Here is a 71,863-nt window from a genome sequence, read left to right as displayed (position 1 = left end):
CCAAAGCTCTAACAACCAAATGCTTCCAGATTCTGCCAAATGTTCCTTAAGAAACAAAAATCTCCTTCAGTTGATGTGTTAGCTAAGGACAAGAAATAAGACTCCCAAGATCCATTCACTTCAACTATATCACACCTCCATACGTTTTTATCAACTGCTAGTAGTGTATCAGACTATCAACCCACCAATGGATTAATCTATTGAGGAAGTCAGAGTCCTCATGATCCAATCACTTCCTCAAAGTCCCTCTTCCTTTCAACACTGCTGCATTGGGGACCAAGCCTTCAACACATGAGCCTTTGGGGGACATTTCAGATCCAAACCATTAACAGTTGAGAAGCATTGCTTTTGTCTAGGTTCATCTCTATTATTCCAACAGTCACATTATCACCAAAATTAGCCTTTTGGCCTTCAGGCCTATAAAAGCCTGGAATCTACCCTTACCACCAGTAAGCAGAGTTAACTATAAATCCTTTGTATATAAACAAAGTTATCACACTGTGTTTTCCCCACTAATATGTGTCTTCCCCAGCATGGCCATATATCACTATGTCTACATCTGAAGAACCCAGAATTAGAAAGCATTCCAGTAGTATTCCAATCTGTTTAAACAAATTACATATACCAGAGGCTAGAGAGATGGCTCAACAGTTAAGAGCACTTATTGCTCTTCCAGAAATCTGAGTTAGTTCTTAGTTTACACTGCCTGTTCCAGGGGACCCAATGCCCTCTTCTAGTCCACATGGGTGCTAATCTGCATTTGAATGCATGTATGCGAGCACACAGAAATAAAAATAAACCTTTAAAAAAAAAAAAAGAAGCAACAACTCAGAACATTCTAAGTAGTTGAAGTAACAGCGGCATCTTTTGGGCCAGTGAAATGGCTGACTTGCTGCCAAGCCTGATGACTGGAGTTTGATCAAGACACAAGTGGTGGAAGGAAAGAACCAACCACCTCAAGTTTTCATCTGACCCCCCACATTCACACTATGCTATACACAAATACACGCATGTGCACACACACACACACGAATAACTCTAATTTTTTAAATGACATCATTGTATGTGTGTATGTATGTATGTATGTCTATATGTATGTATGTATCTGTCTATCTATAGATCATGCTAGGGATCCATCCATCCATCCATCATGCTGGGGATTTAACCCAGGACCCTGTACAACTGACTAAATTTCAGTGACGTGAACTCTATCAATATAAACTGGACTTTGTTCGAAATAGGACCCAAAAGACTTCTCCATCTCAAAATCAAAACATTACTAACAGATATACTGAACTTTTCATAATTTTCCAAAACCACAGAGATATCAACTTTCCTAATTTGAATCTCCTTTTGGTCTGATGCAATATCATCATATGACTTTCAATCATCAGGTCCCCAGCCCACAGGAACCCCTAAAACTAGCCATTCATTTATTAGTGCACTAGTTTACTGAGCTATCTGTTTCTCAGTACAAAGTAAAATGAATTCTGTATGTAGTACCAGGTAGAAAGATGAACTAAGATGAGTAAATGAAACTATAAAATTAATAACAGTAGGTCAGCAGGTGCCTTTGGAGACTGTTCCACTTAGATTGAGAAACACTCTAAGGAATAATCCTTAAAAATTTATTATGGAGGACTGGGGACGCAGTTCAGGTGGTAGAATACATGTTGTGGTGGTTTGAATAGGAATGGCCCCCATAGACTCATGTATTTGAATGCCTGGCCCATAGGAAGTGGCACTATTAGAAGGTGTGGCCTTCTTGGAGTAGGTATGGTCTTCTTGGAGAAGTGTGGAGCCTGGCTTTGAGGTCTCATATGCTCAAGCTATGCCCAGTGTGGTACAGTCTCCTTCTGCTGTCCTGTGGATTAAGATATAGAACTCTCAGCAGCTTCTCCAGCACCATGTCTGCCTGAATGCTGCCATGTTTCCCGTCATGATGATTATGGACTAAACCTCTAAACTGTAAGCCAGCCCCAATTAAATGTTTTCCTTTTTAAGAGCTGCTGTGTTAATGATGTCTTTTCACAGCAATAGAAACCCTAACTAAGACATATGTCTAGCATGCATGAAGCCTTGAGTTCAAGCCACCACAAATATAAACCAGGATGGTTATATTTGTGTGTAATCCCAGCATTTGGAAGTTGGAAGCAAGAGAATAGTATCAGAAGTTCACAATCACCCTCAGCTATATAATGAGTTTGAGACTAGCCTTGAATACATAAGACCCTTGCTGAAAAAACTTCATGGTGAGCTGTGAGTGTAGCTCAGTCATACAGTGCTGACCTAGCATGCACAAGGTCCTAGGCTTAATCCCTAAAGCCATATATTAAAAAAAAAAAAAGGAAACATTGATATATATTGACTTTTCCCTCCTTTCATGAATAGTCAATATCCTAGTATATAAACCAGCTAGAGAAATCCATCCATCTTAGGTCTTACAGTCAAAAAAAAAAGTTTGTGCTTCTCTTGAGCAATTTATATTTAATGTTAGACAACACTGATGTGGAGTATTAATTTTACTCATTTCTTCACTTTACTCGAGAAAATGCAGAGCCAAACTAGAGCTAAAGTAGGTTTGATTTTAATCTTTTTTTCCCTCAAAATCTTCTTTGAGCCGGGCGGTGGTGGCGCACGCCTTTAATTCCAGCACTCGGGAGGCAGAGACAGGCGGATCTCTGTGAGTTCGAGGCCAGCCTGGGCTACTAAGTGAGTTCCAGGAGAGGCGCAAAGCTACACAGAGAAACCCTGTCTCGAAAAACCAAAAAAAACAAAAAACAAAAAACAAAACCAAAAAACAAACAAACAAACAAAAAAATCTTCTTTGACTTAATTGATTTGTAATCCTCTCAGCTATATATGTCTTAAAAAGGAGTGGGATAAGGCTATAGAGATGACTCAGTGGGTAAGAACACTTACTGCTTTTGCAGAGGACTCAGGTTCCATTCCAAGAACCCATATGGTGGCTCATAACCATCTGTAACTCCAGTTCAAGGGGATCCAACAAACTCTTCTGACCTCCTCTGGTTCTAGGCCCACAGGTGTACACATACATACATGCAGGCAAACACCCATACACATAAAAATAAACATTACTTTTAAAAAATTGAGAACTGCCCTGCTGTATCCAGAAAAGTTTCCTTGTAGTCATCTATTACTATGGCTCTTACTGTCTTTCTGCTACCCCTTTTGCCATGGACCTGCTACCCCCTTTTGCCTTGGGTGGAAGGCAGTTGACATATGCATTCATAGCAGTTACAACAGCATGCACAAGACCTGCCAGACAAAATTCCAGCTTTGAAAAGGTAGATAGACACAAAGTCCTACTCCTGCCTAAAGAGCTACTGGCAGTTGATAGCAGCTGTGAGAGCAATAGTCAGTTCTAAGGTTGTAGCTTCTGGTGGGTAGACCATCCTCCAGTGAAGGCCACATATCTAAGAGTATACGGCAACAAAAACTGCACTTGGGGGGAAAATACAGATAGGTATGTACACACAAAGTTGGGTGGTCTGGGAAAGAGGGATGGATCTGGGAAGAGTGAGAAGGGCTGAATATGATCAAAGTGCATTATTCAAAATTCTGAAAGAATTAAAAAATGAGGACAGGTGGGCTGGAGAGATGACTCAGTGGTTAAGTGCACTGGTGCACAAATATGGTACATGGTTTTCATAAGTTCTTTTTTACTTGGAATTTACTGTGTCTAGAAATTTCTGTGCCAAGCACTATACCAGGGACTTTGTAACCCTGAGATCGTTGAACTAATTTTCTAGTTTGCTCCTCCTACCCCCAAGGCTCAGAAAGGACTCCCCTCCAGCCCCTACTGGTACTGATGATTTAGCTCAAGACCTCATGCATGACAAGGAAGACAACATATGCAGGAAAGGATCTTCATACAATACACAGAACTGTGCAGTACCAGACACAGGAGATGGATTGGGAAATATTTACTGAGTGAACACTCTTGTACATTATCTTAGCCACACAGTTTATGAGCTCACATGCATGTGACAAGAGGTGGATTCACAGTCAGCCAAAGTCATCACATGTATATATGTATAGGATATTATGCGAGCTAAAGAGGACAGTATAGGGAAGAAAAAGAGGATGGACAAAGCCCCCACCAAGAATGTGATGTATGCAGTATGTTTTTTTTAAAGATTATTTTTTTATTTTATTTTATTAAGATTTATTTATTTATTATGTATACAGTATTCTGCCTGCATGTGTCCCCTGCAGGCCAGAAGAGGGCACCAGATCTCATTACAGGTGGATGTGAACCATCATGTGGTTGCTGGGAATTGAACTCAGAACCTCTAGAAGAGCAGTCAGTGTTCTTAACCATTGAGCCATTGCTCCAGCCCCTTTATGCAGTAAGTTTTAAAGAAAAGAACAGAGTGAAAGTATCCAGAAAGAAAGAATAATGTACAAAAATTAAAGAGGAGAGAAGAAAAGTTCTGGAAATGGCAAACAGAAGATACATTCAACAATTCACTTATCTTGGCTTACCAGGTATTAGGTCCATCAGAGAATTCTATGGCTACAGCACTAACAGTGGCTGGAAAAGCAGGTAGAAGTGAAAAAGAGGCAGTCCTCAGCTGCTACACTTAAGCTAAAAACTCTGAATTATGTTCAAGAGCAAAGAGGAAACACATGAGGTTTCTACACAAGAAATACACAATCAACTTGCACAGTATAGCGAATAAATTAAAGATTAGAAGCCAGGAAACCAGTTAGGAGGCTATTGTAAGAGTCTGGCAGTGGATAATGAGAAATAAGCTAGGGCTATCATAAAAAATAAATAATACGCCGGGCGGTGGTGGCGCACGCCTTTAATCCCAGCACTCGGGAGGCAGAGCCAGGCGGATCTCTGTGAGTTCGAGGCCAGCCTGGTCTCCAAAGCGAGTTCCAGGAAAGGCGCAAAGCTACACAGAGAAACCCTGTCTCGAAAAAAAAAAAAAAAACCAAAAAAAAAAATAAATAATACAACTTCGTAATATTTTTATTTTCTAGTTACCACCATTAGAAAAAGTTAAAAATAAAAGTTTGTGTACATGTGTACATGTATCTATGTATGTACACATAAATGTAGTAGACTTACCACTACTGTTGGTAGGACGGGGGGGGGGGGGGGGGGGGGGGGGGGGCCGCGCGCGGGCGAATAAATAGATTCACACTTCAGACCACAGGAAGCCTAGTTTATGGCATAGTCTACAAAGAAGCAATAGGCTAAGCAGTAACTAAGCCTGCTATGAAAATACTTTTAGTAATAGCAAAAATTACATAATTTGGTCCAGCAACATAATTTGTGGATAAAGACACTTGTCATAATGCCTAACAACCTGAGTTAAATCCTTGGGAACTACAAGATGAAAGAACTGTCTCTTGCAAACTGTTCCCTGATCTCCATACTTGTGCATACACATATATGCATGCATGCACACACACACACTAAATAAATGCAAAATTTTATTTACTCCAATACATCTTATTATTCTACCATATAATCATTAAAAAATGTGAAATTTCACATTCAGATTTTTTTGTGCTAATTTAAATCTAATTTTATACTTGTCTCATTTGAACATTAAATTTTAATTAGCAGGTTTGGTAAATATTTAGACTTCCTAAAATTTACAGATGAAAGAATAGATTTACATACCCAAGAATTCTTGAGACATACTTAAATGTTTTTCAGTGAATTATGAACTTGTAAATTTAAAATAAAGAGCCAGGAAGATGCTTAGCAGGTAAAAGATTCCTGAAGCCAAGTAGATGACCTGAGTTTCTTCCCAGGGACCCACATGGTATACAAAGAGAACTGACTGCTGTAAATTATTTTCTGACCTCCATATGCAATGTCCACACTCATATATACATATAAAATGAAAAAATACATGTAAAAATTTTTAAATTACATTAAAAATTCACAGTACTGGCTGGGTATAGCGGCACAGACAGGCAGCTGAATTCAAAGCCAACCTGGTCGACAGGGTGAGTGAGTTCTAGAACAGCCAGGGTTAAAGAGAAACCATGTCTTGAAAAACAAAAAGACCAAAAATTAAGAAAAAAAGTGACAGTACAGGGTTAAACACAGGCAGATAGATCCAGGGACTTGTTGGTTAAATAGCCAGCTTAGCCAAATGGTGAGCTCCAGGTCCCAGTGAGAGAGCCTGCCTCCAGAAACAAGGTATGTGACTCACGAGGAACAACAAAAGCAGACCTTTGGGCTCCACATGGACACACATACATGTGCATTTACAAGAATATACACACATGCACCTGCATACACAAAAACACATACCCACCTACAAAAAAATCCAGTTCCTCAGTTACGCTATCCAGCCTGTGGGTGGTCAGTAGCTCTATGTGACTATGACAATGGACATTTAGGCCTACAAAGTAACAAAGGTATTTGGCTACTGCCTACTCCAACCATTGGCATTTGTATATACTTAATGTTGAGGATATCTGGATATTAACAGACAACCTCCAAAGTATTAATTATGGACAACAGTGCCACTGGCCTGATCCTCATTACTGTATAGCTTCCTTTCTCAATTCCAATACCAAGATAGGTAAAAAAGGAAATCTGCAAATAACTAAATAAAATTGTGCTGTAGTACTTAACACATAAAACACACTAAAACATATTTGTGGAAACACTCTTTTCATGGTTCAAGGAATAATTCAGTTGTCTGTGGCCTATGTAAGTCCTTAGCTACTATTTTCCTATTACTCATTTAAGTTTATTAGACTTTATTTTTAAAAAAGCCAGGAAAAAAATTACTTTCAACTGTGTATTTATTAGAAGCATTACAGTATAATGGTTAAGAGCATAAGCTCTGCAGTCAGACAGCCTGGATTCAAATCCTGGTTCTATCATTTATTAGATGTGTGATCTTGGCAAAGTATTTGGCCACTCTATGGTTCAGTTCCCTCTTCTGCAAAACTGTGCCTCAAGGAACTAATACACAGAAAATTTATACACAACACTTGGCACACAGCAGCTGTTCAATGAGAAGTTGAAATTATGACTAAAGTCGAAAGCCAGGCTTCTTAACTTGCCATGTTTCCCGCATCATATACCTCAAGGGGTGTGTGCATGTGTGTGTGTTGAAGTTCTCAAAAGGAATATCTTCCATGCAGTTACATTCACTAAAAAAGACTTAAATAAGAAACTTCATCTACTGACCATGTAATTATGCAGGACAGGGGCAGTCAAGCAAACAGAAAAACACGAAGCTAGAGAGGAAGGCATTGGCCTTACCTGCTTTTCCTTTTTCGAGGTGGTTTCTCCACTGTGCCAGTCAGTCTACAGACCAAACAAATGAGACCTGTAACTAAAAGAGAACACACCCCTCTGCCTCTCCCTGCCTGTGGGGCACTCCATGTACCACCTTTTGGGGCCATAGGCTGACCACAGGTTGGCCGTGCCTACCTCTGACCTTACAAACCCGTCAAGTCGGGCTTCCCTTCTCTCCCACGACCAAGCGTTCCCGGGACTCACTGGTCCTCGAATGCCCTCGGTTCCGCGCCCCAATGCTCAGCTCCCCCAAACCACCCGCCCCGTCGGCCTCATTGTCTTCCCGGAGCTACAGGGTCCCCCAGCTCCCCTCGGCCGCAGCCCCGCCCCTCAGCCCTGGTACCCCCGCATTCCTAGGCCGCCGATGAGGCGTGCGCCTTCCGCTCAGGCCCTGCGCATCCGCGCTCTCCACCCGGATGAGATGCTCGCTCTCGGCGCCCCCCGATGCTGCATGTCTGCACCCCCCGCCCCTTAGGGCTCGGAGTCCCGACACTTCGGCCGCTCCCCAGGGCCTGCTCCCTCGGCCCCCAGCCCCAAGCCTCCGCCTGGCACCGCAGCCCGCCCTACCTGGGGGCCAGGCGACTCCGCGGCTGCTGGGACTGCCGGGCTCCTCTGACCATCCGGCTCCTGCTCCGCCGCGGGAGCTGTTCCGGCGGCCGCAAGGCTCGCTCGGGATGCTGAGGCGGCGGAGGTTGGAGTAGGCGGAGAGACAGGAGGAGGGCCTCGCGCCTCGGCCAGGCTAGCCGCGGGGCTTGCCCCCTCCGCGCCTCTTCTCGGCTTCTATTGGCTGAAACTGCAGAGTGCCGGAAAGTCTGACCGCCGATTGGGTACTCGGGCCTTCACATCTCGCGCGGCCCAACCCGAGGTTTGGTTGAGACTGCAGGTGGCAGCAGAGGTGCCTTAAAGACTGCTAGCAGAGCGGTAGGAGCCTGCGCGCCACCGTGCGCCAGAAAGGAGGAATTGCATCTCTGGCGCCAGACACCAGCCTCCTGGTTCTTTGGCTTTGCATCCTGCATCCTAGACACCTGCTAATCCCCCCCCCCCCCCCCCCCCCCCCGCCTCCGCACTGCCCAGAACCCAAATCAAGCACTGCACTTTCTCCAAATACATCCAGAAGTTCGAGGGCATAGCGTCGTCCTGAATCACCTCGAATGCAGTTCCTGCCAACATCTTGAAAAAATATTCTCGGCTCAATGCTGCCCTTCAAAGAGGTCTCAATACCAAATTGTAAAGATTCAGCAATATAAAGTATGTACTGCAGGAAAGATCGTAAGCTTGGGTGGAAGCTTGTAAGAAAGCACAAGAATTTCTTTAATTATCACGAAAAAAGAAACAGCATTGCAAAAAGAACCAATTACAATAACTGTAAGAAATATATTCCATTTTGAAAAGCCTAAAAAGAACTGCTTCTTGTATAAGCTAGCCATTTTGTGCCATTGCTGATAATTCGAAAATCTACATCAGTTAATCAGTTTTAGTATAAAATTCACTGCATTTTGACAGACTCAAGCATGCAAAAACTACCACCATGTAAGTACAATAAACATTAGTAACCTATTCTACTCTAACGAAGCTATCTTTGAAAATATAGCAGATGTATATGTATTACATCTGAAGAATAAAATTTTTGGGGGTGGGGGGTGGGTTTCGAGACAGGGCTCTGTGTAGCCCTGTTTGTCCCGGAACTCACTTTGTACACCAGGCTGGCCTCGAACTCAAAGAGATCCGCCTCTGTAGTGTGAGCTACCATGCCTGGCAAAGAATACAATTCTTAAGATGAGTAATAACTCTGTACATCTTTATTCCTATGCAAAGTTGTCTGGTAGATCCTAAGTTCATTTCTCCCTGCTAGATTTGGGAGAAGGCATAAAACTTTCTCTTGAGCCACTTTCATTTTATTAGAGCACATTTTGTTAAAACACACCAACAACGCAGTGGCAGAGATATGGCTCAGCAGAGTAACAGGTGCTTGCTGTTCAAGCCTGACATTATGAGTTTAATCCTGGAGCCCACAGAGGAACAGACTGTCAGACTCTAACTTCCATGTGCACATGACACACACCTGCACACACAGCACATGATAGCAAATCAAAATGCATGAGGACAAATATCCCACAAATCTCCATAAATGGATAGGATCCCAAATAGTGAGATGCTAATTGTTCACAGAAAATGTATTCTTATTCCTAAATGGTTCATTTATGCTAAAATGGCTTTCCTTTTATGAAATAATGGGATGCAGTAAATTGTAGTGGGATTTTATTTTTTGCATTGCTGAAGAGCTCTTATTACATTTAAGAGAGGGAGGTGGAGGGAAGGAGGAAGGAAGAGGAGGGAGGGAGGGTGTTGAGTCATGTGGGGACCTGTAGGGGGCCAGAAGTCAACTTGAGGGAGTCAGTTGTTCTCTCCTTTCATCATGTGGGTTCTGGGGATCAAACTCAGGCCATCAGGCTTGGTGGCAAACACCTTTACCTACTGAGCAACCTTGCTGTCCCACTGCTGAGGATGTAGCCTAGGATCCCCAATATGTGCTCCCCCACAATTGCATTTCCAGGTGTTAAAGGAATTTTAAAGTTGTATTTATGTGTACCGGTGTTTTGCCTCCTTGTATGTTTGTGCACAACACAGTCTGGTGCCAATGTAGGATCCTGAGATGGGAGTTGCAGATTGTGACTTACCATGTGGGTGCTGGGAATTGAACCCCAGGCTTCTCTGAAAGAGCAGTTTGTCCTCTTAACTACTGAGCCATTTCTCCAGCTCTGTTATGGGATTTTTAAAAATGACTTTGACTAGAGAAAATATTATCAAATGTCTGTTGTTTCCCCTAAATGATGTAATTCTAGAGCCATAAATTTTTCCAATTTTATTTCTATTTACATTATCAATCCAGCAAAAAAGAAATCAAGGATTTTTGGGTGGAGAGGGCACGTTCTAATCTTGAAATTATCACTTATGACATTCTTACTGCCTAGAATCCTCCTCCTACTATCCAACATTTTCCATGATTGGTCAGTCCTCTCTGATGCATAGACAGTCTGTCAACAGAACTGCAGCTAATTGCTGGGCCTTCTTAAAATGTACCCTTCATGTTGTGTCCATGTTCTATCATCTCAGCTGGGCTCTTGTATAAAACATGCACATTCCATTACCCAGCCCATTATTTCATGTCTCCTGCATCAAACACTTTTTCCAAATCCTTGAACTTAAAAGGCTACACTGTGGGGCTGGATTGACGGCTCAGTGGTTAAGAGCACTTGTACTTGCAGAGGACCTGGGTTCAGTTCCTAGCATGAACATGGTGGCTCACAATCATACCTAAACCTGGTTCCAGGGGGATCTGAACTTTGCACATACATAAATGCAGGCAAAAACAATCACACACAGAACAAATAAATTCTTCTTTTTAAAATGCTACACTGTCAGTAACCATGTTTCACCGAGTTCCTCTTCCTAATCACACTGATTTTAGTTGAGTTTTTAGTAAATAGACTTGAGCTTTGGGCCAAGTACTGGGCATTTTGTGGGTGCCATTTTAAATATTATGACCAACTTCACTATATTCCTTTTAGAGCAGAAAGATCAGAGAACTTAACTTGTTCAGGGTCACAAAGCTGCAAAACCCAAGAGTGCTTAAAATAGAAGGCTTCAGCAGTTACTGTGCTGTGCCCTCCAGGGGTTCAATTTCCAGTTCTTTTGTGACCTGGACAGGTTATCTGTCCTTTCCAATCCCATTTCCTCATCTGGGGTGGGTGGGGATGGGGGTAAGAGCAACTTAGGCAGAGACCCACCCATACCAAGAGTACCACAAGATACAGGTTGGGTATGGTGATGTATGTCTTTAATCTCAGCACTTGCGGGGCAGAGCCAGGTAGATCTCTGCAAGGCCAGTGGTCTACATGGTGAGAACCTGTCTCAAAACAACCAGTGTCCCCCACCCCCAGGGGAAAAACAAAGGCTCACAAAATAGGACGTGTGTGGGCTGGGAATGTAGCTTAGTGGTGGACTGCTTACCTAGCATGCATATGGTGCTGGGTTCATTCCTTAGCACTGCAAAATAGGGCATGGTTAGCATTTACCTAAAATGCTTGATTATAGACTAAAAAAAAAAAATCCACTCCCATTTATTCAGAGTGGCATATACTATGCAATAAATATTTTTGTATAAACTTCATACATTGTTGAATTAGGAACCATGTTAATAATCTAAGCATAAATTTATTGTTATAAGAAAGGTACATGTGTCCTTTTGGCCGTGGCAGCCATCTTCCAGTAACTCGCCAAAATGACGAACACAAAGGGAAAGAGGAGGGGGACCCGCTATATGTTCTCCAGGCCTTTTAGGAAACATGGAGTTGTTCCTTTGGCTACTTACATGCGAATCTACAAGAAAGGTGGTATTGTAGACATCAAGGGAATGGGCACTGTTCAAAAAGGAATGCCTCATAAGTGTTACCATGGCAAAACTGGAAGAGTCTACAGTGTCACCCAGCATTCCGTGGGCATCATTGTAAACAAGCAAGTTAAGGGTAAGATTCTTGCCAAGAGAATTAATGTGTGGATTGAGCACATCAAGCACTCTAAGAGCCGAGACAGCTTCCTGAAGCGGGTGAAGGAGAACGACCAGAAGAAAAAGGAAGCCAAGGAGAAGGGCACCTGGGTTCAGCTGAAGCACCAGCCCGCCCCACCCAGAGCAGCACACTTTGTGAGGACTAACGGGAAGGAGCCTGAGCTGCTGGAGCCCATTCCATATGAATTCATGGCCTAATGTACAAAAAAAAGGAAATAAAAGACCTGGACTGTAAAGGGCTTTTCTTAAAAAAAAAAGAAAGAAAGAAAGGTACATGTTCATGTGATAAGGAAACTTGCATCATTCTAGGGGACTTTTCTTTCTTTTTTTCAGAGCTGAGGACCGAACCCAGGGCCTTGTACTTGCTAGGCAAGCGCTCTACCACTAAGCTAAATCCCCAACCCTCTAGGGGACTTTTCAAATGTTTCTTTTTGGTTTTGATTACCACATCTTTCATTATCATTACCACACTATAAATACACAATTGAAAGAGCTGTGATGACCTCATGAAGCATGGTTCTGAGCACAGAATCTAGGCTGTAATAGTGCTTTTAAGGAGCTGGAACTTAGCTCATAGGCAAATGCAGGGAAAAAGAAAGGTTAGTTTTGTTTATCAGTCACACAACCAAGTGAAAGAATAAGCATTTCTTTGAAAACAAATTATATGAAATGCTACTTTTTTCTCAGGGAATACTATAGACTGTATTAGATAAAACTATTTTTTCACAAACTTCCTACAATCTTTTTATTAATTGACACTGAGGGAATGTAGCACCTTTCATTCAAAGAATTGGAGGTGCTTTACAAACATTAGCATTTAAAAAACAATGACATTTAGAAATTGGAATTCTTGCAGTTAAATCTCAACTCTGTATACAATTTTCTGGAGGCTGACAAGAAGTGATTCTACTTCTGACAATGGCAGGGTTTCACAGTACAGGCATTTTCCCAACACCTGGAGCTGGGTTTACAGAGCAAATACATACAGATCTTAAATGCAATGAACATTTTGAACCTTCTTTCAAAAGCAAAACTCAGTGTTTAAGATGTCAAAATCTTCTGACAGTTCTAGACATCCAGATGGAACAGGAGCTGATACAGGTTGCATATTAGATGTAGTCTTGATCGAGGCTTTTTAAGATCATGCCCAAGTGAACATATTTAAAGAAGTGAGATTCTTCAAGGAGAAGCAATGATCTATGGAAAGCTAGCCAAAAGTCTATCAGCCAAATGAAGAAAGGGAGGAAATGGCAATTAAAAGTAGATCATTCTCACTGGAGTCTAGGACACTTTATTAGAAACCAAGTATATCATAGGCAAATAAAAATAGTTCTTAGCCCAATTGATACAACATAGGGGATTTTACATTCAGCCTAGATACAGGGAGTAGCAGATTCCCTCGCCTACGGATCTCTGGCTTGCAAGTATCTCCCACCACACGATTACTCTGTATAATACATAGCCCTTGTTTGGTAGAGGGATCCAAATATTCTTTTTTAGGCTTGCAAGATCCAATACATTCACACTCTCTTTCCTTCACAAGTCTAATAGTAAAAACTACTTTTTCCATGCCTCAAAGTCATTATTCAGCTGAAGAAAAGTCAGGCAAAACAGAGATGGCAGTTAAGGGATGGACAGAATATTATTGGCACATGCCCAGCTAGTGACAGACAAAAGCAGTACACCATGACTTGAAAATAAGTCACATTAAAGGAGAATGAAAATAACCACATCAACCTAAGCTAAGGAGTGTAAAGTAGAGAGGGAACTGAGAGTTACCAATTTTACTGGTACAACTTGAAAGCAATGCAGGGCAAGCACTTAAATACAATTTATGGTAAAACAAACAAAATACTGCAGAGAGCTGTTCAAAAACCACACTAAGTTTTCTGCATCATTAATTCCAGTGTTTCACAACTAATAAAATACATAGCTACATATTCCTGTGAGATAAAAATACCTTTCCACCTGAATTACACTGGGGTTAGGACAGTAACACAAAGCTACTGACCCACCGTTAGTTCAAGTGTGTGCAGCAAATGTCTCAGTCACTTCTTTCACAGAGCTACACAATTAAAAACTGTACAAGGAGCTGGGTGGTTGGGGATAAATAAAATCAAAATATTGTGCTCATTCAGTACAAGAAACCCTGATGAAAGATTATTTGCCAAGAAGCTTAGACTATTAAGATTTTTATTGCATTTTTAGGTAACCTGGAAGTTCTTATCCTGAAGGGGAAAAGTTGTTCCTTAAAACTACCTGACCAGATGCTAAAGTGCTTTATCAATTGCTTCACAAGGATCTCCTGGGATGACAAAAATTATCACCGTAAAGGGATACCAACAATTTCACAAGATGGTACATCCCCAAATCATCTATGACAACAGTCATAAGAGACAATGATATATTTGTCCTTACTAAGTGGACAATTACATATCAAGAACTGATTATCACAACCCTTTAGATAGTCAAATTACACATACAAAGCTGAAATATGGTATAACAGACTTTCACAAGAGAATGGTCTGGTTTTTTCCACACTTTAAATAATCTGCTTCAGATTACAGTTCACAAACACAAGGGTTCTGATTTTTCAGCCTTTAAAGTTGCAGTTAAAAACTGAATAGTTTGTAAAAGTTAAGGTCAAGGGTTACAGTGAGAGAATGCTTGTTATTGAAAAGTACACGTTTACTTGATGATACTCATGACAGTGTAAACTGGATTGAGCATTCTACTCAACTGGTATCAAATCAACATCAGTACTACAAGTATTAAATGTTTTTCTACTACTGTAGAGGATAGAAATCAAAACATTAATATGGCAGTTATGTTCTCTAGGCACAATTTAGTGATACTTTAAAAAAATAAATATTGAATTTCAATCAAAATTTTAGACTCAATAACCAAAGGGTCAAAAACTCTTAGGAAAACAAGAAAAAAAAAGAAAAGAAAAGAAAAAGAAAGAAAGGAAAAGTAACTTTCAGCTAACAATGTAAGTTGTCTAAAATTTCTAACACTTAACCTATCTGGTTTTAAGATTACTTTATTAAAAAATACAAGAAATCTGAAAAAAGATCAGTACAATTATCTTAATGTACAAAGTCATAAGCTGTAGCAGTTTTTAACTAAAATTTAAAAACACAACAAGGAGGGCAGCCCTTTAGACCAATTTATTTTACACCCTTTTAAAACATCAAATCATCATCCAACAAAGGACAGTGAAGTTTACAGCTGGGACAAGGGTACATGACTCAGGCATCTGCAGTCCATCCTGCCCACTGGACAACTTTGCTGCTGAAATTTCTTAAACCCTACCAAACAAAAACAGAAGGCTGGCTGATACAAATGAGGAGGATTTCCATGTAATTGTCAATTGGCTGTTTAAAAGAGGAAATGCTTCCTGTTTCCCCAGAACAGCTAATAAGCAAGAGCTACATGCAGCAATGTGAGTATTAAGACATTTCTTGAGTCTTCTCAAACAAGTCCAAGGTGGGGATGGGATGAATGACAAAACTGATAGAAAAACACTGCTATTGACATCATAACAAACAATAAATTTAGATAATTTAAAGTTAAAAAAAAAAGGCAAGAGGCAGCATTTCAGCAGCAAAGTGCTCAATAAAAAGTATATTGTAGAGGGTACAAGAAAGTTGGGGTGTAAGAGGGCAAAAGTGGGCCAGTGGGAAGGCAATGGCCTCAGAGGAAATACGGCGTCGTGGTTCTGGGAGGAATAACACGTTCTGAATCTGGAACTGCCCGGAATAACTTTGGTTCTCTTGTATTGACATCTTTGAAGACCATGATGGAAGCGATGTTCCCACAGCGATAGCAGTAGTTAGGAGCAGACCACACTGTGACCAGCTTCTCATCAAACATAAACTTATAGCCTTCATGCACAAGCTGATGTGCTCTGCAGATGAGTTTTAAGTTGTTGATATGAACAAACTGCAATTTAGAAAGGCTTTGTGAGTATTCCATTCAACAGCTTAATAACCATTCCAAGCAGCAAATATCACTATTTAAGTTATCATGATTCTAAATCCCACTCTATAATCACCCCCAAAATTTCCAGTAACACTTTGGCCCAAGTCTATTCTGAAGTACATGGCCCATAATTTCAAGTTTCCAAGCCAGGTATAGTAATTAGCACCTGTACTCTCAGTTACTTGGAGGCTGGGTAGGAGGATCACTTGAGTCCACAAGTTTGAGACCAATCTCTGCAACACAGAGACAGCATATCTTTAAAATAGTAATAGTAATAGTAATAGCAATAGTAATAGTAATAATAGATTGCTAGGTTGGTAGAGGTGCTTGTCAACAGGCCTGATGACCAAAATTCGATCCCAGAACCTACGTGGTAGGAAGAACTGACTTCTACAAGTTGTCCTATGAACTCTTCACATCCTTCCAACATATATATAGGAAAAATAAACAAGCAAGCAAGCAAATAAACATTACAGAAAATGTCAGGAGAATCAAGAGTTTGAGGTCAGCCTGGGTCACCTAGTAACAACTGTATCAAGGAAAAAAAAAGTTTCTAGAGGGAAAAGAAATTACATAATTACCACCAGATACAAAACAAAGGATTTCTATTTAATGATATAATAATAAAATTACTATCAGCCTTATTATGTGAGGATTTAGTATATGCCACAAAGAGATTATTCTTCTTTGTAACCTGAAAAGGAATGGGTTTAGACTGGGTAAAGTCTTTCTGTGAGGGTAAACCAATGGTCCTAGCACCTAGTTCCATGACTCCATTATGTTGGAACACATCTCAACAGAACATCATCCCTTCGTGAGTGAATGTTATCTGCCCACATATTTGTTCATGGATGCTTTGATGTATCCATTATTTTGTATACGTATAGGGCAAGTAGGTACATAATTTGATAAAGCTGAAGTCATAAAATAGCAGCAGCAGATGTCAGAATTTCTGGTTGTATCTTATTTGTAAATTATTTGCCCTGAAGATTTATAGTAAATAGTTTCTGAATTTTAAAATTGTATTCATGCATCCAGCACTGCAGATTATCAGAGATCGAAGACTATAATTATGTTTTGTAAATTGTAAGTAAGAAGTTATTTTTATATTATTACTGTCTAATTGTTCATCCTAATGGTTCTTGTTTTCATCTAGTCTTTCAGTAAGTGCCATGGAACAATATTGAATTCTCTTAGCTCATGTATGTTACTTTACATTTTGAATTCAGGCTGGAGAGATGGTTTAGTGGTTAAGAGTACTGGCTGCTTTCCCACAGGATAGGAGTTTGATTCCCAACCACCACATAGCAGTTCAAAACCACCTGTAACTCCAGTCCCAGGGGATCTAACACCTTCTTCTGGCCTCTGCAGGCACTTCATGCACATGGTACACAGACATAGAGTAAAATATAAAGGTTATGCCATACAGAGTAGTATAGCACACCTTTAATCCCAGCACTGGGAAGGCAGAGACAGGTGAGTTCAAGGCCAGCCTTGTCTATATAGTGAGTTCCAGGACAACTAAGAGTTATATAGATCCTGTCTCAAACAAAACAAAACAAAACAAAACAAAACAGTTAAAAATTTCATTTAAACAAAAAGTAAAACTGGGTGGTGGTAGTGCATGCTTTTAATCCCAGCACTCAGGAGGCAGAGCCAGGTGGATCTCTGTGAGTTCAAGGCCAGCCTGGTCTACAGAGCAAGATCCAGGACAGGCACCAAAACTACATAGAGAAACCCTGTCTCAAAAACCCAAAAAGTAAGTAAAATAAAATGTGAAATCAACTGGGATTAGAAGACTGTCAAAATATATGTATGTTTCAGGATAAATATCTGCCATTAAAAACGAACAAACAAAAAAGTTGCCTATTTTGCTCTGGCGATCCTGTTACTTAACTATTATTTTAATAATATCAGCAGATAATGCTGGAATAGGTGCTTTCACTATAAAATCTCACTGAACCATTCAGGAAGCATAATTTAATCAACTACAGTAGAAATCTGATACACATAGCAACAATAATTTTAGTAAATTATGCTGTAAGTTTAATATCTGAGATCATCATTATTCTTTTATCAATCAAAGAACTACTTTTCCAAAAATGTAAGCTTTACCTCATTTGTGACTTTTGCTCCAAAAAGCCAACCTGCTCCTCTGGGACTGATTGCCCAAGTGTCTACATCTTCAGGATCTGACCACACCAGGTCACAAAATGCTCCTTTGTGAGGAATTTCCTGATTTCGTTCAATGGTTCGAATTTGATCCAGTGTTTTGATATCAGGAGATAAGCCGCCATGAACACACAAAATTTGTTCATCTATTAACTACCAAAAAAGAGAAACAAAGGATAATAAACTCAGTCATGTCTAAATTCAACAATAAATACTAAAACTAAATAAATGGCTACAACTGATAAAAATATGTAAGTAATGTTATTGGCAAGAAAAATACTTGAGGTTCTAAGGAGATTCATACAAACTTACAGCTGCTACTGTGAGCATGTCAAAAACTTTGGTACAATATCTCCAGGCATTAGCATTTCCATATTTGGTTTGGCACTCATCTGTAAAGAAAACAGAAATGTTCTCATTAATGAAACAATGTATCAAATGCTAGAGTGACCTTTGTTACAAGAGAAATTCACCCTAATAGAATTTTCATAAAGAACCAAAAGAAGTCTACTGTCTAACAATACACATATTCTAAGGAAGACTGGGATATAGCTCAGTGGCAGGTGTTGTGGAATATTCCTTTACACTGTGTTAAGATGTGTCACTGTGATTAGCTTAATAAAAAGCTAAAACGGCCAAAAGCTTAGGCAAGAGGTATAGCAGGGACTTCTGGATAGAGAGAGCACTGGGAAGAAGAGAGGCGGAGTTGCCAGCCACATGGAGAGGAAGCAAGATGGGCAATACAGAGTAAAGGTAACTGAGCCCATGTAAAAGAACATAGAATTAAAAATATGAGTTAATTTAAATTATAAGAGCTAGTTAGAAAAAAGCCTAAGCTATGACCAAGTTTTCATAATTAATAAGACTCCATGTCAATTTTTGTGAGCTGGCGGCCCAAAGAAAAATCCATCTACGGGCACATGCTTACCTTGCATGTGTAAAGCCCAAGCTCAACCTACAGTACGTATATACATACATACAAATGAGATGGGACTGGAGAGATGGCTCAGTAGTTAAGAGCACTTGATGCTTAGTTCTCAGCAGCCACATGGCAGCTCACAATTATCTGTTATTCCAGTCAGTGGATCTTACACTCTCTTCTCTGCAGGCACCAGGCACAAATGTAGTGCATACATAACATTCAAGCAAAACACTCACATACATAAAATAAAAGCAAATCTTTAAAAACCATAATCCTTTTCATTCCAGAAATGATCCTAAAATGAAGTTGGAAATATTAACTAAAATGTTACGTAGAAGGAAATTATTGGCGTCACATAAGGCAAACGAAATGCTTTGGTCAGTTATGTTAATGCCAAGTAATTCTATAAATTAGTGCATTTCATTAATATAGGAAGATAATCAAATCAAATAAAGGACCCTTAATTATAGGAGCATGAATAATTCCTATCCCAATATTCTCAGGGCATTGTTTTTTTTTTTTTTTAAATGAGATCTGAAAACTGCAACTAAATGCTGACATCCAGTCAAATTCTAACAGGTAGAACTAATTAGACTCACAATATTACAAATGGCCAGGGAAATGGCTCACCAGTTAAAGGCACTGCTTTTAAGCCTGATGATCTGATTTTGATCCCCAGGACCCACATGGTACAGAGAAAGAACTAACTCTTCTGACCTCCACAGACATGCACATACATTCTCAGGGATCCGACTTCATCTGCCCCCTGAATGCTGGAATTAAAGGCATGAGCCACCACAGCCCAGCTTCATACATTCTCACAGACATTCATGAGAGAACATGAGCATATGTGCATACACACACACACACATACACAAACAAATGTAATTAAAAAATTCAAGTCCCCAATGTATGTTTATCAGTGTGACTTAAGCAACCAATATAATTATTAGCTACCTAAGGCTTTAAATCACTGTAAATGCCATGGTAAATAAAAATTATCCTTTTCCTAAGTAGCTACTAATCTTGCTAAATAAAACTATAAAAACTACTAAGTGAACACACTTCTGGGAAAGAGAAAATTTAACACCTAATTCTGTACTGTTATTTCTTCAGCCAAAGTATACTGAGCAAAAGGTAGGTCCTACATCCTTCCCCCTTTTTTGCTCCTTTGCCCTACATTGAAGAATGTGGTATAATTACATAAACCACTTATCTCTTAGACACATATTTTTGAGTATCCATAATCTAAAAGTCTAAAATTTACCATGCTGCAAAAAACCTAAACTTTCTAAGCATCAAGATGATAACATACATGACAAATTCTATAAAAGACCTCAATCAAAATGGAAACATATTAAAAATAAATATTGGGAGGCTGAAAAACAACTGGGAGGTTGGAGTGATGGCTCAGTGGTTAAGAGCTGTGGTAGTTTGAAGGTAACTGCCCCCCTAAGCTCATAGGGTGTGGCATTATTAGGAGGTGTGGCTTTGGAGTGGATATGACCTTGTTGGAGGAAGTATGTCTCTGTGGAGGCGGGCTTTGAGGTCTCATATATGCTCAAGTCACACTCAGTCTCAGTTCACTTCCTGTTGTCTGTGAGTTAAGATGTAGGACTCTCCTTCTCCAGCACCATGTTTGCCTGCTTGCCACCATGTCACATCATGATGATAATGGACTAAACCTCTGAAAATGTAAGTCACCCCAATTAAACGTTTTTCTTTATAAGAGTTGCTGTGGTCATGGTGTCTCTTCACAGCAACAGAAACCCTAACTAAGACAAGAGCATTTAATGGTTCTGCAGAGGACCTGGATTCAGATCCCAGCACCCACATTGTGCATAGACATACATGCAAACAAACATTCATACTCCTAAGATAAAAATGAATAAGTCTTAAAAACAAAATAAGTAGCCAGGCAGTGGTGGTGCATGCCTTTAATCCCATCCCTCGGGAGGCACAAGCAGGCAGATCTCTGTGAGTTCCAGGATAGCCAGGACTGTTTCACAGAGAAACCCTGTCTAGAAAAACAAAAAACAAAAAACAAACAAAAAAGTGAAAGCCAGATTTGGTGACACATGCTTCCAATTTCTGTACTTGGGAGGAACAGGCAGGTAGATTGTGAGGTGGTTGACATAGGAAGTTCTAGGTCAGTCAGGGATACATAGTGAGTATGAAAAAGAAATTTAAAAATATAATTATAAATAAAAGATTGGGATGGCAATCTCAGGCTCAAGCCTGAGAATTCACATGGTTGTAGAAAAGAACCAAGTCCTATAAATTGTTGTCTGACCTCCACACACGGCCATGGTGCTCACACACATTTTAAAAGTTTATTTCCATATTCCTTTAAAAAATAAGCTGGACGTGGTGGCACATGCTTTTAATCTCAGTATTTAGGAGACACAGGCAAGTGAGTTCAAGGCCATCTGAGTATACATAGTGTGTTCCAGGACAGTCAGAGGTAGGTAGAGAGACCCTGACTCAAACAAACAAACAAACAAATTGTGCCAGACATGGGGATACACATCATTAATCCCAGAACTTGGGAGGCTAAGGCAGGAGGTTACAGAATGAGACCTTGTCTATAAATAGGTAAGCAAATAAATAAATGTTCAGCCAGCAAGCAATTTAGAGACTGATTCAGGAATTACTGAATTTTGAGGCTAACTTGGGACCCATAGTGAATTCCAGGTCAACCTGAGCTACAGAATGAGATCCTGTCTCAAATAATCAAACAAATGCCTCAGATATGCCTTATCTGAAATATTTTATACCATTTGAGTGCTCAGGCCTCTAACCTAAACATTTAGGAGGTAAGGCTTGCAGAAAGACTGCCACACAAGTTCAAGGCCAGTCTGTGCCAAAAGCAAACTCCAGTCCCTCCAGATCTATATAGCAAAATCTTGTCTCAAAATTCCAGAAATAAAAAAAAAAGAAAGAAAGAAAGAGAGAAAGAGAGAGAGAAAGAAAGAAAGAAATGTTTGTGTTCCATGTTTCAGATTTCAGAGTTAGAGTGTAGCTTAGTGGCAAAGTGCTTACCTTATATGCCTTGGGCATGTACATGGCACATTAAAAACCAAAGTATCACAAATCTGAAACTTTTGAGTGTTATGGTGGTGCTCAAAATTTCAGACTTTACAGATGATGATTTGGGGTTGTATAGTTTCAGATTATGGATACTTAATCTGTATTTTACAAAATTACTTTCAGACTACATATGTTACATACATAATACATAAAATTGTAATATTTTATGTAATATAACAAAATATATAACACATATATAAATAAAACATAACTGTGATTAGATCTGTGTCTTATCCTCAAGAAATCTCATGTTTTTCCAAATATTAAAAAAAAAAAAATCCAAAATCTAAACTACTTCTAGACCCAAGTATTTTGGATAAGGGACACTAGATCAATATACCATCCTGGCATCTTGTTCTACAACCATTTTATACTGTGCAATAAATACTCTATGATGTCTAGATTTGTGTGTGTCTGCATGTGGGTTATACATGTGAGTTCAGGTGTTCTTGGGAGTCCAGAGGCATTGGATCCTCTGGAGCTGGAGTTACAGACAGTTATGAGCTGCCTGAATGGGTACTGGGAATTGAACTTCAATCTACAGCAAAGGATCTTAACTGCTGAGCTATTTCTCCAACCCCAGCTTAAAAAAAATTTTTTTTTAATGTAGATTATTTGTCAGATGGTGGTAGCACATGCCTTTAATTCCAGCACTGGGAGGCAGAGGCAGGCAGATCTTTATTTATTTATTTATTTTTGGTTTTTTCGAGACAGGGTTTCACTGTGTAGCTTTGCGCCTTTCCTGGGACTCACTTGGTAGCCCAGGCTGGCCTCGAACTCACAGAGATCCACCTTCCTCTGCCTCCCGAGTGCTGGGATTAAAGGCGTGCGCCACCACCACCCGGCTGGCAGATCTTAATAAAATTACCAAACAAAGCATGTCTCAGAATTTGTATTAGTCTTGCTTCACTGAGCTAACATCACAGAATGCTACCCAAAATACTGATTATCCTGCAAAAGAACAAAACATTCAGTTGGGTACGGTGACACATGCTTGTAATCACAGCATTCCACAGACTGAGGGAGGGAGATGGAAGCACATTTAAGGTAAGACTGGTCTACAGAGTTCAGACCAGAACCATATAGCAAGACAATCTCAAAAAAAAAAAAAAAAAAAAAAAAAAGAAGAAAACAACAACAAAACCAACCAAAAAACAAAAAACCTACTAAATGTCCAACAAGAAACAGACTGATTAATCTATACATTGTAATATGATATAGCTATAGAACAACAAGGAACTATAGATAGTGGTAGATGCCTAGAATCCCAGCACTCAGGACACTGCCACAGGAGGATCATGTGATCAAGGCCAGCCAGGATGACAGTGAGCTCTAGGCCACTTTAGGCTTCTATGGAGACATCCTGCCAAAAACAAAATAACAGACCAACCAAAAGATTGAAGAAGTAAAAAGGCTAAGCACACAACATAGCATTAAGGAAGGTCTGGGGATATAGCTCAGTAGTAGAGTACTTGCCTAGCATGCATAAGTTCTGGATTCCATTTCCAGCACTGACCAAAATAGAGAGTGGAGGAAGGAGGGAATGGGGGATGGGAGGAGGGGGAATGCATGCACAGATAAAACTCCAGTCTTGAATGTGCGTAACACCCACCTTCAGTAGATTCCTATGCCAACAGAATTTGATTACGAAGTTTGAAATGAGACCCAGCAATCTACATTAAATTTTTTTTATTGATTTTTATTTAAACCATGCTGACCTCAAACTCACAGAGATCAGCTTGCTTCTGCTTCCCAGTGCTGGAATTAAAGGCATGTGCCACCACCATCTGGCAAATAATCTACATTAAAAAAAAAATTTTTTTTTTTTTTAAAATTGGGGTTGGAGAAATAGCTCAGCAGTTAAGATCCTTTGCTGCAGATTGGAGTTCAATTCCCAGTACCCATTCAGGCAGCTCATAACTGTCTGTAACTCCAGCTCCAGAGGATCCAATGCCTCTGGACTCCCAAGAACACCAGAACTCACATGTATAACCCACATACAGACACACACAAATCTAGACATAATTAAAAATAATAATCTTTTAAAAATTTTATTATATTTATTCATTCTGTGTGTTTATTGGGAGTTATGCTGCAGCAGCACCTGTGTGTGGAGGTCAGAGAATAACGTTCAGGAGGAGCAGGTTCTCTTTGTCCACCATGTGGGCCCTGGTAAACAAACTCTAGCTATTAGGCTTTAGCAAGTGCCTTTACCCATTGGGCCATCTCACAGGCCCACAATCTGCATTTTTAAACAAGCACTCAAAGTGATTCCAAAGTGGGAAATTTAAGATTACAATTTTTTCACACAGATTTGGAAAGATATAGACTAAAGCCTTACTAGTAGTAGTCAGTCTTCCACTATATGCAAGATTTTCAGCTGACTGGGAGAAATGTGGAGTAAAGTAGAAAAAAAAACAAAACAAAACAACAAAAACAAAGTACATATACAACTTTTCCCCCCCAAAAGTAAAATACTACTCAGAATCAGAGAAAAGGTCTTACCATAAAATCCATACACCTGTGTTATCTGTCTACTCTCATGATTTCCTCTTAAAAGTGTAATACGATCAGGCCATTTAGCCTTTAATGCAAGAAGATAAGTGAAGGTCTCCAAACTATAGTAACCTCTGTCTACAAAATCACCCTGTAAGGTAAAAGTTTACAGTTACAAACCATACAATAGCTGTAATAGCCCAAAGAACAACAGTAAGGAGCTATACATTATTTTAAAGAAATAATTTCTTAAAATTTATTTAGAAACAGGATCTGTTTCTCTACAAGCATGAGGGGCTTCGAATCCCTATTACCTATGTAAAAAGATGGCTGCACACACTTATAACCCAAGCACTGAGGGACTGAGACAGGGGAAGCCTTGGTGAAACCTACTGAAATCCAGAGAGTTTCTGGTTCAATGAGAGACTCTGTTCTCAAGGCAATAAAGTGGAGAGCAAGCCCGGTTCTCCTAGCAAGCTTCAGGTCAGCCAAGACAACACAGTGAGACCCCTCATAAAAAAGAAAAGAAAAAAGTAAAATAAAAAAACAAAACAAAACAAAAACCCACAACTCTACATGTATGAAATACTATTTACCCTTCCAATTAATGTCTGACTTGGGCTAATATTATACCAATATTCAGAAAATAGCTTTAAAAAATAGTAATACAGGGCTGGAGAGGTGACTCTATGCTTAAGAACACTGAATGTTTTCCCAGAGGACCCAAGTTCTATTAATAACCATCTGTAACTCCAGTTCCAGGGTATATGACACCCTCTTCTGGCCTCCATGAGCATCAAGCATGCATGTGGCATATAGACATAAATGAAAGCAAAACACCCATACACATAAACAATAATAATAAATTAAAAAAAAAAAGACTTAAAATACTACTAATAATTAGGAAGGTGACAGAGAACTTTGCAATGGCACTTGTTCTTGTAGAGGGCCTGGGTTTAATTCCTAGACCCCATATGGTGGTTCACACCATCTGTAACTCAAGATCCATAGGATTCAATGAACTCTTCTGACCTCCCTAAGCAGAAGGCACACATACATGTGGTGCAGACACACACTCAAGCAAAACACTCATACACATAAAATAAGATAAATAAATTGTCAAAAATTTTCTAATCAATGGGCTGAAAAGATAGCTTATTGGGTAAAGTACTTGCCTTCCAGGTATGAGCCTCTACCTAAATTCAATCCCCAGAACCCACATAGAACAGCAAGGCATGGTGCCATGTGCTGGTAATAATCTAGTTCTAGGGAGGCAGAGACAAGCAGAACCTTAGGACTTTCGGAGAGCCAGCCTAGCCTACTTAGAGAGTTCCAGGGTAATGAGAGGCGTTGTCTCAAGAACAGGGGGATGGCACCTAAGGAACAACAGCCAAGGTTGTCCAATATGTGCGCGCGCGCGCACACACACACACACACACACATACACACACACACACACACACACACACACACACACACACATACACACACACACAGGATTCAGAAAAGTTCAACATTATATTAAAAAAGCAAAATAAAAAAAAAAGTCTACCACAATAGCAAGTGTGTATTAGGGAAAAGTATGAAATACCAAACTATACCTGCATGTATTCATCCATCCACAGACTAAACCAGAGGTTCAATGTGGTCCTCCTGCCATTACTGGCAGTCACAACCCAGTCCTATTTGTACAGTAAGTTTACAAACATAGCAATTATACATAAGTAGAAGACATGACAAAACATAGAAAAGTACAGACTCAACTTTTCTCACATCTAAATAGCAGTTATTATAGAATTTGTATCTAATAAGCCAGATTGTAAAGCCTTTTGATTTTAAATAAACACTAGGCATTACTAGTGTTTACATACCATAAATATGTAGTTCGTGTCAGGAACCTGACCTCCAGTTCTGAACAGTTCACAAAGATCATAGAACTGTAAAAGAAAAGCAATATATGCTGATTACAAACTCCTGTGAAAGAGTTAAGAAAAACTGAGAATGAGATATATAAAGAAACAGTTAAAGACTTCAAATATTTACATTTGTAAGAAGAAATAAAGTATAAGCAAAACTGCCAAGATTTAATTTCCAAACCTTAAAAGCTCTTGGAGATCTCCAAAAATTTTAGTTCATGTTACAACAACAAATTGGTAAAAGTTGGAGACATGCCTCAGAGGTTAAAAACACTGGCTGCTTTTCCAGAGAACTTAGTCTGATTCCAGCACACACATGGTAGCTCACAATCATTTGTAACTCCAGTCCCAGGTGTTATGTGATATTTTATTTGTGTTCTGACAAATAAATTTTGCCTGAAGATCTGAGGGTGGCGCTAGCCACTGAACTATAGAGGCTAGGCAGTGGTGGCACACATCTTTAATCCCAGCACTTGGGAGGAGGAAGCAGGAAGATCAGGAGTTCAACGTCACCCTGGGCTTCACGAGATTGATCCAGTCTAAAAGAGAAACAGAGCCAGGTAGTGGTGGTGCACGTCTTTGATCCCAGCACCAGGGAGGTGGAGACAGGAATATACAATGGGTGGAGACAGGATCTTGGCTCATTCAGTCTGAGGATTCGTAGAGTAAGAAGTGGCTGCTGCTCTGCTTCTTTGATCTTTCAGCTTTCACCCTCAATATGTGATTCTGGGTTTTTATTGTTAAGACTAATTAGGATTCACAGTTTACCAAAGGGATCTGACACTCTCTTCTGGCCTCTGTGCACATGTAGTGCACAGACACACAGACATACATGCTGGTAAAACAGCCATACACATATATAAAAACAAAGGAAAAAATTATATATGTAACATTAGAAATTAAAACAAGATTTTTAACATTTAAATTTTAGATCATTAAAGAGTAACATAAATCTATTTTGATAAATATAAACCATGTTTTAAAAAATAAAACTAAGTGAATTAAGAGAATAAGCACGGCTATACATTTTGGCAATTTTTTACACATTTATCTTACTAAAAGATATCTAGAGGCCCATAATCTTTCTCTGTACTACTGGGATACATTGATTAAACTATACAATGTTAGCTTCATACAAATATACACAAAACAGATTAATGGTTTGGGGATGGTTTTGTTTTTTTGTTTTGGCTTTTGTCTGTTGAGACAAGTTCTCACTATGGGGCCTAGAATAGCCTTGAATTTGAAATTTCTGCCTCTGTTTCCCAAGGGCTGGGAGAAGTGTATGTTAATATTTTCACACTACTGTGCATACTCTACTTTTAATATTATGCCAAAATCCAGCAAGTGGCAGCTTAAGAAAAATAAAGAATAATTTACAATATAAAATCCAAAACTATAGCTGAGTGAATCTAACATCATACCACAATGTGGTCAGACTACTGCTATCTGCTTTCAGTAAATGATATGGTCATTAGGAATATGAAATGATAATTCTTTTTTTTTTTTTTTTGGTTTTTCAAGACAGGGTTTCTCTGTGTAGCTTTGCGCCTTTCCTGGAACTCACTTGGTAGCCCAGGCTGGCCTCGAACTCACAGAGATCCGCCTGCCTCTGCCTCCCAAGTGCTGGGATTAAAGGCGCACGCCACCACTGCCCGGCAATAATTCTTTTTATGTCATAAAAAATTTGTAAATATCATCACTAATCAGAAAAGTCTTTAAAAGGATCAGAAATGGCTAGGCATGGTGGTACACTTTTTTAATCCCAGCACTTGGGAGGCAAAGGCAGGAGGAGTTTAAGCCAGCCTGGTTTACATAGCAAGTTCCAGGCCAGCTAGAGTTACGTAGTAGGACCCTATCTCAAAAAAAAAAAAAAAAAAAGTTTGGTTCATAGTTAAACTGAACTTTCCCAAATCCAAATTTTCCATATGTAAACTCAAATATTGTCACTGGCAACAAAAATATCAACTATATCCTTTGAAATAAGTAGCTTACTTTCTTCATCTTTACAAATATCCAAGCTTAAGTAACGACATTTTGTCACTTTTCTCTCAAGTAAAAAGTAGTATTGGATTTTTTTTTTTTCCCAAGACAGGGTTTTCTTGTGAGGCCTTGGCCGTCCTCTATAGACCAGGCTACTGTCCTCAAACTCACAATAGAGCTACTCGCCTCTGCCTCTCCAGTGCTAGGATTAAAGGCATGCTTCATCACACATTTTAGACACACACACACACACACACACACACACCACTGCTTTTACTACTTGTAAGGTCTGTAGGCCACACTTAGAGAATCGGTGTGCAAATTGAAGTGGCTTTTTAAGTAGCTAGTATTTAGCCAAAGTCAAATTGTGTTGAGTCCTGAAGTCTATAATCTCTTCCCTAGGTCATAATGTCAATGCTTCTCATCATGTTATTGCCAGTATGTTCATTTAGACTCAACTTGATCCTGAAATTAAAGAATGCAATTCTCATAAAAAGTCCCTGGTCAGCCGGGCGTGGTGGTACACGCCTTTAATCCCAGCACTGGAGGCAGAGGCAGGGGGATCTCTGTGAGTTCAAGGCCAACCTGGTCTACAGAGTTCCAAGATGGGCTCCAAAACTACACAAATAAACCCTGTCTTGAAAAACAAAACAAAACAAAAACCAAACTAACAAACAAAAAAGGCCTTCGTCACAAGGTACAGTGGCACACACCTGTTAACCCACCACTAGTAAGGCTGAGGCAGAAGGATCCCAAGTTTCAGGCCAGACCTGTGTCTCAAAAAACCATAAGAGAGGCTGGAGAGATGGCTCTGCAGTTAAGATCATTGGATTACTAGATTTATTTAACATTTTAGACACATGTTGCTGGGTGTGGTGGCACACAACTTTAATCCCACCACTCAGAGGCAGGCAGCTCTCTCTGAGTTGAAGAACAGCCTGGCCTACATAGTGAGTTGCAGGCCAACCAGAGCTATATACTGATACCTTGTCTCAAAAACCAAAAAAACATAGAAAAAAAATACACATATGCTAAGGTACTGATTAAATTAACATTCTTTATGCAACAAAATGTGAATGTTAATTATATTGGGGGAGTGCAAGTTACAAGGAAACTTAAGAAATCCATTCTCTAAAGTTTACAGAATGCTAACAGAGCAAAGATGATATCATGAGGCTTCTATTTAGGAGCTGGCATTACAGATGTCCGGCTTATTATAACCTCATCATCCAGAAAACTGCTTGAAAAAGCAAAAAGGAATTATCTTTGTAAGTAGCCAAAATGGTTTTTATTTATGAAGCAGCCTCTACTCAGGGACAATTTAGATACATTTCTGCTCCTATATACCATCACATCAGGGAGGGAACTTGCAGGCAGTCAGTTGTGTGATAGATTATTCACAGCATATTCCAGGTCCTACAGTCCCAACTACACTGTATGTACACAGCAGGCTATTAACAAGTTTTTGAGCTTTTAGTTCCCAGTGACAAAGTCCTACAAAATCAGGTAAAGTTAACACAGAGATGGAACACTAACAGTAGGGTCTATCTAATGTTAAGGTGTACCCTCTTGTCAGTGCTTTGGAATTCCTATAAACAAACAAAAGACAGCAGGTAGGGGCTGGAGAAATGGCTTAGTAGTTAAGAGCACGAACTGCTCCTCCTGAGGACCAGCATTTAATTACTGGCTCCCATATTAGGTAGCTCACTACTGTTAGGATTCTGCCACTCCAGCTATATGACCGCACATACGCAGTTCAGTAGCTGAGTAAGGGGTCTTACATCTTACATCATCAGTGCACTGTGTGATTGCGCAAATGCGCACAGCACGGTCACACAATCAGCGCATGCATGGTGTAGCTCTTTAAGCCCACCTGTGCATGTGCAGGGGAATCCTTAAAAAGCCAGACACAGACTTCTCCCTTCTCTTCTCTTTCCTTCCCACCTCACCCCCCACTCTCTCTCTCCTGCATGTGTCTCTGCCCCAGGTCTGGCCAGGCTCTCTTCTGTGTCCCCCTTCCTCCTAATAAAGCTCTGATACTGGGTTTTGTCATGCCTCTGACCTTTCCTTGCACACTAACAGTGCCACTTATTTCAAACCAACATTGATGCTGTGACAGAACAGGCTCTCCCAACGCTCTGTGTCCGAGACCCTGTACCCAGGGGTTACTGGACCTACAACTGCCCACACAACACACCAGCTAACCAGATTGGTGAGTTTTCCCTTTCCGATCCCTCGCTACTTCCCGTGACTGTAGCCTGAGATATATTTCTCGTGCTGGACCCCTGGGGGAATTCTTGGGCTGCGTACCACAACATATTCTCTCTTGACGAAGTATTGAATGCTGTCTGGACTCCTGGGGTGTCCTCCAGTACCCATGACCCCTAGCCCTTGCCCCTCCTGTGATGACAGGTGGGTAACTTGTACTGTTAATTTATGCCGGTCCGCAGATTACCTACCCTCGGGGACGCCTGGGATGGGAGTCTTGGATCCCATTTGTTATTTTAACTTTTTTTTTTTTTTCCACTTGGTTGCAGTCATTGGACATAGAGGCTTCTTCCTCTTGGTCCCACTCCTTTTCTAAGAAATGCCTTAAATATCCCCAGATACCAGTAAAATTGGCCATGTAATAGCTGCTTCAACCCTGGTATTTCACAGGAATTATCTAACTTCTGCCAGCGAACAGGCAAATGAAAAGAGTTACCTTGTCCCCACACTTTCCCTCCCTTTCTGAGTCTTTCTCTCCTGCCCACTTGCATTCCCGAGTGAGGAATCTCTGACTCTAAAGAACCTTCATTTACTGACCTCTGCTCTGTTCCCTGGTACTGGGTGGGCTAAGCATGGACAGGTCAGGAAGTAGGCTAGGATGCATACAAATAAGTTTACAATCAGAAGTCACATTAGGATCATAATAATCCAGATGGCTCTCTAGCCAGAGATCAGTTTACAACCTGCCTCCTGGCAGGTCTTCCTAAAGCTGTCTTCAAGCTAGCAAACTATCAAAAAAAAAAAAAAAAAAAAATCCAAGTTATGAAATAAAATCTGTCTCTTGTCTCCCAGAGCTCCCTGACATTAGGGCTAAACTTAAGCATCTGGAGAGCAAGGCTTCTGACCCCACAGGTGGAAGTTTCAGCTGTGGCATTTAAGGGAGAGATGAGAAAGCACCCCCCCCCCCCCAAACTGCCAAATGCTGGCACACGCTATCCGAACAGCTGCTGCATAAGGGCTTCTAGCTCCCTGTTTTACAAGGCCATGTGGGATAGTGTGTGCTCTGCCGGGCCATCAACTGAGACTTGTTCAAAGTGCCACCTAGAGAGATAATTGGTCAGATGACTGCCCTCATGCATGGGGACATCAAACAAAGATCTCCAGATCTCCTAGGCTTGGCCACGGGCTCACAGGAAACCTAGGATGCAATGGGGTGATCCATTTCCTTCCTGTTGGACATCGAGCCACTTACTCAGTCCTGAGGGAGTTTTGGGGTCCCACCTCTCCTTGTTTCCCTATTGTTGGGGAAGGGGGACAGCCTTACCCACCTCACCAGACTTAATTGTCCTTTCAGGGGTACCTAATGGGAAGAGAGTTTCCAGCTAAGGTAGGAGCTTTAGTTTCATTTGCTCCCTTCATGTGCCTCACTCCAGACAGGTCAGCAGTGCTTCTCATGCACAGTGACACAAACAGGGCCCTGCTCTCTCTCAAGTTCCAGAGGATATCAGGATCCTTGTCACCAATTCCAGAAGAATGAGGTCTCACCCCTTCCTGGTTCCCTCTTCTAATGAACAATTGTTACAGGATCACCATAGAGCTGGAGTCCAAGGACCATCAGATATACCCAGGTGGTAAGGAACAGTAACAGTTCAAAGGTATTTACACCCCCAGACCAAAAAGTGTCTGGGCCCTGCAAAAAACAGACTTTAATATAACAATCTATTACTGTTAAATGCTCTCAACAGTTGATCACCTGTGTCTCCTGTATGCTAAACTAATAAAGGAAACAGGTGCCTTAAAATAATGTCTCTGATAAGGTTTATCTCAGTTCTCTCTCTCACTAATACTAACCAATATAAGCAGAGTACTAAAACATTACAATAATATGGTCACTGGCTCAAGATTTTAAATTTCCCATGGCTGCTTCTTAATATGTTTAAAAACTTTTCCAAGTTCCAGAGAATCTACCTGGACAGCTCGGATCTGCTTCAGACAGCATCTTGTCAGACAGAAGCAGCCAGAGTCCCAAGCCAGAAAGATGAACAGCTCCAAGGCAGCAGGCAGCCCACCATCCCAGGACCAGTCTACCTCAGAATCCTCCCCCTTCTCTACTCCCCCAAGAGTCAACCGACGCCCACCGAGTCAGCTGGAAGCAGTTTTCTGGGAGAACCGATGCTCCTATTCCTGTTCACCTGCTTTTTTATAATAAGCAAAAAGTCTATAATGTTAGGATTCTGCCACTCCAGCTATATGACTACACATGTGCTATTCAGCAGCTAAGGAGGGGTCTTACGTCTTAGTTTATCGGTGTGCTGCATGATTGCACAAATGTGCGCAGCACGGTCACACAATCAGCGCATGTGTGGTGTAGCTCCGTAAGCCCACCTGCGCATGTGCAGGGGAATCCTTAAAAAGCCGGACACAGACTCCTCCCTTCTTTTCTGCTCTTTCTTCCCTCTGCCCCTCCTACATGTGTCTCTGCCCCAGGTCTGGCCAGGCTCTCTTCTGTCCCCCCTTTCTCCTAATAAAGCTCTGATACTGGGTTTTGTCATCCCTCTGACCTTTCCTCGCACGCTAACAGCACTGCATATTTAAAACCAACAATTACCACCTGAATTCCAACTCCAGGAGATCCAACTCCTCTGGCTTCTATGGGCGCCTCCACACACATGGATCCAACTCCTCTGGCTTCTATGGGCGCCTCCACACACATGGACATTACATAACACACACACACACACACACACACACACACACACACTTAAAAATAACAAAAGAAAAAAAAAAAGAAAAAAAAAAAAAAAGCCAGCAGGTATTCCAGGTCCTACAGTGCCAACGAAAAAATGAACTAAGTCTTTTTCATCTCATTCTATCAGTGACTTGCTACAAAAATCTTGCAATAATTTACTTTTCTTAACTTCTGCTATTCTCATTCTCACTAAATAAATGATCAGATTCTAATAAGACATTAATGAATGAACAAGGAAAGCACTTAAAACCAAACCATCTCCTGTTAACTATAATTATTATGAGTGTCTATGTTATATTTTGCATCTTCCACCATAATGGAACACCCCACACTGCTCCACAGAACAACACAGCAGTCTATACATTTTACAAGAGGAATTCAAAGTTCATGAAATATTTGACTACCACTTTTATTTGCCAGTACAGTGAACCAAGAACCACACATGGCATGAAAACTAACAACACCTAAATCACCAGCTAGATTTTGTTTTATTTTGCAGCACAAGTTAGAAACAAATGTACACTGACCCTACAAACCCTAAAACTTCCTTGTGAAATTTACCTGTCCATGTATGTCCCCACACACTGTTACTGGTGTTGACACCGGCTGAACATTCGACTCTTCCAAGAGCAGATCGCAAACATAGTCACACAGCCGCTGAAAGGAGAGAGGGAAGAAAATGTCAACTTTTACGACAATATTAAAACTAAGGGTCAAATAAAAAATACAAGGACTAATATTTAGAAAAACTAAGTCTTCTTTAAAAAAATAATTTATGGGGCTGGAGAGATGGCTCAGCGGTTAAGAGCACTGACTGCTCTTCCAGAGGACCTGAGTTCAATTCCCAGCACCTACATGGTGGCTCACAACCATCTGTAATGAGATCTGGCACCCTCTTCTGTATACATAATAAATAAATCTTAAAAAAAAATAAAAATAAAAAATAAAAAAATAAAAAAATAATTTATGTGCCATGAGTATTTTGCTTACATGTACCACTTGTATGCCTGGTGCCTAAGGAAGTCAGAAAACACCTCAGATCCCCTTAAGCTAGAGTTAATGTGAGCAGCTTTGTAGGTGCTGGGAGCTAAACCCAGGTCCTCTACAAGAGCAACAAGTGCTCTTTACCACTGAGCCAACTTTCCAGCTCCCCCAACCTCAAGCCCTTTCTTTTTGATAGGTAAGAAAAGTGTATCATACATTCAAACAACAATAAAAAGAGATACTTTAAAAAAAAAATAGCAGATAAAAGCACATGCCTGGGAAGAAAACAGGACCCTGCCCAGCACCATTAAGACTGAGCAGCAGAAAGACTTAGCTGCCCACCTGGGACAGCTAAGAGGAAACATGACTGGTGAGCAAATATATGGTGGGGTATGGGAGAGAGACAGAATCCATATCCTGTGGAGAGAGGCAGATCTGAAGAGGTGAAGGTGGTGAGGAGACTGAGAAGGGTGGCCTGCTTGCCACCTGCCTGGGTACCTGGCCCTACCATAGCGGATGTCTGTGTTTAGGTCCATGACTCCTGCTACCACTGAAGGCTGAGAGGGTAGGGCTGCACAGAGCTGACCCTGTACACAGAGGTGCAAGGGACCTGGTCCTGAGAGGATTAGAGTGAGAGAGCTGGTTCTGCCAGTCCCCCTCCCCGACATGGTGGGGCGGGTGAGGGAAAGATGCCTTCCCCACCTCGCCCCTCTCCACCTGTGGCAGGCGGGTGAGCTGACCCAGCCTCTCACCAGCTTCAGCACTCAGAAGAGCTGGCCCTGCGCCTTGCCTGGGCAACACAGTAGAGCTGGCCCTGGTGGTGTGGGTGTGGGTGAGCAGGCCCTGAGGGTGTGAAAGCAGGAGAACTGGCCACGCCCCTTGCTGCTTGTTGCTTAGAGTGAACTAGCTGGGGCAATGCTGAAGAGCTCACCCTGGTGGTGAGGATGGGGGAAGAGCTGGTGGGCTGACCAACCCTGCAACCACCCAGGTCCAGAACCAGGGATATGAGTTGGCCCACCCCAGCATTCACCCATCTATGATCTGCTGGAGCACGTGAAGGGACTGGTCCTGAAGATTCAAAGCTGCAGGATCTCCACAACACAGGGCAACAACAGGATATCCAAGAGGAGTTCTAGTAAGGACCCAGTTTCAATAATGTAGCAGAAACTAGAGGCCTTGAACCAGACCAATGACCCACTGCAATGAACACTTGCAAGCAAAGATATATGATATGGACTAAAGGGTATACTGTGTAACACTACAGCTTCCACGATGAGATATTTTTTCTTTTCTCTTAATTTTATTTTATTTTTTTGTGTTTGGGGATGGTTGCAAGGGCAGAGGGCTGATATGAAGGGATGGGGAGATGAATGGGATGGAGATGCATGATGTGAAAACTACAAAGAATTAATAAGTTAAAAAAAAAGCACACATCTGTAAATTGCACTGTGGGAAGAAGCAGAAGGATCAGAAATTCAAGGCCCTCCTCAGCCTACACAGAGAACTCTAGGCCAGCCTGTAATATACTAGACCTATTTCCCAACTTCAAATTAAAAAAAAAAAAAAAAGGTAAATTAAAAGTGTGTACTCACTATATGACCCAAGAACTGTACTAAGTTCATATAAAAATTGTGATTCATTTGTATAAAATAGACTACTACTCTAAAAGGAACTACTGCCACACAATAACCTGAATTAATTTCAAGGGATTTACACTGTCAGAAAAGTATTTGAAGCATACCATATGATTCCATTTACATACAATTATTTTGCTGCTGTTGTTTGATAGGGTTTCATGTACCTCAGACTGGTCTCAATTAGCTGTGCACCAGATTATGAACCAATCCTCTACCTTCACTTCCCAAGCACTAACATTATAGTGTAACACCAAACCTAGTTATAAAAATTACATTCTCAATCATTGAACCATTTCTCTAGACCCTACATAAATTTCTTTAATGGAAAAAATCATAGAAATGAAGAACAGAGGCCTAAAGAGGTGGTTCAGCAAAATGGGGCACTTGCCACCCAGCTTAACAACCTGAGTTCCATACTTGTGATTCATATGATGGAAGGAGAGGACCAATAAACACACATAAGCACATAATAAATAATTAAAAATGTAATTAGAAAAAAGAAAAAGCCAGGTGTGGTAGCACACACCTTTAATCCTGGCACTCTAGGGGCAGAAGTAGAAGGACCTCAGTAAGTTCCAGGACAGCCTGGTCTATACAGAGAATTCCAGGCCAGCTAGGGCCATTGCCTTAGTTAAGGATTTTATTGCTGTGAGAAGACACCAGACACCATGACCACGGCAACTCTCTTTTTTTCTTCTTTTTTCAGACAGTGTTTCCCTGTGTAGCTTTGGAGCCTGTCCTGGAACTAACTCTGTAGACCAGGCTGGCCTCAAACTTACAGAGATCCACCTGCCTCTGCCTCCCGAGTGCTGAGTGCTGGGATTAAAGGCGTGTGCCACCACTGCCTGGCTCATGGCAACTCTTACAAAGAAAACATTTAATTGAGGTGGCTTGCTTACAGTTTCAGAAATTCAGTCCATTATTATCATGATGAAAAGCACGGCAGCATGCAGGCAGATGTGGTGCTGGAATAGCAAAGGGTCCTACACCTTGTAGGCAATATGAAGTCGACTGACTCAGTGGGCAGTATTCCAAGTATAAGAATCTTCAAAGCCTGCCCCCACAGTGGCACACTTCCTCCAACAAAGCCATACCTTCTAATAGTGCCACTCCTTATGAGATTAAGGAGGCCAATTACATTCAACTACCACAGCCATGTAGAGAGACCCTGTTTCAAAACAAAGCAAGCAAGCAAGTAATCCCCCCCCCCCAAAAAAAAAAAACAAGCAAGCAAGCAAGGGGCCAGGAGTTGATGGTGTGGTTGTTGGGCTCCCAGGAACTGACAGCATTGGAGTGGACCAGTATTCAGTTGACTGGTTTACAGGGTCCACTGTCGAGTCAGAGCAGATGAGGAGGCAGACTCAGGCTGCAGGAAATCCTTAGAGTATGGCCTCACAGACAATGTTGGCAGGATAGTAAAAAATGAAGTTAATGCAAAAAAGTCACCAAAACCAGAAAATGGATCTACAGTCATTGCTAACTTGTGTATCATACAACTGTATCTATCTTATTACAGGGACTTGCTGTGCTTGCAAAGGAAAGACCACCAAATTCCATCAAGTTTCCAGCATTTGGTTGCTACTGTAGATTTACATGATTACAAGGTAGCTTTAATTGCCATGATTTTCCTCCCCACTCTGGAAGTCGAAGAACCTGCAGGACAGCAGATCTCATCTCTGGAGTTGCAGAAGAGTACAAACCCTCCTCTCCCCTGATCTAATTTAATCATTGTATTTATTTAATGAGTATACTTATTTAATGACTATCATCTGTGTACTTTTCTCAAATTGCCTATAACTTTGTTTTTAAATTGCCTATTACTTTATTTTATTTTCAAAATAAACTGTTAAAACTGGAGTTGTATTGCAGCTCACAATCTCAAAATCATCTGTAATTCCAGTCCAGGGACACCTAGGGCACCAGGCATGCATGAGGTGCACAGACATACATGAAGACAAAACACTCATATAAACAAATTAAAATTTTTAAAAGACAACAAGAGGGACTGTTCTTATGTAAGGAGGTGCTCTTGGCATTGTCATGGGACTCAGTTCACTCACCATGGAAGGAAGCAGGTGAATCTGGCCTATGTAAGAGCAGCACAGTACTTTATAAATCCTGTCAGCAGGGAGCCTCTTTCCAGAAGCTTGACTACTGGTTGTGAACATGTCTGAATTTGACATCTTTGTGACTGAAGGAGAAATAGGAAATGGCTGTATACTAAATGCTGTGTGTCACCAGAAGTCTCTAGGATCATTAAATATGGCTTTGGGGGCAGAAAAGATGGCTCAGTGGACAAGGGTAGGCCTGAGCTTGATCCCTAGAAGCCACATGGAGGAAACAAGAGAACTGACTCTTGCAAGGTGTCCTCTGCACTATGATACATGTATACACACAATAAAAATAAATTAATTTTGTAGCTAGAGTTTTCCTGCCTGGTCCATAGTCAGGACAAATCTCTCTCACCTGCCAGTCCCACAGCCACTCAGACCCAACAAGTAAACACAGAGACTTATATTGGTTACAAACTATATGGCCGTGGCAGGCTTCTTGCTAACTGTTCTTACAGCTTAAATTAATCCATTTCTATAAATCTATACCTTGCCATGTGGCTCGTGGCTTACCGGCATCTTCACATGCTGTTTCTCATCGTGGTGGCTGGCAGTGTCTCTGACTCAGCCTTCCACTTCCCAGCTTTATTCTCCTCCTTGTCCCGCCTATACTTCCTGCCTGGCCACTGGCCAATCAGTGATTTATTTATTGACCAATCAGCAACACACTTGACATACAGACCATCCCACAGCATAATTTTAGTTAGCTGGGGGTGGTGGTAATGGCACACATCTTTGATTCCAGCATTTGGGAGGCAGAGGCCAGCCTGGCCTACATAGTGAGTTCTAGGTTGGCCAGGGGCATACAGTAAGACCCTGTTTCAAAATATTAATTAAATAAAATAAAATCATCAAAGAAAGAGATGACTTTGGTGCCTCACAACTCTTGTGTCAATCCTTGGGTAGAAGCTCTCCTCTGAGGCACAGTTACAGGTACTTTGCTCCCAAGAAGGAGGAATGAGGAGAGTCTGATAAATATGTTCTCTGCCTTGGGGTTCGTCAACATGTTTTCTTTCTTTTATGTTCTTTTCACGTATCTGGGATTACCCTGGATTATTTTTGGTTTAAATATTATACAATCTGATTTATAAACATAACTATGGATTCTGTTCTAACTGCAGAAAGGGGTGTTTTTTTACTGGAGAAAAGCATTAGGTCTGGAGTAGCTTGTAGTGGGTAGCCATTCCAACCTTGATCTGGAAGTTCCAACCCCCATTGAGGATTTGGTAACTGAAACGCCTACAAGACAGGGCCAAGAGAGGACCCTGAACGCTGGAGGTAGACAGAGCAGAGTTCTCCAGAGAACACCGCCGGACTGCGACACACCTTTCCCAGACCTTGCAACCTACCTATCCCTTCACTTGTAAGTTACACCACTAAATAACCTCCCTTTTAACTACGTGGAGTGGCCTTAATAATTTCACCAATAGTAGCTCTCTCATTTAAAACATGTATGCACCTCTAGTCTGTAAATGGAGTTTGTCTGGCTAACAGTTCTTAAGTCTAGAACAGTACAGCAAACTGCAGTCAGATCTTGGTCTCATTGCTGACTTCACTCTATGACCTCTCATAAGTAGCTTAAGCTTACAGTGAGCTTCAAGTGTTTCAGAGAGAAACAGAGGATAATAAAAACGTTCAGGGAGAGCCTGAGTGAAAGTGCTTTTCATTATGGGCAACACTCAGTACTCTGCCACCTCCTAGAGGAGATCACATTTCAGAAGATAGAACTATGAAAAGTTCATTGCTTGCTAAACACTGCTTAACACATTAGACTGCAAATGCCTCTTTTCATTAATATGGAAGCCTAACAAAATTTTAGTTAACACAGCGATTTCCTTGGCAGGATTGGGTTGCAGGAGGACTTAAAAACTGTACTAACTTTATCTGTTGGGGGGGGGGGGGCACGACCCTGTAAAATTTACTAGCTCTTGGTTTTTATCATCTTAAAAACTTTAGTTCTAAAATTAGTCAGCTTCTAGAATGCTTTTGTCTAACCTTTAGGAAATGACCTGGTCATTGAAGCTTTTATTTTATACTTTCACTGCTGTCTCCATCTTACCTTATTTTCTGACTTGTTTTTCCTTTATTTATTCTATTTTACTGCTCCATTGAGCACATCTTTGGAAAATATCGCTATCCTTTCTGTAAGTTATCATTTAATAAACATTTTGAAGCAGATCACAATCCTGAGTGGAATCCTGAAAGGCTCCATGGTTCCCATATTCTAATATGCCAGAATTTATGCCCAACTGAGGCTGGATCTCCTAGTCTGTAATGACTCCTGAACTGCTAGTCCTGACTAGTAACTGGTCCACACTCCCTGCACCATAAACTAAAGAATGTCAACTAAGAAACTTTGTCAATCTCAAAGGGTGAGTGTCTGGAGAAGACATGTCAACTACTTAAGCAGGATCATTAATCCTTCATCCAACCCAGGTATGCTAACTAGAGTACAATTGTAACTGCTTCCTATGAATGCTGGTTCTGCAGATCCAAATGAGCCAAAGCACTGCCTTTTATCTCTTTGATTCAGCAGGAGCTCAGTGGCAGAGAACTGCCTAACAATCAAGGGGCCCTGGATTCAATCTCTAGTACTACAAAGCAGAATAACAGAAGTAGTATGTAAGTTCCTACCAAGTACCCACAAAATAAAGAAAAGTCTATGAAACTTGAGTATATACCCTTTGCAGCTCAGCAACTGCACTTGCAGTGGCCTCACAGAGCCCAGGCACACTGTGGATAAGACACATGCTGCTCTTCTCCCAAAGCCTTCAGAGCTTTGCTTACAGTGTTTTGTTTGTGGAAAACATGGTTTCACTTACTGTTCAAAATGGTCACAATCTAAAAAAGATTCTCTCTGTCTTATCTCAAATTTAGGGCAAATTATGATCCTCTCCCTATCATATTCAGTTAATTCTTAATCCTCAGACAGTAACAGATTCACAGCCCCACTCTCAGGAGATCTTATTTCTCTTCTCTACTTCTTCCTCAAAACACATACATGAACTCCCATTCGATCCTCTGCCCCATCTCCCTGTCCCCTCTTGATCCTCAAATATATTGCTCTTTTCTGTCTGTTTGAGATAGAGTCTCATATGGCTCAGGTTCTTTATGTAGCTGAAGAAGACCTTGAACTTGTGACCTTCCTGCCTCTACCTTCTAGGTGCTGGTATTACACCCGTTTTTATGACAGTTATGCCCCATTCCAATCCAAGGTCCACAACGTTGCTAGAATACTATTTTTTTTTTTTTTTTTTTTGGTTTTTCGAGATAGGGTTTCTCTGTGTAGCTTTGTGCCTTTCCTGGAACTCACTCGGTAGCCCAGGCTGGCCTTGAACTCACAGAGATCCGCCTGGCTCTGCCTCCCAAGTGCTGGGATTAAAGGCGTGCGCCACCGCCTGGCTAGAATACTATTTCTAAAACCTCCCTTTTACCGCCCTTTAGAAATCCCTCAAGAGGCCAGGTGGTGGCACATGCCTGTAATCCCAGCACTTAGAAGGCAGAGGCAGGTGGATCTCTGAATTTGAGGTCTGCCTGATCTACAGTGAGTTCCAGGACAGCTATACAGAGAAACCCTGTCTTGGAAGAAAAAGAAACAAAAAAAGAAAAAACAAACAACCAAATAAAAAAACAAAACAAAAAAAAAAAAAAAAGAAAAAGAAAAAAGAAATTCCTCAATAGTATTTCTTCAGAATAATCAGAAAAATCCACTCAGACATCTTCAAGATTTTGTCAGATTCTTACCACATGTAACAGTATATCTCTATAGCCAAGTATAGAGGCCCACACCTTTAATCACAACACTTGGCAGACAGAGGCCAGTAGATCTCTCGAGTTCAAGGCCAGCCTTGGCTACCTAGCAAGTTCCAGGCCAGTCAGGGCACATAGTGAGACCCTGTTTCAAAAATAAGAAGAAAAAGAATGTATCGCTGTAATAGTTTGCTCTAAGTTGACTTTTCCTTTTAGTTAGCCACATATTAACAACATCTCAAAATCACATTTTTCTAGTATTCATAAACATTTTGGGGACAGGGGTACAGACGTAATCAGGTACATACCTGTGATCTCAGTACCAGAGAGGCAGAGGCAGGAAGACTGCTGTAAATAATGCCAGCAGTAAACTGAGACCTAGTCTCAAAAACAGAAAATGAAACTCACATTCAAGGCCCTGTGTTTAGCCTTCTATTAGAACACCTGCCACACTGTATAATGATCATCTCTTTCTCTTTCCAATCTCTTTTATATTGAGAGATGTCCAAAGGGAGAGGAATGCATCTAAAGTCTACCCTTGGTACTCCCATGACTTACTACTTGACACAAGGGGCTACTTAAGGAAATAGTTAGGCATGGTGTTCCACACCTCTAAATTCAGTACTTGAAAGATGGACACTGGAATATGGGGAATCAAGGCCAGGTTTAGCCACACCAAAAGTTTAAGACTAACCTAAGTCTGGAAACCTTTCTTAAAACACACACACACACACACACACACACACACACACACACACACACACACACGAACAAGATAGATAAACTTGGTAGTAAGAGTTCTTTTCTGGTATGTGCAAGGTCCTGGTTTCTGTGTCTCTCTGTCTCTTTCACACATACACCTCATAATGAAATTGGTATAAATATTCATTTTACCTGTTTTTAAAAGAGATTTATTTTTATTATTTTTAAATTATGTGTGTGTGTAGGTCTGTGCACGTGAGTGCAGGCGCCCAAAGAGTCAAGAGGTGTTGGGTCCCTCTAGAGCTGGAGTTATAGGCAGCTGTGAATCACCCACTGTGGGTAAAGTGTTGGGAACCAAACTCAGGTCTTTTTTCTGCAACAGCATCAAGCTCTCTGAACTGCAGAGCTATCTCCCCAGCCCCAAGATATATTTTATTTTAATTTGTTATTTTATTTTATTTGAAACAAGGTTGTGTTGTTGAAACAAAACCTGGCTAGCCTTGAACTCAGGAGATATGCCTGCCTCTCAAGTGCTATGACTGAAGACATGCACCATCATGGCTAGCTTTATTTTACTTTTAATCGTGTGCGTATGTTGAGAAGTGGTATGCACACATAAGCGCAGATTCCTGAGGAAGGCAAAGTAAGCGTTGGATCCCCTGTAGCTGGAATTACAGGTGGTTGCGAGCAGTACAGCCTAGGTGCTGTGAACCAAGCTCAGGTCCTCTACATGAACAGTACACACCCTTAATGGCATCTATCTCTCCTATCTCTTTTTTTTATATGTTTAAAAATGTAGCTACTATAAAGTTGAAGGCATTATGTATATATTAGGCAGAATTACTACAGAATATTTTAGGATGACACAGGAGAATATGACTTTGAAGCCAAAAAGACAAATAAGACACCAGACATTATAAAAAAGGGTTTAGAAAATATTCTTCTAGCATTACACAAAAAAGCATAATGTGGGGGCTGGAGAGATGGCTCAGAGGTTAAGAGCACTGCTTGCTCTTCCAAAGGTCCTGAGTTCAATTCCCAGCAACCACATGGTGGCTTACGACCATCTGTAATGAGATCTGGTGCCCTCTTCTGGCCTGCAGAGATACGTGCAGACAGAACACTGTGTACATAATAAATAAATAAATCTTAAAAAAAAAAAAAAAAAAAAAGCACAATGTGGCTTGGCATGGTGGCCAGACAAGGTGATGCACACATGTAATCCCAGAACTAGGAAGGCTGATGCAGAATAACTGCTGTGAGTTCAAGGCCAGCTAGGGCCACATAGGGAGACCCTGTCTCAAAAAACGAGAGAGAGAGAGAGAGAGAGAGAGAGAGAGAGAGAGAGAGAGAGAGAGAAAGAGAAAGAGGGAGAGAGGGAAGGAGGAAAAGAGGGAGGGAGAAGAGGGAGGAAAGGAGGGAGGAGATAATCTCAATATTATAGCTACAGAACCCTTCCTCACTTTTTATTTTTTTTTTTTTTTTTTTTTTTTTTTTTTTTTTTTTTTTTTTTTTTTTTTTTGGTTTTTCGAGACAGGGTTTCTCTGTGTAGCTTTGCGCCTTTCCTGGAACTCGCTTTGGAGACCAGGCTGGCCTCGAACTCACAGAGATCCGCCTGGCTCTGCCTCCCGAGTGCTGGGATTAAAGGCGTGCGCCACCACACCGCCCGGCTCACTTTTTATTTTTTTGAGACAGGGTCTCAAGTAGCACACATAGGCTACCCTCAAATTTGTTACATAGGTAAGGATTGCCTTGAAGTTCTAAACCTTCTGCCTCTGCCTCCAACTCTGGTTTTATTCATGATGGGGATCAAATCAAGTGCTCCATTTATTCTAAGCAAATATTCTACCAACTTAAGAGCCCCTTTCCTTCCCAAAATACTTTTTGAGATTTTATTCATTTTTATTTTATGTGTTTGAGTGTTTTGCCTGAATGTATATCTGTGCGCCATAGGCCCAAGGAGGCCAGAATAGGTCACTGGATCTTCTGGGGAGTTACAGATGGTTGTGAGTTGCCATGTGGGTGATGGTTTTGAACCTAGGCATTGTTAACCTCTGAGCCATCTCTCCAGAATTAAGCTTCTCCCCAAAATTAAGGGTAAAAAAGGTAAGAATTTACAGGACTTAGGTTATAGCTTAGTGACAGAGGTTTTGTCTAGCAAGCACAAGGATCTTTCCGGTAATATTAAGTGTCTCCAATTATATCTCTTTTTCCTCTGATAGAATCTTTTATTTTGGCATTAAGACCTCAAAAAAGACACTGCTAGGGGCTAGAGAGATGGCTCAGCAGTTAAGAATACTGGCTGTTCTTCCAGAGGATCTGGTTTCAATTCTCAGCACCCACATAGTAGCTCACAAGCATCTGTAACTCCAATCCCAAAAGAACCCTCTTATGCCCTGCATGCATTTGGTACAGACATCGATGCAAGTAAAATATCTACATACATAAAATAAAAATAAATAAAAATTACACAAATTTTTTTCTTTAAGAATCAAGGCTGGAGAGATGGCTTAGTGATTAGGAGCACTTGTTGCTCTTGCAGAGGACCTAGGTTCAATTCCAAGCACCCACATGGTGGCTTGCAACCACCCAGAAACTCTAATTCTAGAAGCCCTCTTCTAACTCCCTCAGACACCAGGTATTCACATGATACAGATACATACATCAGACAAAACATTCATACACATAACATAAACTCTCCTAGACTATTTCCTTGGCTTACCTATTTTTAGTTTGTACTTTATGCCAAGGAATACAAAATTTCTTTTATCTATCTATCTATCTATCTGTCTGTCTGTCTGTCTGTCTGTCTATCTATCTATCTATCTATCTATCTATCTATGAGATAGAATTTCACTGTGCAGCCCTGATTGGTCTGGAACTCACTATGTAGACCAGGCTGGCCTGAAACTCACAGAGATCCACTTGCCTCTTCTTTTTGAATGCTGGGATTAAACACATCTGCCACCAAGAATGACTAAAACTGAATTTCATAAACACTAGATAGTCAGGAATGCTGGCACACCTTTGTAATTCCAACACTCAGGCGAATGAGGCAGGAAGATTGCAACTGCAGCTAGCTCAGGGTTAGGCTGGGCTACATAGTTGAGTTCCAGTCAAGACTGGACTACAGGGTAAAACCTCAACAAATAAGCAACCAAGCAAACAAAAAATATACCAGAGACCGGAAGCACAAGCAAATCAATATGATAAAACTGTTTCCAGGAAAGGGGGCGGGGGTGAATTCTACAGATATACAGAAAATTTAGAAATTTTTCTTTCTGGTAGTTAAGAAAAAACTTAGGGGAAGTGTGTGGAAGTCTAGTGAGAAACAGATACATGTGGGGCTGGAGAAATGATGAAGTGGTTAAGAGCACATACTACTTTTGTAGAGGACCTGTGTTCTATTCCCAGCACCCATGTCAGGATGCTTACAGCTGCCTGTAACTACAGCTCCACAGAGATCTAATGCCTCTGGCCTCTGAGTGTGTCTGCACATACCCCTATAGAGACACATGGTGAATCTCTGAGTTCAAGGCCAGTCTGGTCTATAATGAGTTCCAGGCCAGTTAGGGCTACACAGAGAAACCCTGTCTTGATAAACAAAACAAACAAAAAAATAAATCACACAATAGGGGAAATGGCTCAGCCATTAAAAGAGCTTACTTCTCTTGCAGAAGACTCAGGTTTGATTTCTAGCACCAGCACACACATGGTGCACATAAATTCACACAGGTACACATACAAATACATAAATAAAAATAACAAATAAATCTTTTCAATCCTCACACTACAATAAAATAAAGTAAACCACTATTAAGGTAGAAGCAGAACCAGGAGTTCAAGGCAAGCTTGGGCTATATAATATCGTGTGTGTGTGTGTGTGTGTGTGTGTGTGTGTGTGTGTGTGTGTGTGTATGTATGTGTGTCTGCAAAGCACTAAGAACTTTTGAGACAGCTCAGCACTTAAGATTGTACAGAGGACCAGAGTTCAGTTTCCCTCACTCATATCTGGTGGCTCACAATTGCCTGTAACTCCAGCTCCAGGGTGACCTGATGCCTCTGATCTCCAAAGGCAACATGTGCACATACTCTTCCCCTCGTCCACAAACACTAATTAAAAATAAATTTTATTTATTTATTTATTTTTTTTTAAAAAGGAAAGAAAAAGAACAGAGCAGCCAGCCATGGTAGTTTAGGTTGCAGCATTTGGGAAGGGAAGCAAGAAGATCAGGAATTCAAGGTCACCCTCAGGTACATAGTGGGTTGGAGGCCACCATGAGCTTTTGTTTTTAAGATTTATTTTTATTTTATGTGTATGACTTTTGCCTGCATGTATGTTTATGAAACAGGTGTGCCTGGTGCCTGTAGAAGCCAGAAGAGGGCATCACATCCCTTGAAATGGAGTTACTGAAGGTTACAAACCGCCATGTCCTTGCTGGGAATAGAATTTCCAGGTCCTCTAAAGAGCAGCCAGTGGTGCTCTTAACCATTGAGATATCTCTCTATCTTAAAATCCTATCTCAGAAAGAAAACAAAACAAAAAAAATTACCAAGCAGAAAGAAAAGACAAATGACTGAAAGATGCAAGTGGCTGAACATGAATACCAACCATGTAACACATAACATCAATATATAAGTACAAGTTAGGTACTTTCTTACAAACAGCACATGTGGTCTTAAACATTTTTGCATACTTCTTGATTGATCAACTTCATGTACCAAATGAGACAGGAAAACACACACTGAGCAAAACCTTGCCTAGGAGAAATATAATTCATTAACAAAAAGATAATTTTTTCTTGAAAAAATTGTTTTAAGCCCCTGACTTAAAATTATAAAAAACAGCATAAAATAATTCAAATGATGGAGGGTTTATGCAATTACGACACAGCAAATCAAAGTTAATAGAATAAAACTTCATTAGCAACCATCGGATAAACACCAACGGGGACCTAAGTACTAGCTACAGCAGAAGCAAACTACGTTTAAAAACACTGGTACACCAACGGCTTGCTTCCTTTACATTCATTCCTTTAACACTCTTAACTTGAACTGAGACCTCCTTGGAAAACCAAGAAAACGACACTTTGGGTTATACAGGAATAGCTCAGAGATCATAAAAGGATTTGAACTTCTTGATAAGCGATCGCTTGTTCACTTAAATAGCTCAACAATGTACTAAGAAATGGGATCCACATCCGAATCATCAGAAGAACGCTAACACTCCTAAGACGCAATTTAGGGGAGTGGTGAAGCAGAGGCCACTTGACACACTCCTAGTACTGTCACACCGATCCCGCCCACCGGCTTCCCACCTCTCAGGGACTTAAAACACACTGCGGCCATCCGCGTCCCTGGAGCAGACAGCAGCTCCTGTCACCTCTGCTGGGAGGACCCCATGCCGAGAGCACTGCCCGCTGGGGCTCGGCCGGGCTCCGTCTCCGGGAAACCCAGCGTGTAAGAGTGAGTCTTTGAGCAAAGCTGCTAGAGCTCGGAGTCCTCAGGGAGCCAGGGGGTCGCACATCCCCGGGATCTCCCCTCAGGGAGCCGCTCCAGCATTCGGGGAACTCGGGCTGCCCTGGTTCTCGGCGTCTCGCCGCGTCGGACCCGGTCGCCTTACACCGCGGAGCCCCTCCGCCGCGCCAGGACCCGGTGCCCGGTAGGGATCCGGCCGAGGGAGGAGGGCAGGCTGGCGGGCGCCCCACAGCCGGAAGGGGCCTGCCTCGCAAACAGGACAGCCTCCGGCCGGGCTCACCTTCAGGTCGTTCTCGGGAAGGTACTTGCACTGCCGCGCTATCTCCACATACTTGTCCAGATCTAGCGGCGCCATTTTAGGAAGAACGAGACGCGACGACGGCAGCGGCAGCAGCTGTAGTGCCGGAGGCAGCGGCGGTGGCCGAAGCCGGAACTCTCCTTACGTCACGTCCGACCCGTGAGTGGCGTCTGCGCAGCGACGTCGAAGCCTAACTCGCTTCTTTCCGGGCCGCGACACGCCCCGCGCCCTCTCAGGCGGAACTCCGGGTCTCTAAGAGAACCCCGGGGTCCTGTTGACGAAACCTGCTGGGACTCGTAGCTGTCTGCCGCGGGGAGTGCTGGGATTTGTAGTTTTAGTGAAACGGAATGCTCCTGCTCTCCTACTCTTCACCTCCAGGAAACCAGATGAAGCTTTTCCAAGGGAAGATTACGAAGACTAGGTATTCCCTGCCTCTCATCCCTACCCAGTAAAGCACCCTGTCAGCATCTTCAGTTAAAGTTAGACCTGGCCTAGACGTGTGAAACAGATTTCACACCCCCAATTCTCCATCTTGGAAGAAAAGGAAAAAAAATTAAAGCATTTATGCTAAATTCTGTACAAATACTGGCGCGCTTTTTTCCCTCTTTAATTCTTGTAAGACTGACAGGAGTGCAAAGCTTGCACGTGTTACTTGCCCCAAATATCAAAGGAAATAAAAAAGGTGGAGCCTAGACTGGAAGGCTACTGACTTAATTAAACATATGAGCCCCACGAGGGAGCAGGAAGAGTTTTGTTGTTGTTTTCACTTTATTTGGTTTTTGTCGTATCCCAGTGTCAAGAACAGTTCTTGGCCAGGTGGTGGTGGCACACTCCTTTAATCCCAGCACTTGGGAGGCAGAGCCAGGCGGATCTCTGTAAGTTCTAGGCCAGTCTGGTCTACAGAGCGAGATCCAAAACAGGCACCAAAGGCACAGAAACCCTGCCTTGAAAAATCAAAAACAAAACAAAACACCAAAAACAGTTCTTGACACCAATGTAGCTTTAACACTGGTTCATTTGACAACTGTATATTGAGCAGCAACTAAGTATAGATATACTTGTAGGTAATTAGGCTACCTGTGGGAGCCTGTTTTCAGGTTCCTCGTGGCTTTACCCAGCAGGTCTGCATAGAGAGTATGATTGGGATCACAGGCCTGAGTGCAGGTGTCTGAGATGGTCTGCACTTGGCTGTGCTGGGGGGAGGTCTTTTGCTCCACCCCTTGGCGTCTCTATAAATACCCTGGGGCAGAGACAGTCAGGGCTCTTTGGAACAGCTTCCAGGTCCTCTCGAGGCTATTCTTTATTTTCTATCTGTTTATCTCCACACTCTAAATCCTTCTATCTAATATTTCCTGCTGCTGCACTCAAGAAAACTCTGGAGAGCTGTGGGGTTGGTGGGTAAACACCCTGCAGAATGGCGCCATAAACAGGGACAAAAAAAAAAAAAAAGAAAAGGGGGGTGGGAACTAAAGACAAAGTAATAGGGACTAAAGATAAAGGAAAATAATAGTTTTATTTTAGAGCTTTTGACAAAAGTACTGAGTCAGCCATGCCAGTAGAAAAAGGGGCATGCCTAGTGTTATGGGATATATGTTATATATATATATATTAAGGGGCAGGAGTTTTATCCTCGAGAGAAAAGGAAAAATGGACTGGAAGGATGTCCGATGCTGCAGCGCAAAATTCTCTTCTGTCAAAATGTTCTATCTTCTATCTCTTTCTCAATTTCTATCTGAAAAATAAGTATAAGGTATAGTGTAGTAATATAGTGTAGTAAAAACTTAGAAATGTAAGATCATGTAGAAAAAAATTAAGATAACTAAAAGCAGCTAGACGGAAAAACTCAATTTTCTGACTTTGGGGGCTATGAATGCAAATTGGGGAAAAAATATCCTTGAGCTTTATGGGTAGTAAAAAAGCTCTTTTCTGAGCTTATCAGGAAGAAAAAAGTTTCCTATGGAAGCTTTTGGCCTGAGGACAGCTGAAATACTAAGTCCAAGTGGCAGGAGAAAGTGATTTCTCCCTGAGGCAAAAATGGGGTGTGTGTATAAGAAGCCAAAAAGTTTAAAGTTCAGAAGTTTTGGGAAAAGGTCTTTCTCTCTTGGAAAAAAAAAATCTTTCTCTTAAACTATAAAGCTTTTCTTGGAAAACTTGGGAAAATCTCTCTAAAAAGCCTTATTCTTTCTCAAAAGCTCTCAAACTTAAAAACTAAAGCCTTTAACTTTCTCATAAGGACAAAAATTAGAATGGGAATCACCTGTGATTAGCTCTAAGGGAAAACAACAAACCTCTTAAGACAGCAAAACCTCTCTAAGTTCTGTCTTTCAAGCTTTAAAAATCCTTCCTGCAATACAGGAGGCAGGGATGGAGTCCCAAAAACCTCTCTTCTAAGGTCTGTCTCTTCAAGCTACTAAAAGACAGTGGATCAAAGTCCTCTCAGGGAAACGCTTCGGATAGTAAGGGTGAAGAGCCACAAAGAGCCCAATAGGGCAGGAAACTGTTTACTGGGAAAAGCAAAAAAGTCAAGCTTTTCGGTTGCAGCTGAGTTGAGGCATCAAGGGTTTTGTTTAAGTGTCAATGAAAAGGTGCTCCTAATTGCCCTAACACAAAGATCCCCTGAAGCAATGCAAACTCTGTTAGCATTGTATCCTCAATTCTGACCCAAAACCCAGAGACAACTGGCCAGCTGAGTTAGAGTGAATTTTGGGGATACTAGGGCTCCTGCAGTTGCAAACTTCCTGGAGCACAGAGCTGAAGCAGGAAGGTGCAGGACCCAGGGGAAGATTGCTAATGAACAAACAAAGCTAAAGCTGGTGGTAACAACATAGTTGCAGGCTTTCCTACAAGTCCCAGGTTGATAGGTTGACAGCTGCAAAAAGAAATCTGAGAAAAAGCTTTCCTATCAGAGTAAGGACATTTCTGGGAAAACAGTAAAGCTGAACTGTGTCTGAGCAGTTGTGCTGCTGAGCCAGAACACTGTCTGGGGAAAGAGCCCAGCCAGGGCCAAATGGAGAACTATCCAGGAGTAAAGCTTTCTTCTCTGTCAGAGAAAGCATCTCTTTGAGAAAAGCTTAGTTTCAACTGACTCTTGGTGAGATGAGGGAGTGTAGCCCTATGCCTCTGGCATAACCTCTGTCCTAGAGCACACAGACAAACAAATGCAACCCACTGAGGGACTGGGTCAGGTGAAAGGCCCCAGGGAAAAACACCTGTCCTAATGCGAGCTTAGAGATAGCAAAAACCTCCCTTGCTAAGCTTGATTTATGAACACAAACCTCACAAGGCCCCCGAAAACAGAAACGGACTAAAGCCCCTACCTTCAGAAGCAAAAACAACAACAACAAAACCAAACAACAACAACAACAACAACAACAACAAAAACACTGTCACTGTGGCATTGGGAAATGTTTCTGGGGCAGAGGGGATAAATTGAGACCAAACTGGGAACTGTCTGGAAGAAAGACTCTGAAGAAACAGAGAAGGGACATAATCCTCCCCAGAAAATGCATGACCTGAAAAAGCTGCTAGAATTTGAGGCAGATTTGGGGGGAAAAGAAAACCCCTATCTCCAAAGGCAGCTAGTAGAGGAACAGAGCAGCCCAAGATATCTGAAGCTCTGCATCTGGGGAGTGGGGTAGGGAAAGAACAAGCAAAATGAGATAAAGATCAGTGGGAGAAAAATCTCTGAAGGAGCTATGGAAAAGCTCTGTTGTAAATGTTTTTCACTGACTGGCTAAGGCAAACACAAGCCCCGAGGAAAGCTGCTATCAGGAATGCCAGCCTCAATGCCGGCTAATGAGGCAGGCGCGGTTCTGATCCGAGGCCAGTGTCAAATGAAATAGAAACACTTGTGGAAGCCAGCTGAGGAGAGAACAGAAATCTCCCAATGTCCCATAGCTGAAAATGTAAAATGCTTGTTCATATCTCCTGTAGCAAAAGCAAAAAACTTGGTTCAAACCTCCTGGGCAAGAATTTGTAAGCAAGTCTGGTAAAAGAGAACCAGTTGACTCTCAGATCCAAAAAGAACTATGGGAAATGAGGTCCGAAAGCTAGCTTGCAAAAAGGAACTGATATAAGGGAAATGCATTTGCGGAAAGGTAGTTTTTCCACTAAAGATGGCAAAATTACCCTGAAACACTTTTGTCAGCTTGAAAATATGTTCATGGTAAACTTAAAATACAGCTTTTAAAAGAATAAGGAGGAAAATGGTCTAAGAGTTTGTTAAATGTCAGTTCCAATGAAAAATTGAAAGGATAGAGAACTAGGAGCTTCATGGTTTGGGGCTCCATTGGTAAAATGCCTTATTTACCCTAATAGCTGTGCAAAGTTTTTATGGTAGTTGGATGACAAAAGCAAACAAGCCACTTTAAAATCCTTAAGAAGGCAAGAGAAAGCAGTCCATAAACTGAACATGGTTTTAGATATGAAGAAACTTATGGGAAAATAAAGAAGTTCTTTGCCTTTTGAACAAACAGCCAGCAATGAATGATTACTTTGCAAAGCTAATAAGGAGACAAGGAAACAGGCATTTAAAAAGAAATGACTGCTTTATAGACTGGAAACAAACTTCAGAAAAGCTGTCTTAAAAAAAAAGAGTTGTGCCGGGCGGTGGTGGCGCACGCCTTTAATCCCAGCACTCGGGAGGCAGAGCCAGGCGGATCTCTGTGAGTTCGAGGCCAGCCTGGGCTACCAAGTGAGTTCCAGGAAAAGGCGCAAAGCTACACAGAGAAACCCTGCCTCGAAAAACCAAAAAAAAAAAAAAAAAAAAAAAAAAAAAAAAAAAAAAAAAAAAAAAAAGAGTTGCTTCACCTGAAAGTTCCTTATAAGAAATAAATGCTAAATATCACAGCTGCTAATAATGATAACATCAGGAGTTAAAGCTAATGAAGTGAAAATACTAAGTCCTGAAAATGCTTTTTCTCAAAGTAAGCTGATGAAGGATATGTTTCATGAAAGAACATCTATGTTCTTGACTCCTTTGAATAGTAACAGTTTTGGTGAAAATATTGGAACTAATAACAATCAAGTCAAAATGTTTTATGGTGATATTTTATTTGTACTGAAATGTGATTTTATTTGTATGTTAATAAATAAAGTTGCCTGGGGGTCAGAGCTAATAGCAAGCCATAGTAGAAGCTAGGCAGTGGTGGCACAGGCCTTTAATCCCAGCACTTGGGAGGCAGAGCTAGGCGGATCTCTGTGTGTTCAAGGATACAGCCAGCATGGAGACATACTCCTTTACTCTCAATACCAACCATAGAAGACCTGGAGGTCTGTACAGACAGGCAGTGATGAGGAGGTCATGTGGTTGGGTTTACAACCAATGAGAAGGCAGAACAGAAAGTCAATAAAAAGGACAGACACACAGGAAGTAGGTCTCTTGCTGAGGGGAAGGACAGCAGCGGCAGTGAAGGGTAAGGTTTCTAGCTCTTGGGTCTTGCTCTGACCTCTTGGGCTATTAACTCTGCATTTGGCTCTGTATTTCTTATTTAAAAAGAGACTGTTATCTCTACATTTGGCACCCACGTGGCAAGGATTCATTAAAAACTGTTTGGTTTGGCAGTGGGTCTGGTTTCCCGCCTGGGTGGGCCTGGCTCCCGAGCTCGGGCCTAGTGCAGCCTAGGCCCCAGGCCCGACCGACCGTAGCTACAAGCAGTTACCCACAGCTGGAGCTACTTGCTTAAAGCTGGTGCTAGGAACAACTCAGGCCTGCCAGAGCTACCGGTCAGCTACACTTGACTGTAATTGCAATAGCTACACGGAAACGCCAAGGCATGTGGTTGGAGCTTAAGGAGGCTAGAGCCCAGGCTCGACTCGGCCCAAGTGGTAACACGTGGCTGGATTTAAGCTTTTAGCCATTCCCACCTCAGATGCTAGGTAGCTGTTTTGAAATTCCCTCGGATTTCTACTGTTCTATGCAGACTTGGTAAGTCAATTAAGATATCAGATATTTTAAAGGAAAAAACTATTTAAAAGAGAAAATTTTTTCCATATTAAAAAAAATGGGTTTTATGGGTACATTGGAAGAAAATTGGTCTTTGTTTGATAACATTTTAGGCAGTCTGAAAATGGAACAACTATATGAGAAGATTAATGTTGATGGAAATATGCACATTATTACTTTCCTTATCCTTAGTTTACTGTTTAAAAAGATAGTCAATTTAAGTGCCAGGATAAAAGTTTTGGAAAAACCTGTTAAACCCGTTAAAATGAATTATAGAGAAATTCAGATTCAGACAGAAGAAATTAACAGTGAAATTGTTTCAGGATTGGATGATAAGGTTACAGAAAGAAAGCCTGTTTTCACACAATCACCCTTAATTTATCCGGTAACCGTACAGCAGCTACCTGGTCAAGTGAATGCACAAAATATTTGGACTCCAGTTGAAATGTTAGATTTACGAAGGTTTAAGGAGGCAATAGTATCTTATGGCATGCATTCTCCATATGTAAAGCAAATGTTAAACTCCTGGTCACCTTATAATAAGATTATACCACAGGACTGGCAAGAGCTGGTAAATGCTGTTCTGGAACCTGGGGCACAGCTACAGTAGAAAGTGTGGTTCAAAGAGGAAGCTAAAAACATAGAAAATCAATGGAGGGCTAAAGGTATACAAATCTCCTAGGATCAGCTTGTTGGAGAAGGCCAATATGATATAATACAAACACAATGCTTATATAATATCCAAACCCTAGTTCTATGTCGAATGGCAGCCTAGAATGCATGGGACACAGTTGAGGAACCAGGAAAGAAAACTGAGTCATTTACAAAGGTTATGCAGGGCCCAAAAGAATCCTTCACAGATTTCTTACAAAGACTGACTTCAGCAGTAAATAGAATGGTCCCGAATTCAGAAGCTAGCAAGATAATCATCGAATCTTTGGCTTTTGAGAACACAAAAACAGCATGCAAGAGAATAATCAGGCCATTAAAGGCAAGATCTGCACCCTTGGAAGATTGGATTAGAGATACGTTTAATGTTGAGGCTCATGACCATGATGATATGTGGATAGGAGAAGCAATTTCAAGAGGTTTGAGAAATGTCAGATGTTTTGGATGTGGAAAGCAAGGACATTTGAAAAGGGACTGTAAACAGGTCATTCCTAGAAACAATGTTTCTTCAAGGAACAATGGCAACAGAATGCCCCTTCCTTCTGGAGTATGCAGAAGGTGTGGTAAGGGAAAACACTGGACCAATGAATGTAGATCAACAAGGGACAAGCAAGGTAATACTTTGCCTTGATCTTTGGGAAACTCCCAGAGGGTCCTCAGGCAGGCCCCCACAGCAAATCCAGTTCAGACCTTTCCTGCAGTCATAGAGGAAATTAAATAACCAAATGCCAGGCTACTTGGGGTAATAAAACAACTGAGACAGAGAGAACAGAAAATTCAGGAGAAACCATAAAGAAAAATTTTTGGCAAACTTCTATAAATGAACAAAGACCAAAATTAACAATAAAAATACATGGTGTTTTGTTGTCTGGTTTGGTAGACACAGGTGCTGACGTTACCATAATTGCACCAGAATTTTGGCATCCAACTTGGCCTCTTCAGGAGGTAAACATTCAACTGTTAGGAAATGGAACATTATCTCAAGTGAAACAGAGTGCAAGATGGCTCAAATGTATAGGTCCAGAAGGACAGAGAGGAAAATTAAAACCATATGTGGCTAACATAGCTATGAACCTGTGGGGTCGAGACCTGTTGCAACAATGGAATACTCAGATTAACATCCCTCCAAACTCAGAAACAAATCATAAACTAGCACATGTTTCTGAGAGAAATATTAGAAGGTATTATTCTAATGAGTGGTCACCAGCCATCCATATTACACAAGAACAGGGCACAACAACTGATGATCTTCCAAAGACACCAAGAGCTCTACCTTTAAAATGGTTAACAGACAAGCCTGTATGGCCTTTAACAACAGAGAAACTCCAGGTTTTAGAAGAGCTTGTAGAAGAACAGTTAAATGCTCATCATATTGAAAATCAACCAGCCATTGGAATTCTCCTTCATTTGTCATTAAAAAGAAATCTGGTAAATGGAGAATGATAACAGACCTTAGAGCAATTAACAAAGTAATTCAGCCAATGGGCTCTCTAAAATCTGGGATTCCTTTGCCTACTCTGTTACCAAAAGGATGGCCTCTCATAGTTATTGATTTAAAAGACTGTTTCTTTTCAATACCCTTACAAGAAAAAGACAGAGAAAGATGTGCTTTCACAATGCCTACTTACAATAATTCTCAACCGGTTAAAAGATTTCAATGGAGGGTCCTCCCACAAGGAATATTGAATAGCCCAACCCTGTGCCAATATTTTGTACAACAGCCATTAGAAGTGATATGTAAAAAATTTCCTAAATCTATAATTTATCATTATATAGATGATATTTTACTAGCTGACTCAAATGCAGATACTTTAGAAAGAATGTTTGAAGAAGTAAAGAAAATTTTGCCTTGCTGGGGATTACAAATTGCTCCTGAAAAGATACAAAGAGGAGATTCTATTAATTACTTAGGATATAAAATAGAACTACAAAAAATTAGACCCCAAAAGGTGCAATTTAGGAGAGATCGACTGCAGACTCTTAATGACTTTCAAAGATTATTTGGAGACATTTCTCATCTACAAACTATTGTTGGGGTAAAAAATGATCAACTGAATAATTTGTTCAAAACCTTAGAAGGTGAAAAGGACATAAATAGTCCAAGAGAATTATCACCTGAAGCTGAGAAAGAATTGGCCTTGGTAGAAAAGAAAGTACATGAAGGGCACATAGATTGTATTGATCCAAAGCTGGATTGCATTTTGGTTATTTTACCTTCTAGGCATTCTCCAACAGGAATATTAATACAGAGGGAAGATATTATATTGGAATGGATATTTCTACCAAATAAACCGAATTAAAAATTAAAAACTTATGTGGAAAAAATCTTTGACTTAATTTTGAAAGGAAAATTGAGACTTCGTCAATTAGCAGGAATAGATCCAGCAGAAAGTGTCATACCTTTAACTAAGGAGGATATTGAAAAATTATGGACAGAAAGTGAACCTTAGCAAAAAGCTTGTAGTAATTTTTTGGGAGAAATTAACAGCAAATATCCCAAAAGCAATAGAATTGATCTTATAAAGAGAGCTGATTGGATTTTGCCTCGAATTGTACGGGAAAAACCCATATCTGGAGATCATACATTTTATACAGATGCCAACAAACAAGGAAAGGCAGGTTACAAATCAGGAAATTTAAGTAAAGTGGTTCAAAGTCCTTATAATTCAGTTCAAAAATCAGAATTGTATGCTATTCTGTTGGTATTAATGGATTTTTCAGAACCTCTCAACATAGTAACTGACTCTCAGTATGCTGAAAGAGTGGTATTACATATTGAGACTGCAGAATTTATCCCTGATGCTTCAGAATTAACTTCACTATTTATTCAGTTACAAGATACAATCAGGAAAAGGAGTCATCCTTTATATATAACTCACATCCAATCGCATACTGGTCTGCTAGGCCCTCTAGCACAAGGTGATGATGAGATTGATAAATTATTGATAGGAAATGTGCTGAAGGCCTCAGAATTCCATAAAAAACATCATGTCAATAGTAAAGGTTTAAAAAGGGATTTTTCAATAACCTGGCAACAAGCCAAGGAAATTGTAAGGAAATGTCCTACTTGTTCCTTTTACAATCAAATGCCATCACCAGCAGGATGTAACCCAAAGGGTACTAAGAGGAATGAAATCTGGCAGATGGATGTGTTTCACTTTGCAGAATTTGGAAAATTGAAATATGTACAACATACGATTGGTACTTATTCAGGATTTCAATGGGTAATTGCTTTGAGTTCTGAAAAAGCTGATTCTGTAATCACTCATTTGCTAGAAGTTATGGCCATCATGGGTATACCTGCACAAATCAAAACTGACAATGCTCCAGCCTATGTCTCTGTTAAAATGAAACAGTTTTTTTTCTTATTACAATATAAACCATATTACAGGTATACCACATAATCCTACAGGCCAAGCAGTTATAGAAAGATCAAACAGAACTCTAAAGGGTATGCTAAATAAACAGAAAGGGGTAACAAAAACCCCCCAGAAATAGACTGCATAATGCTCTATTAACTTTGAATTTTCTCAATGCTAATGAGAAAGGAACAACAGCTGCAGAGAGACATTGGATAATAGAAAAAACTACAGAATTAAATCAACCTATATACTTTAAGGATGTGCTGACCTCAGAATGGAAACCAGGATATGTGTTACATTGGGGACGAGGTTTTGCTTTTGTTTCTATAGGAGAAGATAAGCTGTGGATACCATCAAAATTGATAAAGGTTTGATTTGAACAAGAGAGACCTCTTAATTAGAAGAGGTGATAGTTTATCAACCAGCATGACCATCCAATTTAAACTAACTTATATCAGTAACACATGCCTTTTCATTTAATCAGATAATAACTTACTGAAAGGGAACCTCCCCAAAATTAGTCTTGGGGAAAGGTTTTTGTTTTTGTCTTTTAGGAGAATGAATATGGTGATATTTTATTTGTATTAAAATGTTATTTGTATGTTAATAAATAAAGTTGCCCGGGGGTCAGAGCTATTAGCAAGCCATAGGAAAGCAGGGCAGTGGTAGCATACACTTGTAATTCCAGCACTTGGTAGGCAGAGCTGGGTAAGTCTCTGTGTGTTCAGGGATACAGCCATTATTGGATACACATGCCTTTAATCTTAATACCAATCATGGAAAACCTGGAGGCCTATACAGACAGGCCGTGAGGAGGCGGTCATGTGGTTGGGTTTACAACCAATGAGAAGGCAGGACAGGAACTCTATATAAAGACTTTATTGTTTTCTTTTTTTTTTTTTTTTTTTTTTGTTTTTTTCGAGACAGGGTTTCTCTGTGTAGCTTTGCGCCTTTCCTGGGACTCACTTGGTAGCCCAGGCTGGCCTCGAACTCACAGAGATCCACCTGGCTCTGCCTCCCGAGTGCTGGGATTAAAGGCGTGCGCCACCACTGCCCGGCCTATATAAAGACTTTAACACAGGGGTAGCTCTGGTTCGGAGAGGTAGGACCACCGCAGGAGGAAGGGTAAGGTTTTAGCTCTTAGCTCTGACCTCTTGGCTTTCTTCTTTGCATTGGTTCTGTGTTTCTTATTTAATAAGAAGGTTGGATACATCTACATTTGGCGCCCAACGTGACAAGAATTCATTAAAAACCGCTTGGCTTGGCTTGGCGGCAGGTCTGGTTTCTGTCCTGGGCGGTCCAGCTGCCTAGCTTGGGCCCAGGCCTGACTGACCCGCAGCTGGAGCTACTTGCAACTGCTACAAACAACTCAGGCCTGCCTTGCTGAACAGGGCCTCTGCCTGTAAAGCCAAGGCTTGACTCGGCCCAAGCGGCTAAGCTTTTTCTCTCTCTCTCTCTCTCTCTCTCTCTCTCTCTCTCTCTCTCTCTCTCTTTCTCTCTCTCTCTCTCTCTCTCGCTGGATTCACACCTCGAACACCCCTGGGATTCTACTGTTCTACCCAGACTTGGTAAGTCAATTAACATATCTATTTAAAAGAGAATTTTTTTCTACATTAAAAAAAATGACTTTATGTGTACATTGGAAGAAAATTGGGCTTTGTTTGAAATTTTAGGCACTCTGACAATGGAACAACTATGAATATGAAAAGATTAATATTGATCGAATTATTCAGTTTATTACTTTTCTTATCCTCATTTTACTATTTAAAAAGATCGTCAACTTAAGTGCCAGGATAACAGTCTTAGAAAAACTTGTTAAACCGGTAAAAATGAATTATAGAGAAATTCAAATTCAGACAGAAGAAATAAATAGTGAAGTTGTTTCAAAATTGGATCATAAGGTTACAGAAAGAAAGCCAGTTTTCACACAATCACCCTTAATTTATCCAGTAGCCGTACAGCAGCTACCTGATGAAGAGAATGAACAAAATATTTGGGTTCCAGTTGAAATGTTAGACTTATGAAGATTTAAGGAGGCAATAGCATCTTATGGCATGCACTCCCCATATGTAAAGCAAATGTTAAACACCTGGTCAACTTGTAATAGGATTCTACCAAAGGACTGGCGGGAATTGGCACAGGCTGTTCTTGAACCCGGACAAAATCTCCAGTGGAAAATGTGGTTCATTAATGAGGCTAAAAATATAGAAAGACAATGGAGGGATAGCAGAATACAAGTCTGCCAGGATCAGCTTATTGGAGAAGGCCAATATGCTTCAGTACAAACACAATGTTCATATGATGTCCAAACCCTAGTTCTATGTCGAACGGCAGCTTTGAATGCATGGGACAGAGTTGAAGAACCAGGAAAAAAACTGAGTCATTTACAAAGGTTATACAGGGCCCCAAAGAATCTTTCACAGATTTCTTACAAAGATTGACTTCAGCAGTACAAAAAATGGTCCTGAATTCACAGGCTAGTCAGATAATAATTGAATCTTTAGCCTTTGAGAATGCAAATGCAGCATGCAAAAGAATAATCAGGCCGTTAAAGGCAAGATCTGCACCTTTGGAAGATTGGATTAGAGATACAGTTAATGTAGAGGCTTATGACAATGATGATATGTGGGTAGGAAAAGCAATTTCAAAAGGTTTGAGCAATGTTAGATGTTTTGGATGTGGAAAGCAAGGACATTTGAAAAGGGATTGTAAACAGGTCATTCCTAGAAATAATGTTTCTTCAAGGAACACTGGCAACAGAATGCCCCTTCCTTCTGGAGTATGCAGAAGGTGTGGTAAGGGAACACACTGGACCAACGAATGTAGATCAACAAGGGACAGGCAGGGCAACCCTCTGCCTCGAGCTTCGGGAAACTCCCAGAGGGGCCTCAGGCAGGCCCCCACAGTAAATCCAGTTCAAACCTTTCCTGCAGTTGTAGAGGAAACCCCTACTCAAAGCAACTAAATAACCAAATGTCCATTGGAATAAATCATGTTAGTCGAGATGATGAAACAGAGAAAATAGGAAATACAGGAAAAAACATAAAGAAAATTTTTTGGCAAACTTCTATTAATGAACAAAAACCAAAACTAACAATAAAAATAAATGGTGTTTTGTTGTCTGGTCTGGTAGACACAGGTGCTGATATTACCATAATTGCACCAGAATTTTGGCATCCAACTTGGCCTCTTCAGGAGGTAAACATTCAACTCTTAGGAATTGGGACATTATCTAGAGTGAAACAAAGTGTAAGATGGCTTGAATGTATAGGTCCAGAAGGACAGAAAGGAAAATTAAAACCATATATGGCTAACATAGCTATGAACCTGTGGGGTCGAGACTTGTTACAACAATGGAATACTCAGATTAATATCCCTCCAATCTCAGAAACAAATCATAAATTATTACATGTTTCTGAGAGAAATATTAAAAGATATTATTCTAATGAGTGCTCACCAGCCATCCATGTCATACAAGAACAGGGCACAACAACTGATAATCTTCCAAAAACATTAACAGCTCTACCTTTAAAATGGTCAACAGACAAGCCTGTATGGGTTCAGCAATGGCCTTTAACAACAGAGAAACTCCAGGCTTTACAAGAGCTGGTGGAAGAACAGTTAAATGCTCATCATATTGAAGAATCAACCAGCCCTTGGAATTCTCCTGTATTTGTTATAAAAAAAATCTGGTAAATGGAGAATGGTAACAGACCTTAGAGCAATTAACAAAGTAATTCAGCCAATGGGCTCTTTACAATCTGGAATTCCTTTACCTACTCTGTTACCAAAAGGCTGGCCTCTCATAGTTATTGATTTAAAAGACTGTTTCTTTTCAATACCCTTACAAGAAAAAGACAGAGAAAGATTTGCTTTCACAGTGCCTACTTATAATAATTCTCAACCGGTTAAAAGATTTCAATGGAGGGTTCTCCCACAGGGAATGTTGAATAGCCCAACTTTGTGCCAATATTTTGTAAAACAGCCATTAGAAGTGGTACGTAAAAAATTTCCTAAATCTATAATTTATCATTATATGGATGACATTTTATTAGCTGATTCAAATACAGATACTTTAGAAAGAATGTTTGAAAAAGTAAAGAAAATTTTGCCTTGCTGGGGATTACAAATTGCTTTAGAAAAGGTACAAAGAGGAGATTCTATTAATTATTTAGGATATAAAATAGAACTTCAAAAAATTAGACCTCAAAAAGTGCAAATTAGGAGAGATCGACTGCAGACTCTTAATGACTTTCAAAGATTATTTGGAGACATTTCTCATCTACAAACTATTGTTGGGGTAAAAAATGATGAACTGAATAATTTGTTTAAAACCTTAGAAGGTGATAAGGACTTAAATAGTCCAAGAGAATTATCACCTGAAGCTGAGAAAGAATTGGCCTTGGTAGAAAAGAAAGTACATGAAGGGCACGTAGATCGTATTGATCCAAAGCTGGATTGCATTTTGGTTATTTTACCTTCTAGGCATTCCCCAACAGGAATATTAATGCAAAGGGAAGATATTATATTGGAATGGATATTTTTACCAAATAAACCAAATAAAAAATTAAAAACTTATGTGGAAAAAATCTCTGACTTGATTTGGAAAGGAAAATTGAGACTTCGTCAATTAGCAGGAATAGACCCAGCAGAAATTGTCGTACCTTTAACTAAGGAGGGCATTGAAAAATTATGGATAGAAAATGAAGCTTGGCAAAAAGCTTGTAGTAATTTTTTGGGAGAAATTAACAGCAAATATCCCAAAAGCAATAGAATTGATCTTATAAAGAGAGCTGATTGGATCTTGCCTCGAATTGTGAGGAAAAAACCCATATCTGGAGTTCGTACATTTTATACAGATGCCAACAAACAAGGAAAGGCAGGTTATAAATCAGAAAATTTAAGTAAAGTGGTTCAAAGTCCTTATAATTCAGTTCAAAAATCAGAATTGTATGCTATTCTGTTGGTATTAATGGATTTTTCAGAACCTCTCAACATAGTAACTGACTCTCAGTATGCTGAAAGAGTGGTATTACATATTGAGACTGCAGAATTTATCCACGATGCTTCAGAATTAACTTCATTATTTATTCAATTACAAGATACAATCAGAAAAAGGAGTCATCCTTTATATATAACTCACATCCGATCCCATACTGGTCTGCCAGGCCCTCTAGCACAAGGCAATGATGAGCTTGATAAATTATTGATAGGAGCCAGGCGGTGGTAGCGCACGCCTTTAATCCCAGCACTCGGGAGGCAGAGCCAGGCGGATCTCTGTGAGTTCGAGGCCAGCCTGGGCTACCAAGTGAGTTCCAGGACAGGCGCAAAGCTACACAGAGAAACCCTGTCTCGAAAAACCAAAAAAAAAAAAAAAAAAAAAAAATTATTGATAGGAAATGTGCTGGAGGCCTCAGAATTTCATAAAAAACATCATGTAAATAGTAAAGGTTTAAAAAAGGATTTTTCCATAACCTGGCAGCAAGCCAAAGAAATAGTAAAGAAATGTCCTACTTGTTCCTTCTACAATCAAACACCATTACCAGCAGGATGTAACCCAAAGGGTACTCAGAGGAATGAAATCTGGCAGATGGACGTGTTTCACTTTGCAGAATTTGGAAAACTGAAATATATACACCACACTATCGATACTTATTCAGGATTTCAATGGGCAACTGCTTTGAGTTCTGAAAAAGCTGATTCTGTAATCACTCATTTGCTAGAAGTTATGGCCATTATGGGTATACCTGCACAAATCAAAACTGATAATGCTCCAGCCTATGTCTCTGTTAAAATGAAACAGTTTTTTGCTTATTATAATATAAACCATGTTACAGGTATACCACATAATCCTACAGGTCAAGCAGTTATAGAAAGATCAAACAGAACTCTAAAGGATATGCTAAATAAACAAAAAGGAGTAACAAAAACCCCCAGAAATAGACTACATAATGCTCTATTAACTTTGAATTTTCTCAATGCCAATGAGAAAGGAACAACAGCTGCAGAGAGACATTGAATAATAGAAAAAAACTACAGAATTAAATCAACCTATATACTTTAAGGATGTGCTGACCTCAGAATGGAAACCAGGATATGTGTTACATTGGGGACGAGGTTTTGCTTTTATTTCTACAGGAGAAGATAAGCTGTGGGTACCATCAAAATTGATAAAGGTTCGATTTGAACAAGAGAGACCTCTTAATTAGAGGAGGTGATAGTTCATCAACTATCGTAAACATCCAATTTAAACTAACTTACACCAGTAACACATGCCTTTTCATTTAATCAGATAACTTGTCAAAAAGGAACATCCCCAAAAAACCTTGGGGAAAGGTTTTTGTTTTTGTCTTTTAGGAGAATGAAGGTTAAGGAATTTGAAGAACACTGGACAAATGAGACAACTGAAGAAAAGGGACAAATTATCTATCCTAAGAAACAGAGTGAAATGGCATATGGGTATGTTATCTAAAAAAAATTTTATGTCTTCCTAAATGTTTGTTTCTGCTTTTCTTTAAAGATTTAACACTATTTAACTTCTAATAGTCCCAGTTCAATTAAAATTTAAAGCTGACTTTGGAGTTGGAGAATGGCTCTCTCCTTCTTTAAACTCAAGCACGTTGTTAAAAGGAAAATGCAAACTCCCTGTATCATGCCAGAAGAAAAGAGCCATCTTCTGCTATGGGACAGGAGAGAAGCCACATTAATTAAGGGACTATTCTATTACGAATCTCAACTCTTTGATTCTATTCTGATTCTTTAACCTTTTCTTAAAGTATGAATTTTATATCAAAATTTACAAGATCAATATATATAGATATATATACATTTTAAACTTTGTTAAGATATAAATGGTCATATAGAGTACTAACTAATTCTAAAAAGTCGCATATATAGTCTTTGTGTTCGAGTCTCTTATCAGTTTTTTGCAGGAAATCACGGTTAGGCCTAACATCAACTGAAGTCTCCAGGAAGAAGATGGGGCCCCACAACAACAACAATTCCACGTGGACAATAACAACATCACTAAGCTGACAAACATCATCTACAGATCAGCTTTGAACTACAAAGTGCTCAGAGCAATTTTGAGAGAGCTAGCTGAGATGATCCAGTCTCAAAGACTACTTGAATAAGGATTTGAGATAAACCCTGAATTTTGGCATTATACACAGACTGGATAACGAAGGATATATTTACCTTTCCTAGAATTTGACAATTAACCTAAAATTTTTCTTTCAGAATAAAGATACCTTCGCCCATACCCAGCAGGAAGCAATTTCAAGAATACGACGCCCACATTCCCAAAGAGGTGGTATGGGGCGGTTGGTTTTTTTGGTCTTTTAATGGGTTTTGGGTCTGGGATAATTTTCATTGATTAGGGGGGTTGGTTACAAGTTGTTGTCAAGGGTTAGGAAAAAGGCTAAGCAAAGGAGATTAGATTTAAGGTTCTTATTAAGAAAAAAAAAGAAAAGAAAAATGTAAATACTTTACATTGGATTGGATTGTTTTATATTGTATACAAATTATATATATTGAAATTGATACTGTTAGAAAATGGTATATATATTTTTCTAATTGTACCGTTCATCTAACAATGTAATGCAATTTTCTGATCCTTGAATGTTATTACCAACTATTAGGATATAAAGAAATGAAAGTTAGTAGTTAGACATTATAATAGAACTTGTAGTTATATTAGGTATGTTTTCAAGATTGAGTAGATATATTTTAGATAGACAGGTTATCTTCAAACCCTTCAGAGATCTACAGAATATGGCATTTAAAATGTTTTAATAACTTAGAAAATTTTTCTTTTTTGTTATGACTATGAGACATGTCGGCTCCTGGCAGTACCAATCTACTTCAGAGAAAATATGGGCATTGAAGAAACTGCATATGGAGCTAACTTTCATTGTGGCAAAAGTTAGCCACTGGACAACAAAGTATCCTCGAATCAACAGGACAAAATGGACAGACAGGACATAAAACAAAGGATTACTGATTCTTGCCAAAACAAGTGTGGTTATGGCTTTATCAAAAGGCATCTTCAGAGGCCAGGACAATATGGCACCATCCCTGAAGTGGCCTTCGCAATTCGGAAAAGGTACAGTGCCCTTTTCTTCGAAGGCAGCTGAACAGGCAGTGGGCCGATGGCCTCTGATGTGCAATGGAACAGCAGCTGAAACAGTTATTCTTGAAGAATAACTAAGCTCACACCTCTCAATAGTAGACTGGCATTTGATAGAGGGATATGGAGAAGAATGGGATGCTGAGATGAAGCCATATATACACAGCCAAGAAGAATGGACAGCTGAATTAAAAAACCATCAACAATTTCCAGAATTTAAAATCCTGAATCATGACATGACACTAGTGGAATTCAGGTGTTTCTGGTACATGGACTACTCTCACTCAATGCGAGGTTGAACTGTTGACCTTGTGTACATCCTACTTCACAAATGAGTCTGTCAGATATGCTAAGCCTATAGGCTGAAGATGATGCCCCAGCACTGCGGAGAAACCTCAGGTGACTGTCCAGACAGCTGGCTGTTTCTGTCAACTCACAAATTTTTTGGAAGTTGCTTGCATGCACTTCCTGTTTTTATTTTTGTTAGCTAATATTATTTCCTTCTTGGGTCTCTGAGGGAGTTGAAGATTAGTTAGTTATAGTTGAAGGTTAGTTAGTTATAGTTGAAGATTAATTAGGATACATTTTGGACTTACCAAAATAGGATAGATAATGAAATTATTTTCTCTGAATTTGTCAAATACAAATGGATTAGACATTGTTTAGGTATTTATTACTTGTATATATTGTATATAGTTATTGTACTTTTGTATATAGTTTTTCTTATATTAGTTATAAGCTTTTTCTTTTTTTTCCTTTTTATTAAAATAGAAAAGGGGAAATATGGTGATATTTTATTTGTATTAAAATGTTATTTGTATGTCAATAAATAAAGTTGCCCGGGGGTCAGAGCTATTAGCAAGCCATAGGAAAGCAGGGCAGTGGTAGCATACACTTGTAATTCCAGCACTTGGTAGGCAGAGCTGGGTAAGTCTCTGTGTGTTCAGGGATACAGCCATTATTGGATACACATGCCTTTAATCTTAATACCAATCATGGAAAACCTGGAGGCCTATACAGACAGGCCGTGAGGAGGCGGTTATGTGGTTGGGTTTACAACCAATGAGAAGGCAGGACAGGAACTCTATATAAAGACTTTAACACAGGGGTAGCTCTGGTTCGGAGAGGTAGGACCACCGCAGGAGGAAGGGTAAGGTTTTAGCTCTTAGCTCTGACCTCTTGTGTGGGCCCTGGCCTCCCACTGTGAGTGGCAGCCGCCTTGCTTGCCGACCTTGACCAGATGTCCTCCCTATTCAGATTCCCTGCCGGTTTCCTTCTCACCTAACATTCTACCGGAGGTTTTTTGTTCCTGTATCCTGCATATTGGGCGTTAACAGCTTAGATGCAAGAATGTAGAACATTCAGTAGCAAACTTCTGCCCTCCGGGGATCCGCCATTGTGCTGTAAGCCTGTATTTAAGGTTTCCTCCCTCTTTCAATAAACGGCATTCGGCTGGCATTCGGCATTCAGCCGTGGCGAATGACTCGCTGTCTCTTGTCCTTTATTTTTTAATCCACAGCCCCTCGCTCGGACATGGTGAATGGGTGGTGGTAGCGCGGGCATTATCCCTACAAATGGAGGTCCCACCGAGATCCGAGAAAGAAGGGACAAGCTGATGGATACCCGAAAGGTAAGGCTGGCCAGCATTTTAAAGAAAAAAGGTACGGGTGAATTGTATTGAAATGGGTGCAGCTAGCTCACAGTCAGTTGATTGGACTGTTGAAGCAGGAAGGCACCGAAGTTAAGAAAGGGCAAGACAGCTAAAGATTTTAAATAAAGAAGGAAATCTTCCCAAAAGAGAAGAGGGAAGGAAAGGAAATTTCCCATTAGAAAAGGGAGAAAAAATTTTAATCAAGAAAAAAGGATTTTCCCGGTAAAAAGGGGAAAAATTTTTGAAACTAGGCCTAAAGATTAGGGCCCTGCAGAGGAAGGATAAAGGAAAGAAAGAAGCCTCTTCCAAGTGGTAATGGAGAAAGAAAAGACTTTTTCCAATTGTAGAATTTTCAGGATAGCTGAAACTCTGAGCTCTTTCAGCAGTGCAGCATCTGAATTACAAAGAATCTGCAGGTAGGCCTCATTGCTGCTGGCTGAACAAGCAAGCAAGCCCAGAGCTTACAGTTTTGTTGTCTGTTTGTTTAATTTTTGTTTAAATGTTCATTTTCCCCTCAGAATGGGAATAATTCAATATTTAGGATCCCTTCGTGGGAAATGTTTTTGTTTTTTCCCTTATGGGAATAACTCATTATTAGGTAGTCCTTTCATGGGAAGTAAAAGAAAGCTTAAAAGTGAGTGCACGTGTCCAGCATGGCGGCGAAGGCGTGTGTGAGATAGCCCAGAGCAGCAGGTGGGCAGGTACACGCAGGCAGGTGGCGGAGTCGCAAGGCCAACAGAACGGACCAAGCGAGCAGAGTCTGGGAGAGGGACTAGCACCTAAAGATTAAATGGGGCCTAACTTCTGATGAAAAATGGTTTTGGTCAGACATGGAATGCTAAGTCAATGCTGTTGAATTTCCAGGGATATTAATCATTCATTGTATAAAGGATGTTCTGTTCTCTTGATTGTCTTAATAAATGTTTGGATGAATGTTTGATTCTCATGGTAGATAAACTAAAGGAACAGAATTCATAATTTTGAACTGTATATTAGGTATGCTCTTGTCTGTTGATCATTACTGAAATTTTGGTTCTGCAATTTAAGTTGCTTTCTAGAAATTCTTGGTTTAATTCTCTAGAAATATAACACCTGAAATGGATTGGGTTGTTAGCTTATTAAATAATGTTGCTAAGATAAACCCATAAATAATAATATCTTACTGATAAAGAGGTTACAAAATTATTTTTCCAGTAAATAACCGACATGTGGACCAATGGAATCAAATTGAAGACCCTGACATTAATCCGCACACCTATGAACATATAATTTTTGACAAAGAAGCCAAAAGTGCACAATGGAAAAAAGAAAGCATCTTCAACAAATGGTGCTGGCAAAACTGGATATCAACATGTAGAAGGCTGCAAATAGATCCATAGCTATCACCGTGCACAAAACTTAAGTCCAAGTGGATCAAGGACCTCAACATAAATCCAGCTACTTTGAACCTGCTAGAAGAGAAAGTAGGAAGTAGTCTTGAACGCATTGGCATAGGAGATCACTTCCTAAATAGAACACCAGTAGCACAGACTCTGAGAGAAACAATCAATCAATGGGACCTGTTGAAACTGAGAAGCTTTTGTAGAACAGGTAAATTGTTTGGTCCACATTGTTAATAATTGGATATTTGCATTAATGTGTTACTTGGAATTTATAAAAAAGGATCCTATTTTTAAGATTTTATAAAAATACTCAAGAGTATTACCTAAAGTTACCTTTTCAAATCATATAGATTGTATTTAATGCTTTTATAATTGGCATATGTAAAAAGGACCATAGAAATAGAAGCTGGTGATAAAATTGCTCAATTATTATTGCTTTTATATTTTAAATGCAAAATGGCACCTATATGTAGAACTGGAAGCTTTGAAAGTATAGGAAAAAAGGTGTTTTGACAAACAGTTATCAATAATAAGCAGCCTAAATTAAAAACAAAATTATATGGGATTGAGATTGAAAGATAATTGAATTCTGGTGCTGGATATATCTATAATTTCACAAGAATCCTGAGATCCCAATTAGCCCCTTAAGAATTCCATCTCTAACCTACAAGGTAATTGGCACAGCTCAGACGCCATTGCAGAGCAGGCTACTCTTAAATTGGAAGGATGAGGAAGGTCATGCAGGAACTTTTCAACCCTTTGTGCTACCTGACATTCCAGTGAACTTGTGGGGACGAGATGTGTTAGACGGTATGGGAGCAGTGCTTACTACACAGTCTGTACAACAGATACTAAAAAGTCAGGGCTACTGCCCAGGCAGAGGCTTAGGAAAAATGTTACAAGGAGACCCACTCCCTGTGACAGACAAAAACTGTGTCACTAGAGGTCCTGGAGATACAAGAGGACTAGGGTCTTTTCCATAGGGGTCACTGCACAGCAGCCTTCAATTATACAACTGATAAAAATCACTTGGAAAAGTGATGACCCTGTATGGGTGGAACAGTGGCCTTTTAAAGAAAAATTGGAGGCTGCAAACACATTAGTTAAGGAACAGTTAGATGCTAGTCATATCATTCCTTCCACTTCACCTTGGAACTCACCTATATTTGTTATTAAAAAGAAGTTAGGAAAATGGAGGCTATTACAGGATCTTAGAGCTGTAAATAAAACCATGCTTCTTATGGGAGCAACACAGCCTGGCTTGCCTGCCCCTGTGGCAATTCCTAAACACTGACATTTAATTGTGGTTGACTTCAGGGATTGTTTCTGGAATGTTTTGGCAAACAGGTCCTATTCTATGGGTACATTCCCCAGCTTCTCCAGCAAAAACCATTACTCCTTATCCACAGGCTGTTGCTCAGATTATATTTAAGGGAATCAAGATCAGTGTTCAAACTTTTGGTAAGGAGCCAGATATTGTGGTGACCCCATACACCCAGTCTCAAATAGCATGGTTGCAAGCTAATGATAATGATTGGACCATATTGACATGCTCCATGCAGAGTCAGTTTGATACTCACTACCCCTCTAATGATGTGTATAAATTTTTTAAATTGCATCCTGTTATATTTCCCAAGATAGTACAGATGACTCCTATTCTTCAGGCCCATGTAGTATTTACTGATGGCACTTCATGTGGTTTTGCTGTGGTAGTTTCTGGTAACATAGTGAAGAGAATGAAAGTCCAGGGCACTTCTGCCCAAATGGCAGAGGTACAGGCGCTGTTGCTTGCTTTACAGATGTTTTCTGATGAGAGTGTAAATATTTGTACTGATAGTCAATATGTGGCACATGCCATTATGCCTTTAGAGACAACAGCCTACATACCATCCATTTCTCCCATTCATGAATATTTATTGCAAGTACAAGGACTAATATGGTCCCGCTCACATAACCTTTATGTGGGCCATATTAGAGCTCACACCCAATTGCCTGGACCTCTAAGTGAAGGTAATCAGAGGGCTGATGCCATTACTCGTATGGCTGTCACATTAGTTTGTTCTGCCTTTGATAAGGCTACTCAGTTGCATCAATGTTATCATCTTAATGCTGGATCTCTTCGTCATCATACAGGCATAACTCGGGAACAAGCCATCCAGAGAGTTAAATCATGTCCTATTTGTGTTGAATTTTTACCTGTTCCTCATTTGGGAGTTAATCCCCGAGGACTTTTACCTAATCATGTGTGGCAGATGGACGTCACACATGTGCCTTCCTTTGGAAAATTACAATATGTCCATGTGTCTATTGATACATATTCTTCTCTAATTTTTGCTTCTGCCCATTCAGGGAAAAAGGTTAAGGATGTAGAGAA

The 71,863-nt window shown here is 40.4% G+C and overlaps 3 protein-coding genes and 1 pseudogene across 6 annotated transcripts in view; 2 read left to right on the top strand and 2 right to left on the bottom strand.

Annotated features, from left to right (window-relative positions):
• The window catches only part of Scai (suppressor of cancer cell invasion), a 138,941-nt gene extending 130,873 nt beyond the window's left edge, over positions 1-8,068 (bottom strand). For 2 of the 4 annotated variants that reach the window (XR_008215459.1, XR_008215460.1), the window contains exons 1-2: positions 7,874-8,068; positions 7,271-7,315 (exon numbers count right to left, since the gene is read on the bottom strand). Coding sequence is in view for 1 of the 4 variants with exons in the window: in XM_052726481.1 (XP_052582441.1) it covers positions 7,271-7,315; positions 7,874-7,926 (98 nt within the window). In the remaining 3 variants the exon portion in view is untranslated. Of the gene's footprint in view, positions 1-7,270; positions 7,344-7,873 lie in introns of all 4 variants that reach the window. The other 2 variants (XM_052726481.1, XM_052726482.1) reach the window with 2 other exon arrangements.
• Positions 8,069-11,116: 3,048 nt separating this feature from the next.
• Positions 11,117-15,499, top strand: LOC128101209 (60S ribosomal protein L21-like). Its single transcript, XM_052724110.1, has one exon. It carries the CDS (start codon positions 11,589-11,591, stop codon positions 12,069-12,071), a length of 483 nt encoding a protein of 160 aa, XP_052580070.1. The 5' UTR covers positions 11,117-11,588; the 3' UTR covers positions 12,072-15,499.
• Ppp6c (protein phosphatase 6 catalytic subunit) lies at positions 15,029-48,890 on the bottom strand. Its single transcript, XM_052724109.1, has 7 exons — positions 48,336-48,890; positions 33,955-34,050; positions 26,409-26,474; positions 24,547-24,688; positions 18,342-18,421; positions 17,973-18,182; positions 15,029-15,818 (listed from the first exon to the last, which is right to left on the bottom strand). Exons 1-7 carry the CDS (start codon positions 48,408-48,410, stop codon positions 15,570-15,572), a joined length of 918 nt encoding a protein of 305 aa, XP_052580069.1. The 5' UTR covers positions 48,411-48,890; the 3' UTR covers positions 15,029-15,569.
• On the top strand, positions 35,044-41,329 carry LOC128101536 (protein dpy-30 homolog; annotated as a pseudogene).
• Positions 48,891-71,863: the final 22,973 nt, after the last annotated feature.

This window comes from Peromyscus californicus, unplaced genomic scaffold (assembly GCF_007827085.1).
Source record: "Peromyscus californicus insignis strain IS unplaced genomic scaffold, ASM782708v3 Scaffold_7__1_contigs__length_154581171, whole genome shotgun sequence".
Lineage (NCBI taxonomy): Eukaryota > Metazoa > Chordata > Mammalia > Rodentia > Cricetidae > Peromyscus > Peromyscus californicus.
Note: the sequence above shows the minus strand (reverse complement) of the source record. Positions and strands in the feature narration are given on the sequence as shown.

Coding starts and splice junctions, on each gene's coding strand:
- LOC128101209 (XM_052724110.1), top strand. CDS start 11,589: ATGACGAACACAAAGGGAAAGAGGAGGGGGACCCGCTATATGTTCTCC.
- Ppp6c (XM_052724109.1), bottom strand. CDS start 48,410: ATGGCGCCGCTAGATCTGGACAAGTATGTGGAGATAGCGCGGCAGTGC. Junction 34,051..48,335: donor TTCCCGAGAACGACCTGAAG/GTGAGCCCGGCC, acceptor CTCTCCTTTCAG/CGGCTGTGTGACTATGTTTG. Junction 26,475..33,954: donor GTGGGGACATACATGGACAG/GTAAATTTCACA, acceptor TTTCTTTTACAG/TTCTATGATCTTTGTGAACT.